This window comes from Salvia miltiorrhiza, chromosome 4 (genome assembly GCF_028751815.1).
Source record: "Salvia miltiorrhiza cultivar Shanhuang (shh) chromosome 4, IMPLAD_Smil_shh, whole genome shotgun sequence".
In the NCBI taxonomy this organism is placed as follows: domain Eukaryota; kingdom Viridiplantae; phylum Streptophyta; class Magnoliopsida; order Lamiales; family Lamiaceae; genus Salvia; species Salvia miltiorrhiza.
In genome coordinates, this window is record NC_080390.1 from 42,903,599 (window position 1) to 42,975,687 (window position 72,089).

A 72,089-nucleotide genomic window follows, 5' to 3' on the forward strand; every position below is an offset into this window, starting at 1 on the left:
TACATCCACGGTTAGTTGATCAGACTGACAACTTCACTGAGCGTGTGCTTACGGGTGCATAGCAAACCTAGACAACTGAAGATCCTATCTTCAGTACCAACACACTGGGTTGGATTTCTCACTCTTAGCTTCACTGAGACAAAAATATGCCTTTCCGCAAAGACTATGATCTCTCGGAGTCAGAACACTGGTCTGAACTCCTTACAACTCAAACTCTCAATTCGGTCGGTTGAAAAGAGGTTCGAAAACTTGCCAACTAGATTACAAAGAACAGGTTCTCTGTAATCAGTTATACCTAGGCTTTGGATGTACAATATTTGCCTAAGTTCTAAGAGAATGTATGTAATCAACAGTGACTGATTTTTGGCTTTGTGATTCTCTTCTTCGATTCAAACTTTGGAATGACTTTGAATGCTGAGTGACGAATTCGGCAGCGTTTCAGCTTTATGTAGTTGAATCGATGAAGATTGAAGTGATCCTCGAGCTCTATTTATAGGAGACATTTTGAATAGATCTGTTAGCTGAAATGGTCTTCAATAATTCTTCCGTTAGAGAGTAATTTGAACTTGGGCTGAGGCTTCAATCTTCGAGGTTCCTTAGTTTGGTGAGAACGGCTACTTTGAGGAGCAGGAGATAGGACATCTCTGAAAAGGTAATCACCAAAAGGAAGGGCCTTTGCAGAGAAAGGACGATCCTGAGATCTCTGCATTTAATGCGGCTGTACTTCTGGAGTGCGTGGCTTTCTTTAAGCTTTGGAGCTTCAGACCGAGGAAGAATGTTTAACTGATACTTGACTTTAGTATCAGTCCGCTGAATCCACGTGGCTCGTATTAAGTAATCGGTCGTAACTGATTCTAAGACTGATTAGTCAAATATCAGTATTTGACTTTGCCTTAATCGTCACATCAGTCGGCAACTTCAGTCTTCAGTCCTCCGGCTTCAGTCTTCAGTCTTCAGAACAACAACTTAACTAGAAAAAGAACTCTAACACTTGAGTTCGAACTACAAGTGAAACTTATTGATTTTGGTATCATCAAAACTAGGATTAGGATATTTCATTAAGTTCCCAATAGTTATCGATAATTTGAAACGGCCCTACTTTTTCACTTATATAGGTGATCTCCTATAAAGAGTATCATGCCATACTCCACCTAATAAAGCTATAGGAATCATTAAAAGCTTTAAAGGCTTACCATTTACCACAAGCTGCAGGCTTCGCACTTGAGCAGCTATGAGAAAGGATTTTGAAAGTTTCAAGTGCAACTTGAACTTTCATAATTTAGTTGTCTCATTGAACCATGTTCTTGGGATCTCCAGTCACCATCGTTGAGTTACCAATATGAAAGTTCTTTAATGTGTGGATTTTAATCTCATTCCCCTTACTACATTATACAATAGATCACAATTAATACCTATGGTAAACGGATCCGCAATATTGTCTTTTGACTTTACATAGTCAATGCACATTATTCATGTAGTGATCACTTGCCTAACGGTATTATGTCTTCGACGGATATGTCGAGATTTACCGTTATACATACTATTCTTTGCTTTACCTATGGCAGCCATGCTATCACAATGTATCATAACCGGAGGCAAAGGTTTTTCCCAACAGGGAATATCTTTTAAGAAGTTTCTTAACCATTCGGCTTCTTCGTCGGCTTTGTCTAAAGCAATAAATTCCTATTCCATTGTAGATCGGGTTATACATGTTTGCTTAGAAGATTTCCATGATATTGCTCATCCACCAATGGTAAATACAAAACCACTTGTGGATTTAGAGTCTTTAGTGTCGGATATCCAATTGGCATCACAATATCCTTCCAAAACTGCGGGATATCTCGAAGAAGGTATACTATGTGAGATTGTGTGTTTTAAGTATCTCAACACTCTTATTAACAAAGTCCAATGATCCTTTCCGGGATTACTTGTAAACCGACTCAATTTGCTAATAGAAAATGTTATGTCTGGGCTTGTATAATTTGATAAGTACATTAGGCTTCCGATAATCCTTGCATAGTCTGATTGTGATACGGGTTCACCTCAATTTTTGGCGAAGTGTATACTTAAGTCAACAAGTGTTTTAGCCGGAGGGAGATCGAAAGCGTTGAATTTCTTAAGCACATTCTCAACATAATGAGATTGTGATAAGACTATTCATTCGGGTGTTCTAAGGATCTTAATTCCTAAAATCACATCAGCTAATCACATATCTTTCACGACAAAATTCTTCAAAAGGTGCAACATACTCGCCACCTCGATCACTTCGAATCATTTTGATCTTGGTGTTAAGTTGATTTTCAACTTCATTTTTGTATGTTTTGAAAGCTTCGAATGCTTCGTCTTTGCTTCTCAAAAGATACACATAGCAAGATCTTGTGCAATCGTCTATAAATGTTATAAAATAATTTTTTCCACCTCTTGTTTGCACAAGTTTTAAATCACATAGATCGGTGTGAATTAATTCAAGAGGTTTCGTTGATCGTTCCACTGAATGAAAATGAGGTTTTGCCATTTTAGCTTCAACACAAATTTCATATTTTTTGTGTTGATTGAAAGTCAGTTTTGGCAATAAGTCTAAATTTACCAAACGACGTAGTGTATTTAGATTAGCATGTCCTAATCTATCATGCCATAAATTAGGAGACTCAACCAAATAAGCAGTTTTCTCGTTTATTTCATTAGGTCAAATTACATTTAAAGCACTAAGCTTGAAAAGGCCGTTATCTATATATCATTTTCCTATAAAATGATCATTCTTGGTCAGTACAACCTTGTCGGCTTCAAATACTATTCTAAAACCAGCTTTGCTCAAAGCAGATCTTAAGACAAGGTTTTTGCGGATGTCGGGAACATGCAGCACGTTTTGCAGGGTTATCTTGAGTCCCGACGTCATCTTGAGCACAATGGTTTCAGATCCGACGATCTTAGATGCGACAGAATTGCCCATATACAATTTTATGTTTCCGGAGACAGCTTCATAGGAGGAGAACATTGCTTTGTCAGCGCAGATGTGCCTAGTAGCACATGTGTCGATCCACCAGGCACCAACCTACTGGGCTGCCGATCATGTTGACTTCGTCTACGACTGCTGATAAGTCGAGTTCGGCTAAGTCGAGGGGCACACTTTTATCCTCCGTCACGTTGTCTTGATGGTGACTATTTTTCTTGTGTTTCTTTGGTTTGCGACAATCCTTCGCCATGTATCCGGTTTTTCCGCAGTTGAAGCAATCTGCTTTGATCCTCTTTTGATTATTCGAGTCTCATAATGAAAAATTTGTTGTATTGCTTTTTTTCTTCTTCTATTATTATGCTTTTCAAATTGTTGTAACACTTCATTCAATACTACCTCTTCTAGACGAACATTATTATGAACTTACGAACATAAGTATGTTTATTTGTATGTTCATTTGTTTTTATACGAACATATCAACGAACATTAGTATGTTCATTTATTTTTTATACGAACACATCGACGAACATTAGTATGTTCGTAAGTTCATAATAATGTTCGTTGGTTCCCAGAATTGGAAAATGAGGAATTTACGGGATTTTCTAAACTTGAAGAATTCAGATTAATCTGATTCATTGATTTTGGTGAGATCAATGGCTCTGATTTAGTCTCTATTCTCTATATAGGGAAGTGGTCTCCATTGAAGCTGACCCTACCTTACCCTTTAGGCTTTACAGGCTTTACGGTACCTGACTTGGAGCAAAGCTCGTGTAGAGCAATCAAAAACTTTCAACTTATAAATTAGATAGAAATTTTCTTATGAAAAATGAAGATTTTACTATATATATATATATATATATATATATATATATATATATATATATATATATAGGGGTGGGCTACCGTGAGAACACATCTTAAAATAAGAAATAAGAGCAATTTTTAATGTATGAATTTTATGTAGAATACGTATGAATTCGCTGTATAAAGGTATGAATTGTGAAAAATAAATTTTTGTTACCTTTGAGATTCGAACTCAGGACCATAAATCCATCCAACAGAATTACGAATCAACCGTAGATCTTGATGATCTAAAGGCTGAAAATGATTCTTATTTTATATCTTAAGAAATGCTCTTATTTTAGCTTTTCCCTATATATATATATATATATATATATAAAATATACAATAAATAAGTAAACTTTTAAGCTCTCAATCCCAATACATTATGCATTTTCTTAGTCTCAGACTCTCATTTTAAACACTTTAATATTTTATTCTCAATATCTGAAATTTCACTTGAATTATTATGTAGTATTCCTTTCGTTCACATAAGAGTTTCACTTACCTATTTTTGTTTGTTAACAGAAAAAAGTTTCATTTCACTTTTTAAATTATTATATCCTATATTTTCTCTTATATTTATTTTGTAAATTATACTTTTATTTCAATTTTTAACTAATAATGTATATTTATTTCACTTTTTTGTACTAACATTACCCTTATAAATTGTACTCTCTCCGTCCCACGAATCTTGACACGTTTGATTTCGGCATGAGAATTAAGGAATTGTAGATTAGTGTATTAAGTGTATAGTTAATAAAGTATAAAAGTGATAAAGTGTGAGAGAGAATGTAATAAAAGTGATAAAGTAAGAGAGAGAAAGTAATAAAAGTGATAAAGTAGGAGAGAGGAGTTACCTTATTTAGAAATATGTCAAGAGTCGTGGGACGGCCCAAAAAGAAAAACGTGTCAAGATTCCTAGGATAGAGGGAGTACATTTATTCTAGTTAAAACAACTTTATAAAACATGTAAACATTACATAATATGATTCTTTTTCATGGACGGATGAACTAATTTTTTTACCGTATTAGATATTAATAATTATTTTGTGCTTCCAGGACAAGAAAAATTCTAGATCCGTCCTGTTTATGGTTGGTCTTCCTCGTCTTGAGTGTACTTGCGTTGTTTGGTGGATATAGCTTCCTCTTTGTTTTCTTAAAAAAAAAGAAAAAAAAATTGAATTTTGCAAAAGAGAGCAAAACCATTTACACTTTTTACACTTTAGGGAAAGCGTGGGACCCTTTAAAGCACCAATTGCTAAGCATGGCAGGAAACCGAACTGCAGGGATCATTGAGGAATGCGTAATGTGCATCTGCCGCCCGGCGATGGAAGCAATGCAGTGAATCAGTATCAGTCTCTCTCTGGAAATCAATGCCCTTTTTATTCCATTCTCTCTTCTCCTTCAATCCGCCTTTCGCCTAATTCTCTCTTTCTCTCTCTATATATACATACATGTTCTCTTTCCCTCTCTAAGTAGATATACATTCAGTTGTTGTTAGGTGGCGAAACTACAGCTATTTTCTAATTTCTTTCCGAAATGCTTAATCTAGAACACCATTTCAGGAGCTCGTTATCAGTTAACGACGATCTGCGGCAGAATAATTTGCGTATAGGCGGCTTGTTTCTAGAAGAATCGCCTCCGGCGTCGTTTGTTTCCTTGATTTCTCCGAAGAAGAACGCCGTCGCGGCGGCGGCTGGGTGCTCCTATCGGAGGAGCCGTCGGAGGGGATTGGATGGAGGTAGGAGTCGGAGTCGAGGGTTTATATCTGTGACGCTATCGTCGATTAACGGCGATGGCGGTGGTGGTCGAGGGAGTTGCGACGAGGAGTTGTCGGTGAGTAGCGTTTTGGGGAATGTAGGAGAGAAGAGTGTGGAGAGTGAGAATGAAGATGAGAGCGAGGTGTTGGTATTGAAGGAGGTGGTTAGGGAGGAGAAGAGTACAAGTGGCGGCGGAGGCACTTTTAACACTGCTAAGCATCTTTGGGCAGGTGCTGTTGCTGCCATGGTATCAAGGTTCGTGTTGTTTATATTCTCTTTATCTCTCCCTCTCCTCTCCCATTTACAGTTGTATGTATAGTTGGAGCTTTATAATATAATATCTCTGTTTCTTGCTTGTGGTGCTATTTTCTATAGGAGAAGAGTGAATTAGTTGTTCATGGTTGTGCATTGTGTGTACCTTCATCAGCTAGATAATGGTAGTATATTCAACTTTGACAGTATCTTCATCAACTGTGGATAAATTTGCAGTAAACATGCTTGATAAATTTGCAGTAAGCATGCTTGATCTTGTACCATACCAAGTAGGAGTCTTGCCCTACTTGTTATGTTACAAATGCTAAGATGATTGATCGTGTGAGTTCTACCACAAAAACACTTCTTACTTGCCAATAGGATTTCTGAAGGTATTCATCTCACTAAATTAAAATATTCACAAACTAGTTCTACTTGCTCCCTACCTTTCTATAAAACCCTCAACCATATCATTTCGTACTTTTGAGATATGTTTACATTGACTCCAGAGGCTTTTGTTCCATTGATGGACAAATGTGTCTCTTACGTTGATTATATTCTTTTACCAATTAGCATTGTCAGAGGGCCTAGAGACCAGGATCTCAATGAGGACCCTTTTTTGTAGCTTAGTTACTACAAGTGAACCTGAAAATACCGAGTGAAGCTCAAAGTTTTTGATGAATTTAGTACTAGAAGTAAGCCTAGCACTGAGTCTCAAGTAGGTCAGCAAGGATTACTTTTGAGATCAGTTTACATTGACTCCAGAGGCTTTTGTTCTATTTGATGGACAAATGTGTCTCTTAAGTAGATTATATTGTTTTACCAATTAGCACTGTCAGAGGGCCTAGAGACCAGGATCTCAGTGAGGACACTTTTTTTGTAGCTTATTTACAAGTGAACCTGAACTTACCCGGTGACGCCAAAGTTATTGATGAATTTAGTGCTAGAGGTATGCCTAGCACTGAGTCTCAATTAGCTCAGCATGCATTGGTGACGGCTTATTCTAGAAAGATGCACTGACAGTTTACAATGATTTTACATATACTATGCTGAAAATCTTTCAATTTCTTCAAAGTGGAATATATTATTCAGCTTTTAAAATGTAAATAACTTATGCACTTACTGTGCTTTGTAACTTCATGATCATACCAGAGGCCTTTTGGTGATTTTTTCAGATTTTTCTTACAAAGAAAATATGTAGAATGAAAGCAAAAAAGAAGGGAAATCTTGAGATAAAAAGTTATATTGACAATATGGAAGTCTTGAATGGGTAATTTCCAGCCAACAATGAAATGCAACTATTTTCTGTATTTTAAGGTGTAGTTGGGCAAAGTTTGTTAGGTCGTAGTTGAAGAACACAATATTACTGCTTAACTAAGTTGGGTATTATGGTTTGGGTATTGTGTGGTCAATAGAGTGGCTTATTATGATCACACTGCTTCAAATGATGACAATTTGGACCCTGCTCTTTCTTTTCTTGAACTCTCAGAAATGTGACTTGACTAGTTCTAACTTGATGGAAGAAGGCAACAGCAAAACAAATATCAATCACTGAACTACTATGTTGTTAGGCAGAAGATATTAGCACTTTTCTAGTTTACCTATAAAAAGTTTGTCCTGTTTTCTGGTTTGTCTCCATGCGTTCAAATTTGTAAGTATCATGTGGTTTGAGGCACCTAGTTTTTGATGAAATTACTTACCAAATACTATTAGGTATTAAATGCAACTGTAAAGTGAGTATGGTAAAACCTGTACAAAATAACACTTGAATTATAATCTCTAAATTAATTTGCTGAGTCTGACTTGAGCCAGTTGAAAGTCTAATAATTTTAATAATAACATAATAATATTTCAAAAGACCTTCTGTAAATCTATAGCTTGATCAATATCATCAATCAATAATTCCGTGAACAAGTAAAATGTGATTATATTGGACTTTGTTTTTCTTAAAATTTTGTGTGGGAGATTTCTTAAACTTTTCTGTTGCATCTAAAAGATCGATGTTGCGTTGTCAAATTGCAACAAATACTTATGAAAAGTTGTTTTTAATAATGAGTGTTTCCTTCTGTATAATACAATGAATATTATTTAATTAGAATATCATTGAGTTATTTTTCGTAAAAATCAATATATGTTAATATAATGAACTTTATTTCTATTTTCATTAAAGGATTATGATACGTTAGTGAAATGAAATATCTGTTACGTAATTAGATTAATAATCACTTGATTGAAAAAATACTTTTTAAATTAACTTATTCAACAATTAATACCTTTACAAATCAATAAAATATCATGGTTCCCAACAAATTTATTTATACAGGTTTTAGGTCGCATGGTTAATGAACTATTTGACACAATTATTCTTATAAAACAGGATGAACATCAATGCTAGCTCAAGCTGGATTCATATTACTTCCGATGGAACTTTTTAAGTTTTTACTGATTTGGCTCCCTAAAAGTTATCATCAAATCAAACTAATATTTGTCTGGCTCCCCACAAATTATCAACAACTCAAACTAATATTTGTGCAGCCAATCTAAGTATATATATTGATCCGCAAGACACCTAAAATAGACATGGAAATTCCTTAACTGCTTTTTTTTTTGGGTACTGTGACCAGCCACTTCTCTGAATTATTCTTGTAGAATAATTTCATAACAATATTTGCTTACAATCTATTGCAATATTATACTCCCTCCGTCTCTTAAAAACATGCGGCGGAGTGAGTGGCACTGGTTTTAAGAAATGTTAGATGAGAGTGTATTGTGAGTGAGAAAGGATTCCCACTTTATAAAGTGTTACTCCCTCCATCCCACGAAGCATGACCACGTTTCCTTTTTGGTTTGTCCCACGAAGCTTGAACAGTTTCCTTATATGGCCAAAAAATTACCCTTTATTCACCTTTTCACTTTTACACCTACCACACTTAACACACAAAATACCAATTTCTTAAAACCCTTGCCGAAAAGAACTTGGTCGTGCTTCATGGGACGGAGGGAGTATGTTAGATGAGAGTGTATTGTGGTGGGCTGATGGTTTTTTTGTGAATAAGTATGAAAAGAAGGGATAAAATATAAAGGGATTGTGGTGGGGTAGTGTTCAAAAATGGAAAGTGCATGTGTTTGTGAGACGGCCTAAAATGGCAAAAGGTGCATGTTTTTAGGAGACGGAGTGAGTATGTTTAAGGAGATAGCAAAAAAGAGCTGGTATTTTTTTTTTGTGGTACTGTTGTTTCTTAAGAAAAATGTGATATTAATTTTCTTAGTTTATACATTAATTTGCACATTTCCTTTTCTCTTTTATGGTTACTGTAATTTCATCTTGCTGCTAATTAATTTGCAATTCCGATCAGTCATATGTTTTAATGCTAAAGCCCATGAAACTGAGGAAATTGTTTTTCTTCCATCCTACTACTGCTTCCTCGAAGGGCAGTAAGTTCAAAGAAGTACTTCTTGATCTTTTCATTCAAATGCCCTATAGAATTTCATTGTTTATAGATCATGTGGAACAATCGTTGTGGTAAAAGTTAACTGCTTTCTTGTTACAATCATGCACTGATCCTGAACCTTTTGAATCTCCTACATATTTTCTGCATCAGAACCTTTGTTGCACCATTGGAGAGATTGAAGCTGGAATATATAGTTCGTGGTGAACAAAGGACTCTTCCCGAGCTTATTAAAGCAATAGCTAATTCTCAAGGGCTCAGAGGATTTTGGAAGGGGAATTTTGTCAATATCTTACGAACAGCTCCATTTAAGGCTATCAACTTTTACGCGTATGATACCTATAGAAATCAACTGCTCAAGGTGTCCGGCAACAAAGAGACAACAAATTTTGAAAGATTTGTTGCAGGTGCTGCTGCTGGAATTACTGCGACAGTGCTCTGTATACCCATGGACACTGTAAGTCACACTTTTAAATGATTTTTTACATACAGGTTTTGCTTGAGTATGGATACTTGTTTCCATAGATGTAATTGAGTATCCAATGTGTTTTGCTTCTTGTAGAACACATAAATAAACATTAATTGGACGATGACAATCAGAGGGTCCTGTCTCCTGATCTAATGCCTAGCGTATCTCTTTTAAATTTTCTTCAACAATATATGCTGGAAAAAGTCCTGTAAACCTGTCCATAGTGGATTACTGATTTCATTTTGCTGTATATTGCTCTATTGAAAATAATTTAGAAAGTGCTGTCTTTGGGTTCTTAAGATTTAAGATTAAAAAATCTGTCTATTTCGATATAAGTTATAACTCACAAAACTGAGTTTGTGATGAATGGATGACCTCTTACATGGTTGAGTATTCAGGATGTTGTGTTTCATAAAGCCCCTGTTGCTCATTATTAATAGAGATTGAAACCTTCCCAATAAGATTCATCTAAATGATAAGTGATTTGTATAGATTTCTAGCAGGATGTAAACTGATGTCGATTTAGTAGCTTGTTTGTGATCGCGATTAAAAAATTCAATATCTGAGGAGATGGTTCCTAGTGATGGAGAACAATTGTTTGTGGATGGAAATTGAAATTCATATGGTGCCAAGATTATGTGTTTGGCGCAAGACCCTTTGAATAATCTTCTTTTCCGAACATTTCAGATCAGAACAGTTATGGTAGCTCCTGGAGGGGAAGCCTTGGGTGGAATAATTGGTACATTTCGTCACATGATCCAAACTGAAGGGTTCTTTTCTCTGTACAAGGGTCTAGTTCCATCTATTATTAGCATGGCACCTTCTGGTGCTGTATTCTATGGAGTATATGATATATTAAAATCGGCATTTCTACATTCCCCTGAAGGAAGAAAGAGGCTTCAACATATGAAGCAACAAGGTAATGACTTGAATGCTTTTGAACAGCTTGAGCTGGGTACTGTCAGGACTTTAGTATATGGAGCAATAGCTGGTGCCTGTTCTGAAGCTGCCACATATCCATTTGAAGTCGTGAGAAGGCAGCTTCAGATGCAAGTTCGGGCCACGAAGATGGGTGCATTGCAAACTTGTTTAAAGATTGTTGAACAAGGTGGAGTTCAAGCACTCTATGCTGGACTAATCCCGAGTTTATTACAGGTACCACCTGAAGCATGTCAGGACGTAAATTTTGTGCCTTTTTTACGTTCTTAATGTGAAGATTTTATGTCTTAATTTTCAGTATTTATTTATTTATTGAACCTCCCATGTGTAAAGGGACAGGCTTTGGGATCAATAGATATACTGTCCTAACATTCTTGTCTGCTTGATATGGAACTTCATGGGATTTACGTAGCTGTAACTCTCTGAAGCCTTTGTAACCCAGATGTTGATATTACCTTGAGAGCTAGTTAGAGACAGGAACACTAGAAAAATATTGACCCGGCAGATAGAAATGAAAAAAACCCAAAAATATGACAAGCGTATATGAGCATATTTAGAATTTGCTTAAATTCTGGTTAATTTAGAATTTAAGCATATTTTTCTAGGCTAGATTGACACTTTGCTATTGGAAGTTTTCTTGCAAAATCTATTATGAAAAGGGCTTGAATCTATGCCATAAACATTTTACACTTTGTTTTACCTCTCCAAATCTTGTCACCGACTCAGTATTGACTATGAAATCACTGTAGTTTCTTTAGTTCTTCAAATTCAAACTGCTATCAAACCAATCAAAACTTTTGCATTGTATAACCATTTTTGTGGAACTTACCTTGAGTTTGTAAGAAATCAGAAGTTTATTCAAGTAAGTACACATGCATTCGGTTTAAAGTTTAGGTAGCTTATACATCCCTTTTATTCAGAGGAAGTCAAAACTCAAAAGGAACATTATGCTAGCAAACCCTTAATTTCATTTGCTGCCTTTACGTTGGGTTGTACTTCTAACACTTCCTATCTTGCATAGCTCCCATTCTTGATCATTCATATGGCAATAAACTAATTTGTCATGATTGCGGTTCATGTATATACATTTCTCATACTTGACGTTAAATTGAAATACCAGTGGTTTCAAGTAATTCCTTAATTTGCAGTAGTTTGTCAGCAGTCATAATAATTACTATCATAAAGTAAACTACATATGCTAATTTTATGTAGCTAACATTGTTGCTATACTCGAACTCTCAGGTATTACCATCAGCTGCCATTAGTTACTTGGTATATGAGTTCATGAAGATAGTTCTTAAAGTGGAATGAAACTAAGAGCTGCTCTTCTCAGCCAATTCTATCTTGACTTGATACTTACAACGAGGGATGCTCTTTACTTGAAGAAAACTTGACGACGTATCTTTCTGGTCTCTTCTTGATTATTTGCAAAAGAATGCTGGATTACATAACACGCTAAGCTCTGAATAAGAAAGCATCCATTTTTTTGGGCTACTTGTTATGGTCGAGGTGGGGGTAAAGATGGATTGCCTATTTCATTGTTGTTAGTAATTGCACCTAAGTAGCTAGACATAGCTTATTCTAGTTGTCTTGCAGGTGTTGCTTGCCTATCTCATGTAAGAAATTGAAATGATAAATACATTCTGTCTCATATATAACTTCTGCCCATCGCGGAAATTATTTATTTTTTGTTTTTAGTGGACACCACAGCAGTTATTTGTACTTTACCAAAGGTGGGCTGTTTCTGCTGGCTGTGTTCAAATTATGAAAATATGAATGTTTCTCTCATAACTCTTTTTGAGTCGGGGGATAGATGGATTGAGACTCGAATTAAGATTTTTCATGCTAGTAGAGAGGAGGAGCTTGTGGTTTCTGTCATAATTGATATTTTCTCCGTCTCAATAATCTTGACCTATTTTTATTTTTTAGCATGGTTATTAAAGAGAGTTAAATTAAAGGAATAAAGGTGATGACCAACAACTTTATTGGAAAAATTGAATGCAAGCTAATAATCTTAATTAAAGTATTCTTACTTTTTAAATTAAAAAAAAAAACAGAATTTAAAGTGAAACATGTGGAAAAAGCAGAATTTAAAGTGGGGCGCCTTTTTCTGGCGCCAATTACCAAATTGTTGAACAACAAAAGTTAAAGACCAACAACCAAAAATAAGGAGTTCAAATTTCATCTCAATTTTTAGTGGAATTCAAATTTCCCTCTAAAATTCTCAAAACTACAACTTCAAAGCAATCTATAAAAGCTGGACAGAATACATAATTTTTACATACATCAGGCGGCCTCTAAAATTCTTTAAAAGCCAAAAAATGAGACGAAATGATTTAACAATAGGTGAAAGGAATTCTATTGTTCAGTTTCCTCTTCTAGATAGCAAAGGTGGGACTCGTTCTCCACTTTCACTAACTATCACTCTTATAATTTTATTTTTTGTGGGACTCATTCTCAACTTATCAAATACATAACTAATTTTTATTAAAATCCATGTCATTCTCTCTTATGAAGATGTTTGGGGTATGGAGGGAGTATTAAGTTTGTTCAAAATCTTTAAATTTGACGGATAAGAAATAATTTAACTAAACATATGTCATCTGACTATCATCTCATATGGACTTAATAAGACCAGATAATCATATGAAGCTCTAAAGACCACATATGACATTTGAACGTCAAAATTTTGAAAATCATATTCTTGGAGTTTGAAATACCACATCTGAATTTTGAACATCATCTTGTATGGAACTTGAAGATTATAACTTACTTATGAGTATCATTTTATCTAGAATTTGTGAAACTATAATTAAGTAATGAGAATAATCTCGTCTCAAACTTTAAACAATATAGTCAAATTTGAAATCATATTCAATTATATATATATATAGTTAATTATTTAAGTAAATACATCTATATATAAACATATTATATATATACATATTAATTTGTGAGTATGATGTGATAAAATTAAACTAATACTCCCTCCGTCCCGCTTCAAATGTCTGCTTTCTTTTGGGCACAGAGATTAAGAAATGTGTATAAAGTACATAAAGTGAGTATAAAGTAGATAAAGTGAGTTGTTGGAAATTATTTAAATATTAAGTATAGAGAGAATGCGTATTGCCAAAAAATGAATGAGACGTTTGGAGTGGGACAACCCAAAATAGAAAATGGGACATTTGGAATGGGACGGAGGGAGTATTATATAATAAAATAAAATACAAATATAAATCTTTTTTAGATATGAAAATTGATTAAAAATTTAGAAAAAAATAAGAATGAGTGAAAATTGAAGAAAATTAAAATAGAGTGATTATACGGCTCCACGTAGGATATGATTTATTTTGCTATTATATATATATATATATATATATATATATATATATATATATATATATATATATGTGATGGAGTTCTATGGAGACCACTTCTTATATAGAGAATGAAGACCAAATCTTGTGCGTCGATCTTGCTTAATCTAACGGTGATCATTCGTCCATTAATTATTGTAATTTTTCCATATTTATTTATTTCCCTAATTACAAACTAATCAAATCTTTTATTTATGCTCAAATCTCTCCCTCACTGATCTGTCCCTCTCTCCAAACTCACGCTCTCTCTCTCTCTCTCTCCCACATGTTCGTAGAAAATACTAATGAACATACTAATGTTCGTTGATATGTTCGTAGAAAAACAAACGAACATACTAATATTCACATAGAAAATACTGATGAACGTACTAATGTTCGTTGCCATGTTCGTAGAAAAATGAATGAACATACTAATGTTCGATGATATATGCGTAGAAAAACAAATGAACAGCTACGTTCATTGACGAATGGTATCATATCAGAAAAGGAATGGAGTATTTCACAGGATTTCATAAACATACCAAATTAATTTAATATCATGGAATTTTATGGTCCCTTGATTCAAATTCATCCAACATACATGATGTGATCTCTATTCTCCATCTAAGTAGGTGGTTGCCATGGAAGCTAACCCTATATATATATATATATATATATATATATATATATATATATATAGGGAGAGGTTCAAATAAGAACCACTAAATAAAATTAGAACGGAGAACCATTTTAAGCCATCGATCATCAAGATCTACGGTGGATGCATCATCTTGGTGGATGAATGCAGATCCTGGGTTCGAATCCTGAAGGGAGCAAAAATTTTATTATTTTCGGATGCATTAAATTTAATAGCGAATGCATTAATTTATATAGCAGGTGCATTGATTTTAGTGGTTCTTATGTTCTCACGATAAGTGTGGTTCTCATTATAACCGCACCCTATATATATATATATATATATATATATATATATATATAGGGGAGGGCTAGAATAAAAACACTCTTAAGTGTATAAAATATAAATGATTTTCAGCCCTTAGATCATCAAGATCTACGGTTGATTCGTAACCTTTTTGGATGAATTCGTGGTCCTGGGTTCGAATCCCAAAGGTAGCAAAAATTTATTTTTCAAAAATATATAGATTTTGATGATCTAAGGGCTGAAAATCATTTATATTTTATACACTTAAGAGTGTTTTTATTCTAACCCTCCCCTATATATATATATATATATATATATATATATATATATATATATATATAGGGTGCGGTTATAGTGAGAACCACAATTATCGTGAGAACATAAGAACCAATAAAATTACTGCATCTGCTATACAAATTAATGCATCCGCTATTAAATTTAATGCATCCAAAAAAATAATTTTTTTGCTCCCTTCAGGATTCGAACCCAGCATCTGCATCCATCCGCCAAGATGATGCATCCACCGTAGATCTTGATGATCGAATGACTTAAAATGGTTCTCTGTTCTTATTTTATTAGTGGTTCTTATTTGAACCTCTCCCTATATATATATATATATATATATATATATATATATATATATAGATAGATTGGGCATATGCATGTATTTTATTTATTAATAACATTTAGTTGAAGAATATATTTTCTAAAAAATGAATTGACATATGAATTGATTGCTTTTCGTGGATTAATTTATTGGTATACTTTATTTAAGTTGTAGTCACACTTGGAACAATCTCAATTAAGTGGGTATAAGGATTTCTATTTTGGATGCCATCATTTTATTAAGTTAAATTTTTTGGGTGAATAAAAGGTGAATTGTAAGGCATGATGAGTTCTTGTTGGTCATTGAGTTTATATATATAAGAAAAGTTGGTATGAGGTTGGGAGGATAATCAAATGCTAATGTGTTTTAATTTGGCTGGGTTCCGATAATCAAATGGATATTTAGGATTTATAATAAAATGGATATGTTGGATTTATCTAATAGTTTTATACAATTATTTAATAGTACAGACTTTATCTAATAGTTTTATACGATTATTTAATAGTATAAAATTTATCTATAAATTTATATGATTATTTAATACTAGTTTTTAAATGTAAAAATTGATTAGAAATGTATAAATAAATAAGAATGAATGAGAATTGAGGAAAATTAGAATGAAGTGATTATACGATGACACGTAGGATAGGATTTATTTTGCTATAATGTAAAAAAAAATTGATGATTAGAAATATATAAATAAATAAGAATGAATGAAAATTGAAGAAAATTAGAATGAAGAATAAGATTTATTTTGCTATATAGGATTGGTTGCTTTGATTTCCACAAGATTCCCTCTCGTAAAAGTACACCAACATTATTTGTTTGTTTTTTTTTTTTTTTTTAAGGAACCAACATTATTCAGTATCAACGCTAATTGTGACTTGTGACCAACAACTACATCATATTTTATTTTCAAAGTATATTGCTAAAAAGAATATTTTAGTCTTAATTACGTTCTAAATAATAAAGTTAGAAACATTTTTAAATTTGATACAACGTTCATTTTTATTTTGTTATTGAGATTATGATATTATATATACTATGGTTGTATAAGAGCACTCCCAGTTGAAATTCCAAAATTATACTCTTATATTCTTCCCTAAAGCTTTCCTATTTAATTTTAGGATCTCGATTTTATAAATGCATACACCAGATCTCCTATTTTCTACATAAAAATAATAATTATGTGTGGGCCCTACTAATTATAAGCTTAAAATAAATTTAGGGTGGATGTAAATTTAAGATTGAATTTAGGTAGGTGTAAAAAATTTTGTGGGCCCCATCCAATTTAGGGGATCTGCTAGATACATTTTTTATATCATTTGCAATTATTTTAGCTTAAATTTAGAGTTAGTGATGCATTTAGGTGATCTGCTGGGAGTGCTCTAAGGATTAAACATGTGTGTATTTTAAGGACAATAATAAGGAGTTAAGAACATGAACATATTATAATGTCAGTATGCATATGATTGGTCTTATGATTTTATGATACAAATAATTTCGATGAAAAAGAATGATCTAAAAGAATGGACTCACACGGTAAGCAATACTCTGCATCTTTTGGTTGAGACCTAATAAAGTCTTTGCAATTTGTTCTAATCATGTGTTAAGTCAAGAAGAATTTTTCATTATAATAATTCAACAAAAATTAAGAGTTTTCTTCAAAATAATATAATTTCATTGTGAAAAAAATGTAATGTCCAAACAATGTCAATTTATATCTCTATTGAAAAATGTACTAAGATTTAGTGATATACCAACATGTTTTACCACAAAATCTGATGACATTTTAATTGAAAAAAAATAAAACAGTTTTGTAATTGTTACGGAATGATCTATTTAAATTTCACTATATTTTAATTGAAAATATGGCCAAGGTTTTTATTCCACAGAAATTAAAAATTTATGTCACTATTATTAGTGAGACGAAAGGCTTATAATCTTTTAATTCTTTGAGGCTCCTTTGGTTAGCAAAAAAAAGTAAAATTATTTGAGAATAGAAATGTCAAAGGTGGTCCGTCCCACCCTAAGCTGAGTAGAGCTAAGAAAATATAAGCTCGAAAAAAATCATGCCTAAAGTGTTTTATGTTTGAAATTGGGTAGCAACATTCCAGAGCTCATTTTTAGTTAATTACAAATTATCGTTTTGATTTTTTCACTTTTCATTGTGTATCGATCTGCAAGGTTGTGTTGAAATTTTGCAATCCCATAGTCGATATGATTCTGTATAGTTGGCCCAGTTGATTAGAGTAGAGTGGGCGAATTTGTTCTGAACATTTTGAACTTATTGAGTGTAAATGTGCAATTAACTTCTTGAACTTACTCGAGCTAGCGATCTATTTAAATTGAAAATTTTGTGAATTCATCAAATATTTTAATTCTAATGATACTTTCATGCTCACAATTAAATATCATACTTTGCACCTCCAATGTTATTTAAATTTATTATTATTATTATTATTATTGAAGAAAATTAAATGTGGTTAAAAAAAATGCCCATCTATGATGATCTATGAACGTGCTTATGTGAAAAATAGTTAAACTATATGAAAAAATTGAAAAAGACAAAAAAAAAAGGCGGAGCGCTAGACTCAACATTTTAATAGGAGTATTTTTCTTTCCAAAAATTAGTTTTTGTTTAATGTCTTCATTTTTCAGATTTTATTTCTTTCCAAAAATTAGTTTTTGTTTAATGTCTTCATTTTTCAGATTTTATGTGATCTTAAACTAGCTAGTAGTTTGAATAATAAGTCTCCAACACTTAATATAGTTAAATGAGTTTTAGGATTGACAAAAGTCAAATAATAAAATATGGATATATTTTTGACGTAGTCTTACATTGAAAACATTAAAATTATGAATATTATTTTGACCTAGTCATATATTACATTGTAGTACCTATTTTCATGTGAGCATTTATCCACTTTGGTGGTTCACTTAAGAGATGGACCATTTGCATCATTAAAACTCTATAAAAGTCATTTGGAAGCTCGTTGCAAGCACTTTCTTTTAAAGCCAAAACTAAAGAAATTTCATTCATTGTCGATGGAAGTTAGATTCTGCATTTAAATTGGAATATCGGTCAACCAAAGCTCTTCAACACATTACAAAATTCAGAGAAACAAGCTATATAAATAATGAGCTATCATATTAACTCTACGAAAACTATGAAAAACTCCAACAAATAACCTATGTGAAGCGTGCTCCATCACAACTTGAAGATCCTCATCAAGAAAAGGTGAAGTGGGGCACACACTATATTGAGAATTTTTTAACGTTATTGTGCAATAACTTGCAAATCATATAAAATATAGGTAAATATTAAAAAATCAAGTGTGACATGCTCAGACTAGAACCAACCCTAATATTTCGGGGACTATAGGCAAAAAGAAAAAAAAGAGGCCCTAAGAAAATGAAACTTCAAGAATCTTTTTGCACATGATGGTCTTCCATACTTGTGTGATTGCACAACTTTAATATTAACTATAAAATGCAATAATCAGAAAATAATGATCAAATAATTATCAAAAATTGCAAACCTTGACCCGGTTGTTTGCTCGGACGTTATTTGAAGTAGCATATCATATTTTATATTGAACTCAATAATTTATTAGTCCACGAGCTGTGCCGATTGTTCACATAAAAAGCTTATACATTTTTATAAAAATGAAATGAATATGTCTTTACTGTAACAATTAGAATATCATCTTTCACACCATTAATTTTATGGATTATGATTTTCAATTAAAAAATAAAGTCACACTCTAGTCTGAATTAGTAATGTCCAAGACTAACTGGAACCGGGTGATCCGACCCGTGCTCAATGGTCCGGGCCCCGAACGGTTGACCACTGGCTGGAATCAAAATTGTGAAAGACTCGATTCTGGGCCCGAAAATTTGGAATAAAAAATCGGTGGTTAACCATCAAGCCAAACCTCCGATTGATACTCCCTTCGTCCCAAAAGATTAGGGGTGTGCATTGGTCAGTTCGACCGAAGGACCGACCGTTTTTTACAAAAGCGAACGACCGATTGGTCCAAAAAAATTTGAACCGACTGATCAAATCATAACTTTCAAATCGGCCGAAAATTGAGCCGGCCAATTTTCAATTTTGGACCGATCGAACTGACCCGACCGGAATCTAAAGGAAAAGAAAAAAATTCACCAATAATTTCACAATTTCACCAATCTACCAAATTACTTTAGAATTCTTCCAAAGCTAGTTTAATTATTTCTTACGCTTTCATGGGGAATTCAAAATACTAGATATCGATGAATTTATTTTCTTCTGGAATGGGTAGGAGGATAGTCTTCCACTAAATTGATGATGGATTCATATTCTTGGACAACGGCTCCTCAAACAGCTTCTTCTATTAAGATAATGAAATAATTTATTAAGATAATGATAAACACTGGTGTTCACAAGTTTGAATTTTTTTAATATTCTATTAAGATAATGAAATAATTTATTAATGTGTGATTTCAAGTGGGGATTTGCGTAGACCTTTTGGATTAATGTATTTAGCAAAAATATGTGAAATGGTACACAGTATGTTGACTTTTAATGCTTATATCTGATTTAATATTCATACTAATATAGTGAATATTCTAAGAAAATGCATGAACATAATAGTTGTATATATATTATGAACGTATACTCAATTAACATAATGTACCAAACAACAAAAAAACACAATTTCTAATGGGTATTTGTAGAAGTGAACAAGTTCAGTAATTAATTTTTAGTGGAACTTAAATGTTTCATTATAATAAGTAACTCTTTTAAATCTTCGATCCCATTAATCCATTACTAATCGGTAATTATTTTTTGTTTCATTATGCTTACAAATATAGTGAATTCTCTTATAGATTTAATTCTCTTATAGTTTATGTTATGAACTTGATGAATTTTGTTGTATTTTTTAATGAACATGTACCAATATGTCAAAATATATAAATTCATATCGTGATCTGAATGTTCATAAAAAACATATTGATATTCATAAAAATTCCAATGATATTCATAAGAAATTTATGGGTATGTTTGATTGAACTTATCGAACATACATTTGTATCGATTGAACTTATATTGAATTGATTTTGAAAAAATTATATTCATCTTTATATTCATTTCCCAAATTGATCAAATTATATTTTCGTTTAATATAATGAATTTTTAATACGTTTTGTATGAACAAATAGTTATATCCTTTTAACTTTAATGAACAAGGCTCATTTTCTAGATGAACATAACTCAATTTTTTCAATGAATAGTTTATTAACTATGATGAACATATTTTACTGATTTGATTAACATATTTACTAATTTGGACGTAATTTTTTGAACTAGAGGGAATGACTCAAACATCAACACTCACCTAAGCTAAAATTCAAACACAAGACATATACATATAACCTCAATCAATCCGGGCAACTAAGAGGAACTGATAGCAGTAGATGATCATAAATCAATACTCACTGCCAAACACAAGCAATAACTAGTTACTATGTAAATTACAAGGCTTTCACAAACCAAGATATAGATTTGTTCACATGTCAATTGTCATGCCTCCAATATTTATGGACTGTTAATAGCAAAGCACAAAATCAGTATTTTCGAGAAATAAAAAAATATTAGGCAATAACAATTCAATTTCGACAGGAAAAAAAGGGATTCTCGTCAAACAAATAGATGGAGAGAAATATCTGAACGATTTTTCTCGCCGAAGGCAGAGAAGAAGCCCGTCGAGAACGTCCCCGCTGTAGAGAAGGCTCCAGTGAAGAAGAAACTAAAGGCCGGGAAGAAGCTGCTGAAGGACGGCAGCTGCGCCGCCGGACACAAAAAGAAGAAGAATAATAATAAAAGCGTGTAGAACTACAAGATCTATATCTTCAAGGTGCTGAATTCGACTGAATATTCAGAAGAAATTTGAAATAGAGTCAAATCCTTCCTCTTTGTGCGGCGATTCCGAGAAAAGAATAGTGATTTAAGGGGCAGCGATTTTCAGCCGTAGAAAGGTTACATTATTACCCTTCAATAACTATTAAATTAGTATCCAAATTTTACTAATTTATTTTAGAATTTAGATGCTGAATTTATTGTAACTGTTAGATGGCATGAATTCAAGGGTGGAGATTTATTCTCTATTCTTTATACTAGGGGGATTCTCCATTGAATTGAACCATATATATATATATATATATATATATATATATATATATATATATATAGGGAGAGGTTCAAATAAGAACCACTAAATAAAATTAGAACAGAGAACCATTTTAAACCATTCGTTCATCAAGATCTACGGTGGATGCATCATCTTGGTGGATGAATGCAGATCCTGGGTTCGAATCCTGAAGGGAGCAAAAAATTTATTATTTTCGGATGCATTAAATTTAATAGCGAATGCATTAGTTTATATAGTAGATGCATTGATTTTAATGGTTCTTATGTTCTCACGATAAGTGTGGTTCTCACTATAACCGCACCCTATATATATATATCTATATATATATATATATGGTGCGGTTATAGTGAGAACCACAATTATCGTGAGAACATAAGAACCAATAAAATTACTGCATCTGCTATACAAATTAATGCATCCGCTATTAAATTTAATGCATCCGAAAAAAATAATTTTTTTGCTCCCTTCAGGATTCGAACCCAGCACCTGCATCCATCCACCAAGATGATGCATCCACCGTAGATCTTGATGATCGAATGGCTTAAAATGGTTCTCCGTTCTTATTTTATTAGTGGTTCTTATTTGAACCTCTCCCTATATATATATATATATATATATATATATATATATATATATATATATATATATATATATATGAAATGGCTAAAATAAGAGCATTTCTTAAGATATAAAATAAGAATAATTTTCAGCCCTTAAATCATCAAGATCTACGGTTGATTCGTAATCCTGTTGGATGGATTTATGGTCCTGAGTTCGAATCCCAAAGGTAACAAAAATTTATTTTTCACAATTCATACATTTATACAACGAATTCATACGTGTTCTACATAAAATTCATACATTAAAAATTGTTCTTATTTTTTATTTTAAGATGTACTCTCACGGTAGCCTACCCCTATATATATATATGGGTGGGCTAGAATAAAAACACAACACTCTTAAGTGTATAAAATATAAATGTTTTTTAATGTATGAATTTATCCAACAGAGTTACGAATTGCGAAAAATAAATTTTTGTTACCTTTAGGATTCGAACTCAGGACCACGAATTCATCAAACATGATTACAAATCAACCGTAGATCTTGATGATCTAAGGACTGAAAATCATTTATATTTTATACACTTAAGAGTGTTTTTATTCTAGTCCTCCCCTATATATGTATATATGAGAGAGTTCAATGGAGACCATCAAGATTTCAAAGGACGGAGACCAAATCTTGTGCGTCGATTTTAGTATATCCAACAATGATCATTCGGCTGATTAAAATTATAATTCTTCGTTTGATTTATATAATAAAGGTTAGTTTTGTCAATTACACCATAAGCATATTCGTTTATTTCTGTAAATACAACTAATCATATCTTTTATTTATGGAATATTTTATTGGAGATACGTTAGATACGTGAATAATGTTCTCACAGAACTGTTGTGCAACAGATATTTACGAACTCGAATGATGCACTGCACCAAGGTTTTTATTTAATGTTCAGAATCTGAATTTATGTATTTTACGTTTTCAATACTAATGTTCGTCGATTTGTTCGTATAAAAACTAATGTTCATCTATATGTTCGTAAAAAAACTTATGTATGTATGTTCATAAAAATACTAATGTCCGTCGATATGTTAGTGTAAAAACAAATGTTTTTCTATATGTTCGTAAAAAAATTTTGTTCACCTATATGTTCGAAATAGATCAGTTCTAAGAATGGAAAGTGAGGAAATTGCGGGATATGGAAAACAGCCTCAATTCAGTGAATACGTGTTTTACAAATTTGACCTTTTCCAGTTAAATAATGATTAATCAACAATATTTAATTAGATCAAATCCCTCATCCGCATGAAATCTGATTCGTTGATTGGGATTAGATGAATGGCCTTGATTTGGTCTTTATTCTTTGATCTAAGAGGTGGTTGTCATAGAATGCAATTATATATATATATATATATATATATATATATATTATGATTGGTCGGTTCAGTTTTCGATTGACAAAATTCAGAATAACTGAATCGATCAAGAAAACTGAAATTCCTACAAAAAATCGACCGAACCGACCGACCACCCTAAAAAGACCAACTGAAAATCGATCGGTTCGATCTATTTTGGGTCGACTCGGTTTATGCGCACCCCTATATAAGATAGTACTCCATTCGTCTCATTAGTAATGTCTCAATTATTATATTGGGACGTCACATTAGTAATTTCTGATTTCTTTTTCAGCAAACAATTAACTAGTTAATTGATTATTAATAGTGGGCCCAACCTATTAATTAAAATCCTATGCACCCATTTTCATCTTTTCTTGCGGCAACCACCCCCTTCCTATCATCCCCTCCCCAAATTTTGTCTTGCGTCGTCGCCCCCAACCCCCAAGCTCTAACTGCATAGCACCAAACAACTCCGGAGAAGCAGTAGCTATCGATCGGCCGCAAAGTTTGGGGTAGAGCAACAAGGTTTCAGATGGCGGTGACAGAGGGCTCTTGGTGACGGAGAGAATATTCAATCAGAGGCAATGCTCCTCTATGATTTGGAATGAGTGGAATTTGGTTGCAGGAATGAAATGATATGGAATTTGGGGATTTAAAAAATGATTTCGTGTAGTTTTGGGATTTTTAGAGGTGATGGAAACGATTTTTAGGGCTTTCGTGTGTGCGTGTGTTGTTAGAGAGAGAGAGTTGGGATGCAGAAGATAGAGACGCACATATGAGAGAAGTGAGGGACCAAGAGGGGCTTAGGCGAACGTCGGTGACCATGGCCATTGTTGTTCAGTTGGGAAGGGAGGCTCTGGAGCAACAATATTGAGGTGATGTTGTCGAAGTAGGGTAGGAGAAATGTGGCGACATTTGTGCGTGCGTATTCCTTCTGTGAGACGAGAAAGAGGGAGACTAGAGAGACGACAGAGGCCATGGCGGCGCCGGCTACCGCCAGATCAAATAAGAAAGATGGGGGATGGAAGAGTCGACACGCGTGTGTTGTGTAATTAAGGCTCGTTTGGTACAAGTGATTAGAGTTTATAATATATCTATAACACCCTAATATCTTGTTTGGTAAGAAATAATACGAAACACACCACCCTTATAAATTAAAAGCCCGAAAATATTATATTGCAGGTGGTATACGTAATACAAATGCTAATTATAGCTATTATTAACTTTATATAATCTTAATACATCGTACCAACATATTTTACAAATATTTTACTATATTTTACCAAACATGATATTAATATGACATATAGTAAAAGACATTCCGGTCAAACATATCACACATTATCCCATAGCGCGTACTAAACGAGTCCTTAGTGTATCTTAAAATAATGCTTAAATAATTTTTACCAACTCATTTTATTCACTAATTACACACTTATTAATTTTCGTGCTAAAAATAATGAGACATTACTAATGAGACGGATGTAGTATCACTTTTTACATTTTCGTCAACCCCATAAAAAATTATCACTTTTATTTTAAAACATGACTCATACATTCTACCACACATTATCATTCTTTTAATAAATAATGAATCTTTTTTTTTACTCAATATATTATCTCTCAAATATTTCTTAAAATTTATATCATTTGTTAGTATAAAAATAGGGGATGGAGTGTATAATCAAATGGTGAATTAACCATTGACATCTGAGGACAAAAATATCTAAAAATCACAAAATGAAAAGACGAAAATACCCACCACTCTACCGTGTGCGTCGCTGTGTCTTGAAATTGTTTAACTGTATTCCATTTCGGCGGCTCCTTTCCACTCTTACTTTCTTCGCTGCTTCCTCACACACACCCCCCCTTTTCCTCTCTGTTTTTAACTCTGTTTTAACTATTTCCCTACCTTTTTACTTTTCTTTTTTCAATCTTTTTCTTCCTCGATTTCAATATCCTCCACCTTTATTCATGGGAGTTTCAATTGATGTTTGATGAATTTTTTGAGGGCTAAGTGAATCACTGATTATATTTGCTGCGAATTGGGAGACTGTTTTGTGGCTGCTTTCGATCTGGAGACGGGTGATTAGGGTTTGGAATTAGCTTCTTTGTAGGCTGTGTCATGGCCGAGAGTCGGCGCTACGCGCTCAATGCTCAATTAGGTGACTTTTTTATTTTGCTTGTTTACTAGTGACATTGTTACCCTTTTCTTTAATGTTAGTTTTCGTCTTTTTTTTTTTTGTCTGGACTTGTTAGTTATCGTCTTCTAATTATAGAGATAATTACTGACAAGAAATAGGCGCTTGTGATTTATTTTGTATTTTTTGCGGTGATGTGATGCTGAGTGACTGCCTTATTGGGAATTTTAGTTTTTCGCGGAAGTTAGTTTGAAGTTGGAGTTAGGGGAATGTACTAATTAATTGTTTTTCGGCATTCACTATGGGTTCTACATGCTAATGCACATGAAGAACGTTGAACTCGCCAATATAGATGATGGAAAGTGATTGTTAAGGGATTAGCAATATATTTTCACTGAACTTTTACCTTCTAGGTATGAGCTTGATTTTGGATTAGCTCTGAACAAGTTAGTTTCTGGACCCAAATTGAACAAGAAATTACTCTAGTTTTGATGATATGTACTGTGTTAATGGTTGTCTTTGTTGCTATGATGGCCAGAACATATGCTTAGAGTGACACTTCTAATGCTTATTGGATTGGAATGCTTAATTAGTTGCTTTCTAGAATATCTTTAAATATGTTTCTTTGTGTGCATAGATTTTTTTTTTTGCTAATCTTATTAGTACTGTGTAATAAAAATTGTTATGCTTCGTATGCTTACAAAGTACCAAAGAATATGGGAAAATAAGCAAAAACCTAATCAAGAACAAGATAATTAGGAAATGCTAAATTTTCGTGATTTGACTTAATCAACGCTGTGTCTGCTGGACTAGAATATGGATCTACTATCAATAGATTACAGGATTTTGGTACCACCTCGCCTAAAAGATTTTTAAGACGCTATCTGAGGATGATTATTTACGAACCTTTTTTCAAGTTGACACTAACTTGGATTAAAGTCATAGTAAAAAAGTAGGAGAGTTGGCTCAAGCTTCTGTTGTCAATCTTTCTTCCCTGGTAGATTTTTTTTTTGGCCTCAAATTTAATAAAGAAACACATTTTGGGTTTATGCAAAGACCCTAACATGCTTGGAATGGCATCAAGGTTTTAAATCTTGATTGAGAACTTAGTGAATGGGTGTAGGGTATGAATGTATGATTGACATCTTGGTGAGTGGGAGGAAGAGTGTGTACTGTGGACAAAGCTCTAAATATGCATCTTAGTAATGAACCAATTAATCTAGAGGCACACTCCAGTGCATCCTGATGCACGGTGCATCCAGATGCACAGTGCATCCACTCTAAATAAATCCTAATTGTGATTAATAAATTCTAACTAGGGATTAAAAACCCTAATGGTGAATTAAAACATCCGAATTAGGGATTGATGTGGATGCGCCGTATATCCGGATGTACACATTTTTTTGCAATTAATCTATACGAAAAGGTTGCATGAGTCAAATTGTCCAAAAAATAATTTTATCTGCTATTCCTTAATGTTTGCATCATTGTACTATCATGAGATGAAGTGGGCTGGTAAAAATAGTTAAATATGTAGCCTTGCATTTCTTATGGACTGCATAAGTGACGTTTCTTTACTTTTGCTGTCTACTATTTTCATTTCGAAGGAAATCACTTAGATTGTTGGACACATGGGGTGAGTTGCTATTATTTTGCAGATATTGAGCAGATACTTCTGGAAGCACAACATCGCTGGCTGCGACCTGCTGAGATTTGTGAAATTCTTCAGAATTACAAGAAATTTCGTATTGCTCCAGAGCCTCCCAATAGACCCCCAAGTATGACTTTGCATAATCACATTCTTCTTTGTAGGATACCTTTGGATAATTTATTAATCATTCTAGCTAATACATATATGGTAGAGATAGGTAGGCGGGCGGGATTTGAAACCTCATAATTTTCAATTATTTGATCTAGTTTGACATTCTTATTTGGATCTAATGTCTTTTCCTAGATGGTTCTCTCTTTCTTTTTGACCGGAAGGTGCTGAGGTATTTCCGGAAAGATGGTCATAACTGGAGGAAGAAGAAGGATGGGAAAACAGTGAAGGAGGCTCATGAAAGGCTCAAGGTATATCTGAGATTCTATGTTCTTTAACTTGCTGTTACAGGTCTAGGTGATATCCCTTCAAATTTTATGAGGTCTAAACTTTAGCATCTAAAACAATTTAAATCAGTAATTACTAGGATTCTTACTAGGATGTCATTGTCCTTGAAAGCTGTGATTACCCAACAAAAATGACATATCTAGATGGCAAAATCTCTCCAGGCTGGAAGTGTTGATGTACTTCATTGCTATTATGCTCATGGGGAAGACAACGAAAATTTCCAAAGGCGTAGCTACTGGATGCTTGAAGAGTAAGCCTTGCAAATATTCCTATATTTTTGTTTTGTTCTAACCAAAATCAGTAAATAGAGAAAAAATCTTATTATAAGGATGCTGATCACTGATCTCCAATATGTAGATAGTAATAATTAATGTATATCAATAATTGGTGAAGATTAGACTAGAGAGTACAATTGCAGTTTTTTATGCAGTATCAGGCTCCTTTGCTTTTATAGTTCTCCTGAGTTTGACTTATAAAATGTTTAAAAGTCTATTAAGTATTTTTACTGATATATATATATATATATATTTTTTTTCTTCTTTTTATTCATTAAGCTTCCTGTTCATCAGACTTTTATTTTATTTCGACTTTCTTTGTTCTTTTTCCCTTTTTTTTACTTCTGCGTCTGATTTCTGCTTCAGGGAACTGTCTCACATAGTTCTTGTCCACTACCGGGAGGTAAAGGTAATGATAATTTCTTATGCATTCTAAATCCCCCTAGATATCTCAGGGTTATTTTCTAAAACTTTTGGCTTAAACAATGGCAGGCTTAACTTGTAACTTGTAAGCTTTAATTTATAGGAATTTCAGATCAGACAGTTCTTACAAATCCGACCTCAACTATATTTTGTAAATGAAATCAGACTCAACTATCCTTGATGATTTGAACTTTTCTTTCTCTATATTTGGTTCTTTATCTACTAATGAGTATTCACTTGTTACTGTTTTTTCAGAAATCTCTGACATTTGTTTCTTCACAGGGGAACAGGACAAATTACAATCGCATCAGGGATGCTGATAGTATTCCAGCTAGTCGACAAAGTGAAGATGTATCTAATTCCGAGGTGGACAGTTCAGCTGCTTCTAGATTTCAATCATATGACTATCAAAGAGCATCACCAATCACAGATACAACGAGCCATAACAGTACTCTGGCGTCTGATCTTGAAGATGCTGAATCAGGTGTTACTACTGGATATTTTTTTTTATCCTTTTATTATTCTTTAAGAGATAGTTGAAGTATACTGAATGGTAACTATCTTTTTTATTTTGTCAAATTTTAAGCTACTATGAATACCGTGTTCTTCAAAATCATGATAGAATATTTTTGATTGCAGCATACAGGCACCCTGGATTCCAAACTATTCATGATCTACAATCTCCTATAGTACCAACAACGGATGCTGGCCCTATTCCTTACCACCCAATTCCTGTATCGAGTAATAAATTATATGCCTGCGTTTATTCTACATTCGCATTTATTCTTCCATATGTGCTGGTGTGATTTTGTAAATTCACTTGGGTGTTTTAAGCAGTCATGGTTAATTGCTTTAAGTTTTTAGATGTCATAAAAGTTTCAGGTGATGTTTGATATGATTTTTATTATCTCATAACTTTCCCAGTGAAAAAAATAGTTAATAATGCGAAATAGTGGAAGATTATACAGGTCCATTTGGACTGCTAATTGCTAAGTGAATCAGTTGTATTGCATGGGTAGGGGAGTCGGATATTTTTAGATTTATGTTCTTAGCTGTTCTTTTTGGATTTAGTAACATTTTGCTGCTATTGATAGGCAACTACCAGGGACAGTCATCAGCTATTCCTGGTATGAGTTTTGGACCCATCACACAAGGAGAAGAAAACAGAACTCCGCTGGATAATGGTTTGACGTATGATTTTCAGCAAGACATTGGGTTCCCATCATGGGGAAATGTAGCTGAAAGCAGTAGTGCTAGTTATCAATCTGTAGATTTTCAGCTATCACTTCCTTCTACCCAATCTAGTGCAATGAGCATGATGCCTGGACAAGATAATGAACTCCTCGATCACGTTTTCACTAGTGCATTCAGGAAGAAGCAGGAGTTCAGGAACCATTCTGATAGCCTGGGAGAGTGGCAGGTATCTTATGTTTGAAATAATTCAGTGCATGTTTTGCTTGCAACTTTTACAACAACCAGTGGTAGCATATAGAAACACAAAACTAGAGCATGACTGAACCACGTTTGACAGTGAGGAGGGGATTTTGTCATTCTTCTATCTTCCTCTTGCCCGATGTGGTGAAGTTAGGTGTTTGGTGAGGAAGTGAGGCAGAACATTGCAAGTGCCTATGTTCATGGATAGAGAAGGATTCTCTTTTTAAACTATAAATTATTCAAACACTTAAGCTGCTGCAGCCTCAGTAGTGTGGAACCTTCTGCTGACTTCATTCATCATAGATATCTTATAGGCTTTTAATTGATTGAAAGTCAATATATGTTTCTTACTTTTTTTTGAGGGGTCTTACTTATTTGAATGATGACTTGGTGAACTTTTTCAGGAGCTATGGATATTATTTCCTTTTATATCCTGGCATTTTTATAGCTACTTCATAACTTGATCTATCTAGTCTAACCCTTCCAATTTTGTGTTCTCTTGCTTTGTTTCTAACCTTGGGGCTCTTACATGTGTTCTAATATCTATATTCGTAAAAGCAATAAAATAATTTCCATTCCAGAAGGTAAGCTATTGTTCTAGCTGTAAAAGTTTGTTTAAGGTGCAACCATACTTACCTGGAATATTCTCATGTTAAATGTAGGAATGCTCCCCATAAAAAAAATAAAAAATGGAAGAATGCTAATTCTACGCATCTATTTTATAGACATACTAAATGTAGTCTCTGGTTGACCTAAACAACTATTTTACCTCTGTTTTTATGCCAGCATTTGAAGCATTCAACATTATTATAGTTATCATGAGAATGGTGATGCCAATGTGGTGTTTCAAAATAAATAGTTGCAACTGAGATTTGTGATTTTTTGTGGCCTGTCAGAATTGTAGTGATGAATTATTTTGTAATGTGTCTGCTCACCAAATTACTCTCTGAAACAAATATCCTTTATAACTGTCTGATTCTGAGATTCTAACAGGCTACAGATCGTGGATCACTGCACATGTCAGAATGGTCCATTGACCAGAAGCCAGATGGTAACCTCAATATAGGGCAGAACCCCAATCAACCACCTCTGAGACAGCCTCTAGTGTATCATCCTGGTACCAAACTGAATGATGCTAGTGAAGTGCAACTGTCTGACTCATTGGCGCTCCATAATTCATACCTTACTGATCAACATAGACAACATTTGGAAAATGATCTTCAACGTCAAGCTTTGAATTCTGGGGAAAGTTCTCTTAAATCAGAACCTGGCAGAAACTTGAATGCAGGGGACAAAGCCAATTATCCGTCCCTAAGACAGCCTCTATTAGATGGTGTAATGCGAGAAGGTCTGAAAAAGCTAGACAGCTTTGATCGTTGGATTAGTAAAGAACTTGATGATGTCACTGAGTCAACTATGCAGCCTGGTTCTGGGGTTTACTGGGAGACTGTTGGTGGTGGAGATGGAGATGATTCTGGTATCTCCACTCAAGTGCCATCAGACAACTATGTTCTCGGCCCTTCTCTTTCTCAAGACCAGCTCTTTAGCATTATTGACTTCTCGCCAAATTGGGTGTATTCTGGGTCAGAAATTAAGGTATATCAAAGTTTGCTTTTGTACTTCTTTACTTGTTATTGTTCTAGAATATGAAGCTGATGACTTATACCAGAGGAAAACAATATTTTTCTATGTCATGATAGGTGCTTGTTACGGGGAGATTCCTGAGGAATCGAGAGGTGGAGAGTTATAAATGGGCTTGCATGTTTGGTGAACTTGAAGTTCCTGCAGAGATTGTAGGAGATGGTGTTCTTCGATGCCTTACACCTTTGCATGAGCCTGGAAGGGTCCCCTTCTATATTACATGCTGTAATAGGTTAGCATGCAGTGAAGTGCGAGAATTTGAATTCCGGACTAGTTCTGTTGAGGACGTGGACTCTGATGAAACTCGCCTTTACATGAGATTCGGAAAGCTGCTGTCTCTTGGATCAGATACTCCTCAAATCTCTCTCCAGAGCATTGATGATGAAACCTCTCAGTTATTTAGTAAAATCAGTGCCTTGCTGAAAGACGACACTGAGTGGGAACAAATGTTGAGCTTTACTAAGAAGGATGATAATGTAAAGGATCAGCTACTACAAAAGCTTTTAAAGGAGAAGTTGCATAATTGGCTGATCCAAAAGATTGCTGAAGGTGGGAAAGGCCCTAATGTACTAGATGCGGAAGGCCTAGGTGTACTGCATTTTGCGGCTGCTTTAGGTTATGATTGGGCTATCCCGCCCACAATAGCTGCTGGAGTCAGTGTCAATTTTCGTGATGTGAATGGGTGGACTGCACTTCACTGGGCAGCATATTATGGCAGGTGACTTCTCGAGTTTTATTTTGAATATTCTTTTTGCTGCATATGCAACTTTTCTATTCTTCTATTGAAGACATACATATTTTCTTTGATACACAGTTTTTGGGTGCACTAAGAATGTCGTTTATGATTATATGCATATGTATATACAAGTTTTTGCCTTACTAAATCATTCGAAACTGACATATTAGCTTCTAAGAATATTCAGTTTGGTTGCCAATTTATATCTACTGACTTATTTATCTATCACTACTTGCAATCATAGAGAGCATACAGTAGCCTTCCTCATATCCATTGGTGCGTTACCTGGAGCATTGACAGACCCAACTCCAATACATCCTTCAGGAGAAACTCCTGCAGACCTTGCAGCTAGCAATGGACACAAAGGTATTGCTGGTTATCTCGCCGAGTCTTCGTTAAGCTCCCACCTATCATCACTCGACTTGAAAGATTCCAGGCAGAGTGATAGTAGAGAAAAAGTGGTGGAAACAGTTGCAGAGAGGATTGCAACTCCAGTTGGTGCTGGTGATTTGCCCCATGGGCTCTCAATGAAGGACTCTTTGGCTGCTGTACGTAATGCAACTCAAGCTGCAGCTCGCATTCACCAAGTTTTTAGAGTACAGTCATTTCAAAGAAAACAGTTGAAGGAGTATGGCGATAGTGAATTTGGAATATCAGATGAACGCGCCCTTTCGCTTTTAGCTCTGAAGAGCAAGAAGGCAGGACAACATGATGAACCTGTTCATTCTGCTGCAGTTCGGATACAAAATAAATTCCGCAGTTGGAAAGGCAGAAAAGACTTTCTACTAATTAGGCAGCAGATAATTAAAATTCAGGTAGGATGGTAAATTGTTACAGTCATTTGATCATTGCATTCAATTTTCCACTGTATTTCACAAAACTTTTTCTCTAACAATTGAACGCTGAAATTCTAACTTTTTTCCTTACAAAAGGCTCATGTGAGAGGACACCAGGTGAGAAAGAACTATAAAAAGATAATCTGGTCGGTTGGAATCTTAGATAAGGTCATTTTGCGGTGGCGACGAAAAGGACGAGGATTGAGTGGATTCAGGCCCGAAGCAAGTGTTGCTAGCAGTAGCATGGTTGAAGCAGAAACAAAAGAAGATGACTATGATTTCCTAAAGGCAGGTCGAAAACAGACAGAGGAGAGACTGCACAAGGCCCTTGCTAGGGTGAAATCAATGGTTCAGTACCCAGAAGCCCGGGATCAGTATCGCAGATTGCTTAATGTTGTCTCAGAAATGCAGGAAAAAAAGGTACACGTACTTCCGTCTTCAGCAAGTGCTTATATTGTTCATTATTCATCTTAACTAAATTCATTGCATTACTACGGAAGAGTTTGGAGCTCTGATGGAATTATTTTGAATTCTCTGTTCCAAAATTGAGAGATACATGGTAGACGTATGGTATATATCATTTAAATCTGTACATTACTTTGGCTGTGGTTAGTATATCCATTAACTCTGCATCCATTCTAGGCCAATGATCATTGAATCAACAATCTTTTAGTTTTCCTCTAAAAAACAAAAGTTAAATAAATAAACAAATGAAAATGACAACCTCTTAATTCAAAGCAGACGCCATCTTCTTTGGTTGGATTAATCGCATTAGTTAGCTCAGTAGATCACCTGGGTTTTCATTTCTCAGTGGCGAAATTCGAATAGGGATGACCAGAAAAAGGAAGTCTACATAAACTTATCCATGAATCTTGATTTCCATATAAACACTACTCTAGCTGTATTTTCACTTGGTCAAATGCCGCAATAGGCAAATATCTGTCTTAAAAGGAATGATGTGAAATGTTATGTTGATCTGTCTTTGTTCTCGCCCTGCAGGCTGAACAAGAAAGGATGTTGAACAATCCTGAAGTTGATTTTGATGAAGATTTAATTGATTTTGAAGCTTTGCTGGAAGATGATAGTTTCATGCCGATAGAATAACGGAAAAATTGTTGTAAAATCAGTGTCTACCTTAGACTTGGTAAAATGTGTGATTAGGTTGCACAGGTTTCAGTTGTATATTTGACATACTAATCGATTTAATCGTACAGTTTGTCAAGAATAGGAAGAGTTACTAATAGGGTTGGGCTGGGTTTGGGAATGTGCTAATATGACATTTCAACTTTGTTTCTTCCTTTCTTGTACTGTAATTGGAATTGGAATTGGTATAGTTTTAACTAAATCATGCTTTGTATCAGAGGATTGATGAGAGAGAAGCAGAAATCCCTCATAATTCCTCCCACATGAAAGAGGATAAACCATTAGACGCCAAACCCGCCTAATTGTTTTTTCTTTCAAAAATTAATGAATGTGTTATATTACTTGAGACAGATGCTGATTATATCAAAACTTGGAGACTATGGCTATTAATTGTATTTGATTTAAGGGTTAAGTATCAAATAAACCCCTAACGTGGAAGCCCTTATTACATCCAGTACCCTATGACAAGGGGTGTGTCAACTAAGCTCCTGAAGTACCTAATTTTATCCAATTAAACCCTCTGCCCTAACGGATAGTTAACTTCGTCAGTTATTTTTTTTCTAATTCTCTCCCCTCTTTTGTTTTGCGTCTTCGTCGCCACCAATCTCCAGATCTCGGCCTCCCTCTCACGATCTCACTGTCGACTCCTCTCTATTCTCTCCTTGCACTCACCTCTCTCAGATCACCGACACCTAAATAGTGGCCACCACTGCATCTCTCCAATTTCCGGCAACCATAGTGGGCACCATGGCCGCCTCTCGTGGTTCAAGCCCCGCCGCCGCCTGTAAGCCCTAACCCCAAAACCAGGCGCCGCCATCTGTCTCTCTTCCTCTCTCATTGGGTCCTACCGACAGCAGCAAGGATCGACGTCGACCGAATCATCTCTTCCCCTGGCTCTGACTGGCGGCAGCACTTAGCCCACTGACGGTCGCTCTTGCTCTACTCCAGTGAGCAACAACAGATGACCACCACCACCATCCGCCGACTCCAAAATCTGCACTATCTCTATCTGGTTTGATAAAATCCGGGTTGTTCAACATAAGGAGGTGCACCAAACGTTCACCAATCATCTTTTGTCCATTTGGTTTGCTCGAAACATTCTCTTATTCCACGGGAAGGTGGAATGTGACTCTGGTTTAGGTGTTGGGGCGTTCATCTCTGAAGGTTTTGTTGGGAATCTCTGCTGCCGTTTTAGTTTTATTCAAGGGGATTTCTCGACTATGGAGGGTGAAGCATTGGCGATTCTGGAAGGTCTCCGGTGGAGAGAGGAACTGGGCGAGTTGCCTGTTCAGTCTATGTCTTCCGGCAAGTTGCCTTCTGTTATTTTTCCCTCAAATTAAAAAAATTAAAAGCCGTTAAGTCGAAGGGCTTAATTGTCCGAAATTACGTAGTTTAGGGGCTTAGTTGACACATCCCTTGCCATAGGGTGCTGGATGTAATAAGGGCTTCCACGTTAGTGGTTTATTTGATACTTAACCCTTGATTTAATTAAGGGCTAACTTGTGCACTTTTACTTATTTAATAAATAATAAATTTAATACTTTTTATTTACTAATATATATCTAATTTTATATGAAATTTGTGATTGAAAAGTTTGAGGGTGAATGTATAATTTAGAATAAATATATGGGTATAATTGAAAAGGTGTAAAAAGTAAGTAGAGAGATTATATGAATAATATTCTTTGGGTTTTGAGTCACAGTAGATTTACAGTTTAAAGTGAGGTTGGTTTGGATTTGGTGTAAATCAATGAAAAGATGACCTTAAATACTAAAGATTATCACATGTACTCCATTTATACAGGTAATAAATAATATCATACAAATTGACAATAGAGAATCTTAAATATTCTCCTCCGTGCAAGTTTTAATTTTTTTGATAACATGAAATATACATCGAAGTAAAATAAACTTACCTTTGAGAAGAACACTGCACAACAGCAATTAATGCAAGTGAAAATATTCAACAATGAATGTAAATATTTAATTAATCCAATATCCAAATGCAACATATAGTATTATAATCAACTGTCAAACTCAGTGCTATACTTAGCTGTATCAATTTGGTGATGGCATATCTCCGAATCAACAACACAGATGAAGGTAGTGGTTGGTTGGTAGATTTCTCACATAATTAATTAGCACAGTAGTTTCAATTCTTCATAATTCTATATTAATATTTCCATGCACATTCATCAAACCAGTACATTATTATATTAATAAGCTGAATAAACAAGAACTTGAAACACTTAACTGGACAAAACAGTTGGGAAAATTGAGATTGAAATATACACTATTAAAAGAGTGGAGTCTTGAAGAAGTGATCTTAACCAGTGTCATTAGTTTAATTTAATCAAAGGGCAAGAGTCTTAAGTGTCACTTCAAATGAAATTAAAATGTTACCTAGTCCTATTATATTTTTAAAAGTAGATATTAATGAATCATGAAAAGCTTGAATACTTTGGGGTTCGTTATGACTATACAGACTCTTTTTCCCATAATATATTGTACCTCGTCGACTAACAATATTTATTGTAAATTATAGAGTCAAATAAATATAGGCACGACCCTTGGGGTGACCTTATCAACATAATTTTGTACTGAAAATTGACCGGTTTCTAGATTTAAATATTGTGGGTTTATGTGGACACTTATATATTAGTGATTGTCTAAACATATACAAACATGATATATACCATTATTTTTTTTAATGTTTAACTAGGTATAATTTTATTTTGGAAGCACTATCTTACATTTCCTATCCATATTTTAGTTCCCTTGTACAGTCCGCTCCACAATTTTAAAAATCAGATTGAAGGATTTTAGAATATTGCATTTCGAGATTCATACTAATAAATACTCCTACATTGTTAGTAATAGACTATGGGCATTTAAAAAAGTGACAAAATTTCAGATAGTCATTATAGACAATGAAAAGTAAAAGGTGTTCATCAATTTAATTTGAATAAATTGTGGACAATTTTGAAAAATTTGGATAAAAAATTGCCCATTTAGATGCGGCCAATCTGACACTATTATTGCATTGATTGAAATTTATCATGTTCAAATTTCATTATTTTGCATTTTAAAAAGTTATCTCTCTACAAAAATTCTCACATAACCTTACTCCTTTCGTCGCGTTGCTCTGACACATGTACAATCGTCACACGCAACTCCATCATGGAAAAAATGACCGTTGAAACCGTCTAGTCTAGCCAACTTCAGTTTCTATTTCAATTTCTAAATCTAATTTAGTTTCTCCAGTTTGCATATTCGGATCTAGATTCGTGTGCCAGTTGGAATGATCATTCACACTATCCAGGGGCGGATCCAGGATTCAACCTTAGGGGGGGCTGAATCTATTGGACTACGGCGTCTGAAAATATTTACACGGGGGTTCGGGGGCGGGAGCCCCCGAAGCAATTTTTTTTGAGCATTCCGTACACTTTATGGCCATGCATTTTTTTTAACAATCACTTAATATAATAGATAATTGTTCGCAATTCAATTAATTCAACATCAAGCAGATTGAAAGCATATAAAGACATACTTTTATGCATTTTTTTTTAAGAAAATGTTTCATCTTCTAAACAAATAAACTAATTTTCATAGTTAATAATTAGTAATTTTACTTTTACCTCTAGAATTGACTCAAATTCAACATTAAAAATTAACTAAGAAAGAAAAAATGATAAAAATAATATAAATGTAACAACTCAATGTGTTAAGCAATCAATATGGATAGTTGAATACTATAAACAATGTATTACTATATTTTTCCTTGTATTTCTTATTTATATACACATATATATAGATATAAAATAAAATATATATCTATATTATTAAAAAAAAAAAAAAACTCAAAAAATGGGAGGGGGCTGAAGCCCCCCCTAGCCCCCCCCTGGATCCGCCACTGACACTATCCGTATCAAGTGTTGACTCCATAATTCTTGGCACGAATGAGGTTCATTTCCACCATTCTGTACCAAATGTTGGCGGACCAGCCAAAATAAGAGCAAACGTAGCCAAAATTCTCAGGTCTATTCTCAACTCAAAGTAGATTTTTATGTTATTTTTTATTGCACTAATACAAACAAATTTGGTGCAAAGTTCTCAATAATAGTAAATTTTAATAAACATGCAAAGATTCGTACAAATAAAATAGAAAGTCCGGTGCATAGTTAAGAATGTAGGAACATAGCATGAGAAACAAAATGGAAGAAGAAACATAAGCAAGGTGTTGGTGTTGTGTTTGTCGAAATAGAGACCAGGCTCGATTTTTAGTTGTTAAAATTATTGCACTCGAAAAAAATAATTTTTTTGCTTTTTTCAGGATTCGAACCCAGGTAATACATTCATCCAGCAAGACGATGTATCTACCATAGATCTTGATGGATCGAAGAGGTGAAAATGATTTTTCGTTCTTATTTTATTTAATGATTCTTACTTGAAGAAAAATCCAGTGAGAATGGCAAAATATGGTGAAAAATCAGAATGAATCTGAAACGTCAAATATTCAAATCCTATGACTATTATTAATTCATTCAAATTTATTGTGTAAAAGAAAAATAATGAATATGCCAATATAAATCTACAAATAAGCTGCACGCTTGTAATGCGTGAATAACTGTTCAAACCCGTGTTTAAATCCTGGAGGGGCGAAGATCGTATCGACTTGGAAGATGGAAAGATTTGTACAAGTTATACGTTTCGTCACCACTTTGTGGAAAATCGTTAGGTATGAATATGTTAGATATCTTTGGCTTGATTGGTGAAATAGTATCTCTTCCTTCAAAAGCATTTTTTTTAACCGAAGCACAAATAAATTATTTTGTTGTGAATGAACAAGATTTGAGGAATTGTCCATACATAAAAGGGTAAAGATCACTTTCTATCCTATCGTTTCAACGAATTCTCAAAAATATCTCACCCTAACGATAATATCAAAACGGTACCCAACCTATCACAAAATATCATAAGTGTCCTGCAAAAATTTTCCGATAATAGGAAACTTGCGTGGATTGCCAGACTTACACCATGGCAAATCCACGTGGACTCATTTAATCTAGGTGGTTTAATTTTTTTTGCAGCCATTTAAAAAGCCCAAAATGGCACCGTTTTAGTTGTTCTTCTTCTCCTCTGTGTAAGAAAAAAAACACTCGATACTTCAAAGTTTGTTCCTAAAAAAAACGCGGTTGTCTTTGTCTTCTTGAAATCGCGACGGCCTTCATTGAAATCGTGGCGGCTTTCAATGTCTTCTTCAAATCGCGCATGAAAAGCTGGCGGTTGCTGAAGAAGCCCTAACAATTGCGGTGGCCTGAAGAAGCCCTAGAGGCGTCTGAAAATTTCCGGTAGGTATCGCGTGCCATCCCCAATCGCGGTGTTCTTCAACCTACTTCTTCAGCTTCTTTATGCATATTTGTTCCTAAATTCCATTCGAAAATTTCCAGCCTGAACTCAATCCTAATTTGAATAATTTTTTGAAAATTTCCAAATTTCTTGTATCTGCTGCTATGTCTAATTTGATGGAATCAGTTTTCGAATTAGTTTGTAATGATGGAAATTGAAGATTGAATAAGATATAAAAGAGAGGGGAAGAAGAGTGCCGCGTTTGAAACTAGGGCAAATGTTGAGATTTGAAGAAGAGTGCTGCGTCTGAATAAGATATAAGACAGAGGAGAAGAAGAACGGCTGAAACGGTGCCGTTCTGGGCTTTTTAAATGGCTGCAAAAAAATTAATTCCACCTAGATTAAATGAGTCTGCGTGGATTTGCCATGGCGTAAGTCCGACAATCCACGTAAGTTTCTGATTCCTGAATTTTTTTTGCAGGACACAGATGATATTTTTGTGATAGGTTGGGTACCGTTTTGATATTATCGTTAGGGTGGGACATTTTTTAGAATTCGTTGAAACGATGGGACAAAAAGTGACCTTTACCCTACATAAAATCATAATTGTTGATACGATCATTTTTCACAATTTCACCATATTAACTTAATACGCTATTCGTGCATTACAAACAATTTATTCTTAGATTGATATTGACTTATTCATTATTCTCATTTATCACGAACATATTCATTCTCACTAGCTATAACAGATAAATACACTAATAATAATAAGGGTTAAGGTACAGATACCCCCCCTGAACATGACCCCCCTAGAACGTATACCCCCCCATTCTCCAACTTGGTACAAATTGCCCCCCAAACTCGACAGAAAGTATACAACTAACCCCACGCCACAAACGGCCGTTAGACGCCGTTCCGATTTTTTTTATTATTTAATATTACGCCGCCCACTCCAGCTCCCTCTCCCCTCTCGACACCTGCAGCAGGTAGTCGTGCAAGCTGCCGTTCTTCATGAACTCGTAGACTAAGTAGTGGCAATCCGGCCGCGGGAGGTGGCCAGCAGGGGCAGGAGGTTGCGGTGGCGGATTTCTCCCACCGTCTTGATTTCGGATTGGATTTGCCGCATTTTCTTGTTGAGGAGCTTGCTGTCTTCTTTCGTCAGCTCCTCCGTGTCTTCTTGATTGCGATTTCCTTGCCGTCGCTTCCCGGTAAAACGGCTTTGTAGACTTCGCCGCATCCGCCTTTTCCAATGATGTTGAGCGATGATAATCCGTCTTCTTTTTCTAAGAAGGCCAGGTCTTCTGGCTTCTTGATCAATGGGGAGAATATTTTAATTCCGGTATCCTTGTTTCTGCCGTTGATTAGGAGCAGGAGCAGCTTGAAAACTAAGGAGAAGACTAATCCAGATAAGATTCCTCCGATTACTCCGGCCACGAATCCGAGAGACCACCCGATTATTCTCTTCTTGTTGTTTTTCCTGTGTCTGCGGCCGGTGGGAGCGGCTGACGGACCTCCCGCCGGAGATGGGCCCGGGGCGAGGAATAGGGCTGGTAATTTGGTGCCGTTCTTCGCAGCGGCGGGGGAAATTTCGGCCAAGGAGTAGCGTTTTGGGATCGTGGATTGGATTCCAGTCGATTCTGCAGCCACGAAGTGGTGGTTTTGATCAGCGGCGGAGCTCTAACCTACTTCCTGGCATACACTCATTCTTGGTGGGCCCCACATGTAATATTAAATAAAAAAAATCTGGACGGCGTCTAACGGCCGTTTGTGGCGTGGGGTTAGTTGTATACTTTCCGTCGAGTTTGGGGGGCAATTTGTACCAAGTTGGAGAATGGGGGGGGGGTATACGTTCTAGGGGGGTCATGTTCAGGGGGGTATCTGTACCTTAACCCTAATAATAATAATAATAATACAATTTACGATTGTTTGGTTTATTTTTTGTTTAAAAATCAATCTTAATCAGTAATTACTTTTGTTTACAGATTGTTTGGTTTGCGTGTTTAATTATATTACAATTTACTCTTTCAAAAAAAATTTACTCCCTCCATCCAGTTTTAAATGGCCTAAAAAAATTGGGTACGAAAATTAAGAAATGTGTGATAAAGATGTAAAGTGGTGATGAGACAATCCAAAAAGTAATGTTAAATACTTAATTTTATTTTTAAATTTGAGTTGGATCATTTGAAGTGGAATAACCCAAAATAGTTTTAAGTCATTTGAAGAGGGACGAAGGTAGTATATTATAATTTACGATTGTTTGGTTTGCTTGTTTCTAAAAATATAAACATATTGCTTTTTTCAACCTGTAAACCATATCAGATCGGACAAATATGATCTAATTTGATTAACTTAATTTACGATTTAAACTACGCCTAAAAAAAACAAAAAAACAAAATTACGATTTATAAGCGAAATTGTAAATACCCTTAATTATACAATAAATATACACGTAAGATTGTCATTTTAAAATAAAAATATACATGATCATGTTTGAAATGGTAAAGATATGATGAAATTAGCATAGATTTGAGTGGGCCTACACTCTTTTCTTGATGGCTTTCAACCAGGGTTGTTGGTCTCGTCTGGTCATTTAAACAAAATGAACTTTGCTTCATATTTATTTTTATATTTATTTTTGGGTAAATATCATGAAAATTCCTAAATTATATACACTTTATCAAAAATACTTTGAAACTTTTAAAATATTCTTTAAACCATCAAACTATCAGGCATTTATCAAATATATCCAACATCTATTTTTCGGTTACGAAAAATGTGATGTGGCTAGCCGAATGACACAATGTAATTTATATTCTATTTTTTTAAATGACATGGAAAAAAACGATTTCATTTCGTACCATATTCTATCGTGTTTATCCCTAATTTTAGGTTATTAGCATGGATTTCAAACACGATAGGAGTGAACTTTAAATTTCAGAATTGATTTTTTTAAAATGATATGCTACGAAACGACGTCGTTTTTGCCAGTGCATTTAAGAAAAATAAAATATATAATTGTGGCATCCGACGAGTCACATCACATTTTTGGTGATCGAAAAATAGATGCGGAATATATTTGATAAAAACCTGATAGTTTGAGGGTTTAGAGAATATTTTAAAAACTTCAGGGTATTATTTATAAAGCGAATATACTTTAAGGGTTTTCATGATATTTATTTATGAAGAAAGCCTAAAACAAGATTCACCATTCATTTATTTTGTTTACCTTTTTTGTCTTTAGCTGTTTGAAGATTAATAATTACTCCTCAAATTTTATTTAAAGCTGGCATACATGTGCATGTGAATTTACATTATCAATATATTTTTATGGAAAATGGTTCAAAGGATAATAATACTAATAATTATGAGTGTAGAAATTATTTTTAATTCTTCGATTGTGAATATTTGTAATGAATGCATTATTTTTCTTGGTTAATGCATTATATGGGCTCAAATTTCTGGAGGAGCCAATTTTTTTTAATGTCTTAATTAAATAGCGGATATATTCATTTTATAGAAAGTTGCATTATTCTTATAAAAAATGTAAATTCTCACAAAGTCACAATAATCAACCCTTACCCGTAAATGTATATAAATATAAATGATGAACACATTAATTGTTACCTCTTGTCTCATAAGTATTTATAGGATATATAAATTATGTCGCATAAGCATTAATATGAGTATATGATATATGAAGCAATAGTTATATGCTCCCTTCGTCGCACAATTTAATATCCATATTTTTATTTTGACAAAATCTTCTGTACACCCGAGTTGATCTGTACTCAGATCTTGACCCGTATGCTAATTCAAACTCGCATATTGACTCAAATCGTACGAATGACACTATTCAGTTATACAAATTATACTGCTTATAATTGACACTATTTAATTATATAAATGACACTGTAACATTTTAAAATGTTATAATGTAATTTTCAATCTTATAGTGTTATTTAAAATATTATAGTTTCATTTACAATCTTATAGTATCAATTACAGTAAGTGTCATTTACAATGTTATAGTGTCATTTATACGTAATATCATTTGTATAACAGAATAGTGTCAATTACAGGTAGTGTCATTTGTATAATCGAATAATGTCATTTATACGATTTGAGTTAGAATGCGGGTTTGAATCAGGATTTGGGTACATGACAACTCGGATGTACCCAAGACCACCTCTTTTATTTTAATCTGTTCCTCAATTTAGTATTTTATTTTTATTTTTAGTAAAGGTATTCTATGCAACACTATAAAATAGAGTCGATATATCAAACTAGTCTATTTCTTATAGTAAATTAAAAATTTATCCATTCAAATAAAAACTTTAAAAATTATCCATTTTTTGTGTTAAATAACTAAACTGTCCTTAAGATTAAAATTAAAAAATTACCCACAAATACATAATCACAAATACACTACACATTTTAAAAAAAGAGTAATGCAAAACAGCCACATTGTGGCCACCCACAATTTATCTAAATAAAAAATAATTTAATTTATTTAACTTATTTTTTAAAATAAAAATAAGATTTAGTTATTTTATCATATTCTATACAGTGTAATTATTTTTAATATAATTTTTTAGTAACTTTTTTATTTTTATTAAAAAATAAATTAAAAATAAAAAATACAAAAAAAAATAAGTACAATATAGAGAATATAGTAAAATAACTAAATCCTATTTTTATTTTAAAAAATAAATAAAATCAATCAAAATTTTCCTTATTATACTAGTGTGTGGGTTGCATAAATTTATTGTTAAAAAAAATATCACAAATCTCCTCTCTCTCTTTTCTCTCTTTTTGTGTACGCACTCTTTCTCTCTCCTCTTTCTCTCTTTTCTCTCTTTCTCCTCTTTCTTTCTCTCCCTAGAGGCAAACTTGTTCCCTGTGAAGACCTACAACAGATCTGTCGTCCACTCCTCGACCACGATTCCAAGCTTTCGAATTTCTTTTGATTCTCAGCTGGCTTTTTGAGGTTGAAGGTATTGAAGATGCGAGCGAGCGGGTGTGCGCATATCCGAGTTTTGAATATATAAAAATATACTACTACTAATAGGGATGTCAATGCAGCTCGAAACCCGTGGGCCGACCCGAATAACCCGACAAAATTAGAGGGTTAGGGTTGCAAAATCGCAACCCGAAAAAACCTCCAGCCCGATTAGCCCGCACCTGACTAACCCGGAACCCGATAGAGCTAGCCCGAAAACCCGATGGGCTGGCCCGGTGGGCTGACGGAATCGTGACTGATGTATCCAGTTACAACTTCTGCTATGTTTAGATCTATGGTATTTGCTTAAATATATATATGTAGCCTCATTAAAAAAAGTGAAATTAATTAGTTAGAATATGTGTGTGTGTGTGTGTGCAATCTCATTAAAAAAAGTGAAATTAATTACGACTTTTTTTGTTGAAATTGATTATTAGTATCTCATTAGTTAGAAATTAATTATTAGTATCTCATTTTAAAGAGATACCAATTTTTTTTTTCTGTCAATGACGTGCATGTCAAATCCACTAATTATTCAGTAATAATCCAGATTAATTCTAGTGCATTGATACATGTTAAATTTTACTATTTCATTTTAATATAATTTTGTTTATGTAATCTTGAATATCTTATATTTTTGCATTTCTGCTGAAATAAGATTTTATTAAAAAGAAAAGAAACAACAACGGAAAACCAAACACCCTTGAAAGCACAAAGCTGCAGACTAAGGGCCGAGCCTCGTTAAAACCTCATAACAGCTGAGGAAAAAGAGTACTCGTCAAGGACCAAGGTTGACAGAGCTGAGTTAGGAGGTCTCAAGGATTCCGGCCGAACCATTACCCTTAGGCCTCCCGGCTTACAACCGATCCAGAACCAAGAGAAAAAAACCAAAAAATCAAGCGAAACGAGTAAAATAGGGAATAGAAACATCCTCTTTGACAAAATCATTTAAACCAGCAATGGCATGAGGCCAAAAACCCTCCTCCGTAGCTTGAGAAGCCAAATAATCCGCCGATCTGTTGCCCTCACGAAAAATGTGAGAAATGCGCCACGTGAAAGTGTGGAGTTTGGAGAGAGCAAGCTTCCACCGAGGCTTGAATCTCCAAGGAACCGTCTCAGAGAGCGACTGAAGAAGCTGAACCACGTAAGAAGAATCCGACTCAAACCAAACTCTCTCCCATTTGGCATGATGCACAGATTCAATCGCAATAATAATAGCTAAAAGCTCTGCTTCGAACGCAACCCCCTGGCCGCCTGAAAAATGATAACAACCAAGAACGTCATTGAAGGCATTCCTAAAGACGCCCCCCGCATGAATCCTCCAATCACGAACCGAACCATCAGTATTAACTTTAATCCAAGACGGAGGGGGAAGTTGCCAAGCAACGTAAATATAGGAGAAAGGCTTCCTGGGTTGTCCAGCGATGGAAAGATTCTTAAGAATGAGAAGATCAGAAATCGAGTTGGCCATAGTGCCAAGGACGAAATTGTTGGCCGCTTCACAAAGAAAAACCCGGACCTGCTTGAGAATCAAGTGGCGTGAAGGTGCTAAATTTTTGTGTATGACGTTGTTGCGGTGAGACCAGAGACTCCAGAGGAGAGAGACCACCCCAACTTTCCATAAATTGCCAACTTGTTTGCTGTTATTCTGGTGGATAGAGAAGCGAATCATGCTGCCCACGTCCAACGGCAAAGGTTGCTTAATCAAAAACCAACGAAAGACATCCGCCCAAATGGAAGCCGAGAAGGAACAGTTCAACAGAACGTGATCCATCGTCTCTTCCGCTGCCGAGCATAAAGTGCAGCGGTTAGGCCCCTGAATACCCAGGAGGTGATTCATATCAAAGGTAGGGAGCTTGCCAACAATAGTGCACCAGACAAAGAGAGATCGCCGAGCTGGGATAAAAGGGGCCCAAATCCAGGAGCCCCAGTCGACCTTAGGGAACTGAGGTCGTATGTGAGCAAAGGCCGAAGTAGCAGTAATGTTCCCGAAACCCGAGTGAATCCAGGATCTGTCGTCAGACAATCCAGGAATGGGGGTAGATATGATGTCGAGAGCAATGCGCGGGAAAGATTGTATAAAACTAGAAGTGAGGTGCCACTTATTATCAAAGTAGTAGTCTGAAATCTTCTGAGAGAAATAGGGTGTCATGAACATCGGAATATGAAGTTTGTCGATCAGTCTATACCCGAGCCAATTATCTCTCCAAAAATAAATCGAATCTCCAGTGCCAATCGTGCAGAAGGTATCCGAAACAATCTCCCGAATCGTCCTTCTAACACCAGTCCAAATCGACGAACTCGCCCATTGGGAAGCCCAATCCATGGTCTGAGTGAGATATTTCTGACGAAGCAGCCGATAGCCGAAGCTGTTCATGTTCATAATAAACCAACCCAGCCGAAACATGAAACTATTATTGATGTCAGAGAATGATTTGACTCCAATGCCGCCATGTTCCTTCAGAGCACGAGCTCTGATCCAACTCACAGAAAAGGAAGGTTTCTTCAGAGTACTCCCAGTCCAGATGAACGATCTACAAGCTCTGTCGAGAGCATGCAGAAGTTTCGCCGGCCATTTATAAACAAGCATGCTATGTACCGCAGCACTGTTGATAACAGAAGAAACTAAACAGAGCCTGCCCGCCATAGAGAGTTGAGCACCTTGCCACCTAGGGAAATGGGCAAGAATCCGATCATAGATAGGTCGAAGCTTAGCAGAAGAAGCTCGACCCGAGAAAATAGGCACTCCCAAGTATGTGAAAGGCATGGAGCCAATGTTGAAGTCCAAAATCTGTTGAAGCCGAGAACGTCGCCCAGGAGACACCCCTTTCCCGAAGTACAGAGTAGACTTATGCTTGTTGCAATATTGACCAGAGACCGTGGCATAGAGCTGAAGAATCGAGTCTATCATAATGCAATTACGCTTGGAGGCCTGACAGAACAGGAGCACATCGTCAGCGTAAAGCAGATGAGAAGGGAAACTCAAAGATCTCGAGAAATGCATGCCGGTGATTAAACCCCGATTAACAGCATCCTGAAAAATACGGCTAAGAACATCTTCCGCCAAGGCAAAAAGAATGGGAGACAAAGGATCTCCTTGTCTTACCCCCCGACCGCATTCGAAATAGCCATAGAGAGCACCACTGAACCGAATAGAGATGCGAGCCGAGCTGAGAATAGTTTTGATCCAAGAGCAGAAAATATTGGGGAAGCCAAACTCTTGAAGCACGAACAGAAGAAAATCCCATCTAAGCGTATCAAAGGCCTTATGAATGTCGACTTTGAGAGCCATGTTTTTGCCGTGTAAAGACCTCTCCATGCAGTTCGCCCCTTCCGAGGCAAGAGTGATACACTCATGAATAGAACGTCCTAAAATAAAACCAAATTGATTGTTGGAGACGATGGTGGCCGCAGCAGCATTCAGCCGGATCGCCAGAATCTTGGCAATAACTTTGAAAAAGAAATTGCCAAGAACGATGGGACGATAATCAGAGATAACCTTGGCATCAACTTTCTTGGGAAGAAGGCTCAGAGTATTGGAATTGAGACCCGAAGGGAGATAATGATGAGTGAAGAATCTTCTGATGGCGGAAGTGAAATCATGCTCAATAATGTCCCAAGCGGAACGATAGAAAGTACCTCCAAAGCCATCCGGGCCTGGAGCGCTATCTTTGTCCATAGCAAAGACCACCGCTTTGATCTCCGTCGCCGTCGGACAAGTAACCATAGATGACTTCTGATCCAAAGTGAGGCTACTGGCGATATAATTAGTAATCCACGAAAGATCGCCCCCAGGATTGGAATCCTCCGCAAAAAGAGATTTATAAAAGTTTTCCACATGAGACGCCAAAGTGTTATGATCTTCAACCAGCACGTCGTTAATCTCAAGATGCTTGATAGTATGGCTAGCGCGCTTCATTCTCACCATGTTATGATAAAACTGAGTATTTCGATCTCCATCCTGGAGCCATCTAATTCTACTTTTCTGGCGAAGCAGATCCTCTTGCCGAGAGAGCATGACCGAGATAGAGGCTTCAAGCTCAACTTCTTGATCAAAGAGCGCCTCAGAATAGCCAACATTATCGATATGTGCCTGAAGAGAAGAGAGCTTATTATAGAGCTCCTCAAGCGAAGTGTTGAAGTTCCCAAAAGTGGATTTATTCCAAATTTTGAGCTCCTTCCTCAAACGTTTCAGCTTGTGCATCATACGCACCATGGGGCAATTCGAATCAACAATAGGAGCCCAAGAACGCTGAACCATTGGAATAAAATCAGAGTGAGAACTCCACATGTTCAGGAAACGAAAAGGACGAGCGCCAGAGGTATTAGGAGGAGCGGAACATTTAAGCAAAATAGGAGCATGGTCAGAGCCAAGACGAGGCAAAACCAGGCTCTCAGAAGAGTGCCATTGCGCAGCAAAATCCTCGGAGAAAAGAGTGCGGTCCAGCACAGACTCAGTAGTCATAGGAAATTTACGTCTGTCCGTCCAAGTAAAAAAAGGCCCAGAGGTGGGAGCTTGAATGAGAGTATGACTATCAATGAAAGCTTGAAATTCTCTACATGAAACCCGACTTGGAAACCGGCGTCCACGCCGCTCATGAGCTCCAAGCACAGCATTAAAGTCCCCAAGAATCACCATTTGAGGGACCATACAAGAAGAGATATCATCCCAAAGAATCCTGCGAGTGATATAATTACAACTCCCGTGAACAATAGCCACTCTGAAAGAATAACTAGAAAACAAGATGTCAAAAATAACCATCTGCTCCGTGGACATAATCAACGAGCAGGTAACCCCGGTGGCGATGAGAATCCAGATGTTGGAAGCATGAGGGGCGCGATCATTTTGATGGAAATGAGTCAAATTGATAGAGTTCCAGAAGGAGGCCGGAATATGAAGAAAGTTAGTCTTAGGCTCAATAATGCCCAGAATAATAGGATGATGAACATGACAGTAACTGTGAAGCAAATTACGTGCCGTGTCCGTCATACCACGAATATTCCACGATAGAATATTCATTGAGAAAGATGGATTTTTGCGTCCTCCTCCTGAGGATCATAATCATCATCCACCATATCACCCCATTTCCGTGAAGAAGCGGTGTCCATACTTTTACCAGCAGCAGAAGAAGTTTGAGAGATAAGGAAATCTGAAATTTGGACGTCTTTATCCACCGCTTCCTTAACCAAAGAGTTAAACTCCGTCGTGGTCCCCTGAAGTTGTCCTACCTGATCCCCAATAGGAGCTGCCTGATTTTGTCGTAGACGATCCTTAATAGTCGGAGTAGCTGTGCGCACCAACTGTTCGACAGTTTGCTTAGGCGGCCTACCCCGCCCCCGTTTGATTGGCACGGCTTCAATCATCTCATTTGTAGTATGACTAATTGCACCAACTGTTTGACAGTTTGTCTCTTGTTCTGGAATTTCACTAGCACTATCAGCCTTTAGATTTTGATATAATGTAGTTTCTAAAATCTGCACTTTCATCATGTTTCCCAAGGCCACTTCCTTATCAGCAAAAGAACCCGTCTCAGTGTTCTTGTTACTAATTTCATCTTCGAGTATAATCTGTGGTACGGTGTTCGAATCAGGAACGGGTCTGCACGCAGCTGCAAGCAAATCAGGTCCGGACAAACCTTCTTTGCACTGGGGCAAATTCTGTGCCCCATCTGTCTGAAACTCCTCAGTGGGAGTGTGATTAATATGTTCCGAAGCGCTGATAATGGAAGTCTTCTCCTTTTCAATAAGAGGCTCCTGGTTGACGTCCTCATCTCCGGAAGGCTCTTGAGATAAAGCATCGAAAGAATTACCGATAGGAATCTCTTTAATTTTCTGCCATTCTTTCCCCATAGTTTTGTTGTGAATGTTTTTGAGAGAAGGTTGATCCGAGCTTGTAGGATTCGTGATGTCAGTGTTATTGTCCTGCTGTTTCTTGCGGCGGCATTGAGCAATGTTATGACCTGCAAGATTGCAAAAGCCACAAAAATGCGGCAAATTTTCATATACGAATTCAACCTCGAACGAGCGCGTCCCCTTATCCACCGTGAGAGTTTCGGGAATAGGCTTAGAGACATCCATGTCGACAAGAACACGAGCAAAGTGACCCACTTGCCCAGAAAACGCAAAACCATCAAGTTTAATAGGAAGACCGACATATCTGGCGATGCCGATTATCACTTCCGGATGCCAGTATTCGTGAGGAAGATAATAGATTCTCAGCCAGACTTGGGAGAGAGCAGATGATTCTTTGTATGGGTCAAAATCCGGAACCCATTCCCTATTCGAATAATACCTTTGTTTAATTTCCAAGTAGCCCTAGATTTTGCCGTAGCAAGCTCATATTCGTTCGCGAAAATTATCGAAAAGAAACCTTTCCCTAGTGGCACCACACGGATCGCATCCGAGGTTTTCCATAAAGCCATGAGTTCTTGTTTAATGTCAGAAGCAAATCTGGGGGCGTCTCCCTTATTCAGCAAAAGCCTGGCGTGAACAGCGAACTCAAACTCCTTGAGTTTACTTTGATACAAGGCTTCTGGGATCCGAAGAATAGATTTGTTGCCAATGTTTACCGGGTGAAGAGCGTTGAAGTCCTGGGCGAAAACATCTGCTGGTTTAGGAACTGATCGCTGGACCGTTCGCGCAAAAGAGAGTTTGTTCCTTTTCGCCTCATCGCTAGGGCTAGATATTCCATGCAGCGTCGAGTTGACAAGAGCTTCGGAATGACTCTTGCTGTTCTCAGAAGCGGGTTTGAGGTTGGAACTCGAGGGAACGTCCGAGGGCCGAGTTTGGTTCTTACCGGAAGAAGCAGGCATAGTCCTTACAAAGTTGTTGGAGATCGAAGGAAAATCGGAAGCCATGGTAGCAGGCGGGGTGCTCATGTCATCCAAAGAAATCCCTTCTTGGACAACAGAAGATGGGCTTCTCTTACACAAATCGTCGAGCACTTTATCGAAAAAACTGAGATTTTCGGCGGATTCGCAGCGAGCAGATCGGTAAATCGGAAAAGCAACAGATCGGCGGCGAGCTGCTCGACAGATCGGCGGCGAGAAATCTGCGACCGAGCAGCTATTTCATCTTCCGCCGGATCGAGCAGCTATTTGCCAATCGTCTTCGAGCAGTTTCACCTTACGTTTCCGAAGTCATTTCCTGACTGGAGCAGACGACGGGCGGCGGCGGCGTGCGACGACTCAATCAGTCATGTATCGTGGTGTATCGGCGTGCGACGACCAAAAAACAAATTTTGAAAACTATGGCTCCGAGCGAGGATCGCGGCTGAGTCCGCGGCTGAAGATTGACGCAGCTCTGAGTCCGCGGCTGAAGGTTGACGCAGGCCGAAGATGGACGGAATCGAGGTTCCAGCTCTCGATCGGTACAGTCAACTGCGGCGGCAGTTAAAGCAATTCTTCGGTCAAATTTGCTTCTCACCCTAGCTCAATTATTCCGATCATCGATGCAAAAATAACTTTAAATCATGCAAACAAACCAGTTATAATCACCGAAGACGCTTCTGACGTGATCTTATTTCTCCTTAATTATTCGGTAACCAGGAAGACGCTTCACTAATTACTACCCTAATCGACTGACAACCGTAAGAGACGCTCTATAGATTTAATGAGCCGATAGCATTAATATCTACAGAAACCCGATTCAAAACCAATAAACTCTGACGCAGGATTATTGAATTTTTTCATTAATATCTACAGACGCTCTATAGATTTAATGAGCCGATAGCATTAATATCTACAGAAACCCGATTCAAAACCAATAAACCCGATTGACGCAGGTAAATATATTTTTGCATTTCATGCTTTGCTATATAATTTATATCTTTAATATCTATGTATATTTTATACATTATACATTAGATCATTAGGAATAATAAAATACAAATGATAATTTTATTTTTACGCCTTTAACCTGATTAGCCCGATGGGCTAGCCCGAAACCCGAAAGTTTAGGGTTAGGGTTGAAGATTTACAACCCGAAAAAATCTCCAACCCGATTAGCCCGCACCCGACTAACCCGGAACCCGATAGGGCTAGCCCGAAAACCCGGTGGACTGGCCCGATTGACATCCCTAACTACTAATATCATTATAGGAGATAGAGTAAATAATATGCGTGCTGATTTGTTTAGCAATAGGGGATATGAAAATCGAAAATTGTGTGAAAATTGAATTAATTTGTTTGGTTAATATTCTTGAATTCACAACTAACTCGATCAATTCACAACTGAATTATGAATTCACAATTGAATTACCAGTGTTGGTTGTGAATTCAAAACCAATAAAACTTGAATTCACAATCAACAATATTTCTAGTTGCTAATTCACAACTAATAAAATTTAAATTCACAACCAACACTATTTCTAGTTGTAAATTTACGCGAATTCACAACTAATTAGTTGTGAATTCAAACTTTAAAACTTGAATTCAGAATCAATACTAGCTATTTAGTTGTAAATTTGAGTTTGAAAGCTTGAATTCACAACCCGACAGCTGTGAATTTGACGGGTTGTGAATTTGCGGACAATTTTTAAATTTTTATATGCAAGAATAAAATGGTAAGCGTGACTATTTTTTTTAGTGGGTATTTTTTAAAGTTATTATTTCAAAGTGGCTATTTTTAAAATCTACTCAATAAAATATGAACGTCTTACTTCACCTTAATTATTTTAATACTCTCATAAATATGAAATCCTTATTTCACTTACAACACATTCAATCATTTTATTAAAATCTGGGTCATCCTCAAATGGATATTAGATTAGGGGCCGAGCAGGTACGTAAGTACTATTATATGGCCAATTTATAAGTCAGAAAGTGTTGGTCGTACTATATATGTGAGAATTCAACCATTAATTATTAATCCAATACTTTATAATAATTGAAAATGGTACGTCTCCAGATAAACCTTGAACTTCATAAAAAAAAAAAAATGAACAAATTTACGACATTAATAGAGGTTGGGAATGCTACACTCTCAATAATCTTCAATATTATTTTGAAAATTTAAGAAATCCATAATACTTCAATTAATAGCTTCAAATACATGATATATACTGAATTCTTTTTTTATATTTTATTTGTAGATAATGTCGTTCAACTTTAGAAAATGGTTTGAATTGAAAATGAGCAAGATGGATAAAAAAACCTCACTGGTAAGTGGTAGGTTAGTATGGTATTCGGAGAGAGTGCAAGATTTTATACGGTACCATATACGTGGGGTTTTAGATTTATTATTAGTTTTTCTTTTAGAGGAGATTTATAATTAAATTAGTATAACACACACACACACATATATATATATATATAGGGGGCGCTCCAATGAGACCCCCTAATTTTAGTGAGATCTAAGGCATGATCTGATGCGTTTATTTCATCAATCCTATGGCTGATATTGTATCGGAAGGGTGATTTTTTTTTTTCGCAGGGTTCGAATCCTGGAGGGAGCATAATATTTTAAATTTTGTTATTCATCAGTATATACTGCATTGTTCATTAGTATATACTGCCTTGTTCATCAGTATATATGTCTTATTCATTACCAATTTTTTAAATTTTGTTTTCATCAGTATATACATCTTGTTCATTAGATATACGTCTTGTTCATTAGTATTATATGTCTTATTCATTGTCCTCATGTTACACGAAAAGTATGGGGTCTCACTGGAGCGCGTTATATATATTATGCACAGTACAATATTAATTTAATTTTTCTTTTCATTTCAAAATAGAATATAAAATATGTATTTTATCTGATAAATAAATAACTAAGTATAATATATATATATATATATATATATATCATTATATTTGTACTATATATACAAATATTACACAAAAATGTACCTCATATATAAATGAGACGAATTTTAGAATAGTCATGTATAAAATAGTTGAAAGGTTGACTAATCCGTGGAACTTGTGGAGATAAGAGTACCACAACGATACTATGATGGGCAGAATATTTGTACGAACATAAAATAAAGCAGTAGAACAACTTAACCCAATTCGGTGATAACATAGTTACATTTTGGGGCCTCACCCATGGGAAATACTTTAGTATATGGAGATACGTTACAAAATGACTTACACAATAAGACTCCCTCTATAACACCTATGAAACTTCCTAAACCTCCACCTACGGTGAAATGTTAGCAACGCATGCACCATATGTTACTTGGAAGGTGAGTACTAACACTCACTACCCAACCCCTTAATAAACAAACACGAGTCTACAACTCTTTTATAATTTACGGTTAATAATATTTATCTCGAAACACTTTACTGCTAGAACTCCGACTGAAACTTGTACCAGGAACAATGCTACTGGCAGCATGTTCGATGGGATACCTTGCAGGAACAAAAGACACTTGTCACTTTATCGTGCAAGATTATTTCAATTCATCACGAACTTCCACTACGCCAGATTCGCTCATAGATAACGGATTTTATCCGTTATCTATGTGCGAAAATATCCGTAATATATAATGGTGTAATGTATGTGGATTTCATACATAACGGAGATTTAAGCGTTATCTATTATATTATACATAACGGATTATATCCGTTATCTATAGTATTATATCCGTTATCTATTCTATTATACATAACGATTGTTTATATATACGTAACGGATTATATCCGTTATCTATAGTATTATACATAACGGATTATATCCGTTATCTATAATATTATATCCGTTATCTATTCTATTATACATAACGATTGTTTATATATACGTAACGGATTATATCCGTTATCTATAGTATTATACATAACGTTTCAAACCGTCATGAAAGTTTAATATTCACTGTTATGTACACACCTATACATAACGGTTTTTTTATATTAATAACGTTTGGTAATCCGTTATGTATAACGTTTTTGACCGTAATTAGATTTCTATTTCTCCGTTATCTATTAATTTATACATAACAATATAAATGATAAAACCAACAATAATAATATTATATATCATCCAAAATATTTAATTTTATATTATTATCATAAAAAAGAATTCATACAAGATTTGAATATAGTCAAAATTCAACAACTGCTCTATCTATACTATTATGCCTTACAAAAATACTAAACATATTAAATATGCAACTAGCTAGCCATCTGGTACAACTTTTCTTGTGAATTCACAAGCCTCTTCAGCTCAACGTATGGCTCATTTAATCCACCACCACAAACCTGCCACAAAAGCATACAAAGAGCCAACCGAGAATAGCAACAAAATAGCTATAATAACATCATTTAAAAGTGATTCAGAAAAAGTAAGCTAGATTTCAGAGTCTTACAGTGAGAAGCTGATTTAAGGTGTGTTCACGGTCATCATTACTCACCATTAATCAGCAGACAAATTAAATCATCTTTTAAGAATTTGATTCCAATTCAATGCCCCTAAGTCATTTGTATTGTTCATACTGGATAAAATAAGCATATCTCTATTTCTTATACTCATATTTATATCGTCACCAGAAAGAAGCCAAATCTTTGTGCCTAAATCACTTAATGCATTGGCCATTTTATATTTTTCCATCACAAAGTTTGGAGAGACAGTCAGATACCTGCACATACAAGCATAAACAACGCATCAGAGGGAAAAGCTTATTGAACAAGTAATTAACTAAGCAACTTTCATAACAAGAAATTTCTAAACAGTAACTCAAGTCTACACATTGGTTGATGCAGTCATCTAATGTTAACATATTTATTCATTGGTAAGGGATTTGTCAAAGTTAAAATATATGGAGTACTAAATACTGATAAATTCACAAGGGATTTGTCGAAGTTAAAATGAGATGTAAGAATGTCACTGTACAATGATCCACACATCAACACATCTAACATTTTCCTGACAAGAATCATATCACAGCATTCAGCTAGGAAAGGTTGATGGAATTCGCAAGAAAACAGCAAGCCGTAACACAAATTTTAACCAAGTATTATCATCAGAGGAACCACCACACCTAATACAACGATCACCGTGATCATCAAGATTGTATGTGCATTTGCATACAGAACAGTAGTTCTAAAACAAGTCCAAAAGAGGATGTTATTACGAAGGCTCATCCAGTTGGATGTCTATGGATTTCATAACATGATACTACAACACTAAGGTACAACAACGACAACTACTGGCAGCAACAAAACTTGACTATACCATCATTTCAAGTAGACTCCAACAAGAACACACAAATAATCATGTATCTAGACTTGCTTATAGAGCCAGCCACGAAAAATGGAAACAGAACTTGATTATACCATCATTTCCAGTAGAATCCAACACGAACACACAAATAGATAGATAGATAACAGGCCCTAATGAGCACGGAGGTTCGAATACCCAACAGTCAGATTATTAACATTAGCCACATATGAAAATATGTGGCAAATAGAATAAATATTTGTTTATTCAATTCAATTCAATTCAATAAATATGTGGCATATTCCATCGCTAATTCAATTCAATAAACTACTAACTTCGACATTAGCATTTTCTAATATAGCAAATACATCAATCCAAATTCTTTTCGCGGACAAAAATTGGACTTACTGAATATAGGACAAGGCGTCTGCTCATTCCGAAGAACTGAAATCCAATGCTTAATTAAAGGATGCGGCGGGACGAATACCTACCAATAACACGACAACTAACCTCAATCAACATCAAGCTCAATTCTCCACTAATCCTCAAATAAATAAATAAACAAAAATTCTTCGAATATTCAAATTCAATCAGCATTCTACTCCCAGACACAACAGATTTCTCCGCCGTCGCTTGGCAATTCATGGTAATGGCGCGCCGTTTACGACACTCCCAGCGCAATGGCTTGAACGGCGGCATTATGGTTTAGAGAGAGAGAGAGTGGAGTGGGGTTTTCTGTTTTGTGCTTGAAATATTTCCCGATCCGACTTTGGGGAGTGCTAGTACGGCGTCGTTCGCAGAAATTCAGAGAGGAGAGGGAGGTTGAAAACCCTAGGCGTCGATTCTGGGCAGCTGGTCGACGGGAGTGGCAATCCGCAGGCAGGAGACGACCGCGTCGTCCGACGCCTTCTTCAAAATCCTGCTCGGCGGAACCCTAGCCCTGAGGTCGGAAACCAATTTAGGGGAAATGATGGTGGAATCTGGCCGAGCAGACGGCCGGCGTGGCAGCGACGCTGGTCGTGGCGGCGAGTCGCGACGGCGGTGGCAGGGCGCGACGATGGTGAAGAGAGAAAGAGGCCAAGTTCGATTTGGGAAAATTTGGTGGGGGTTGTTAGGGTTTTGATATTTTATAATAAAAGATTAATTTTAAAAATAAATATAAAAAATACTAATACATAACAGTATTGAGGCGCTCATATATAACGGTTAAAACAACCGTTATAAAAAGACGCTAATAGATAACAGTTGTCTTAACGGTTCGATAATACCGTTATGTATGCAACTAATAGATAACGCTCATACATAACGGATTCACTAAAACCGTTATCTATTTCCATGGACAACAGTACATAGATAACGGTTTTTTGTCAAAACCGTTATCTTTTCAAAAAATGCGCTCATACATAACGGTTTTCTAAAAAAACCGTTATGTATGAAGTGTTATGTATGTGTAATTTTGTAGTAGTGTTCCCCACTTTTCTGAACAAAAGCAGGTCTTCTTATATAGTCTTCAAGCCCCAAATCTTATCTTGCAGTCTAAGAAAGGTAATTTCCTTATTGAAGTAGATCTTTAACTTGTACAAGAACTTCTCTTGTAGATAGACTTTCCTTTGTTGAGTAGATTTTCATATTCTATACTCCCCCCGTCCCAGTATTTATGGCCTATGCCTTTTCGGCACGGAGATTAAGAACAACAAAATTAGGTAGAAAGGTGTTTCACTAAGAGATTAATTAAAATTTTATTCAAAATTTTCGATGGTTCTTTCCACTGCAACAAGATCAAAAGAACACAAATTTTTACTGTAAAATTATCAAAAGCAACACAATCTTTTACTGCAAAGTTTTGGCCTCAAAATTTTACTGCTGCAATAAGATCAACAGAGGCTCAACATCTGCCCCAAATTCTTCGTCTCTCTCCACCAAAAAACAACATCTCCCCCCTCCCAATCAACAAAGCAACAAATATGAATTAAAAAAAATGAGCTCAATCTACCATCAATCACCAAGAAACAAGATACAGAATAAAAAAACATTAAAACATAATTGAAAAAACATCAAATCGAAATTGAAGATGATGAGAATAGTGAAGGGAGGCAGAGAAGAAAGTATCAGACATATAGAACGAGAACTAGGGTTTGGAAAAGGCGGCGCAAGACTTTGGGGGTTAAGGTTTAAAGGGGGCGGCGACGGCTTCTAACTACAGTTAACCGAAGATTAAGAGGGAGGCGGTGGTATGAGAGTGAACGGCGGCTGGATCTGGCGGATGGGATGGACGGCAGACGGATGAGAGTGAAGGAGGCGGCGATGGCTCGAGGGAGAGGTGGGAGGTCGAAGTGCCGCAAGGAAAAGAGGAGATGGGAGGCGCGGGCGGGGCGACGCCGGACGGTGGATGGCGGGGCAACGTAGAGGAGGCTGGCGGAGTGAGGTAGAGAAGGAAAGATGGGAAATAAATCTGAGAGAGAGAGAGAGAGAGAGAGAGAGAGAGATGAGTGCATTAATCTGAGAGAGAAAAAAAAATCTGGGAAGAAGTGAATTTAGGGTTAGGATTAGAGTTTTATGATAGGGCGATTAAGCTCTTAATTATGGTCTAATTTTAGCCCAAAAGAGAAACAGGCCATGTAACGTGGGACGGCCCAAAGAGGAATACGTGCCATCAATAATGGGACGAAGGGAGTATAATAAATCATATCTTAACTCAATCTACACCAAAAATGACAATATATTTCGTTGATATTCATTCCTTGTACAAATAAGGAAACTACCATAAATAATAGTCACAATGTCTGGCACTCGTGAAGACTCATATCTCAAAAAAAACACCACAAACATAAAAGAACTTTGTCTACATAATTGACAATATACTCTTAAAATAGTGAAAATCAACAGTTGTCCCAAAAACACAGTTTCAATAAATTAGTAGTAAAAACTAAGTATTTTTGACGGAATTACCCCATACATTCTCTTTTCTACGTAAAAAAACGTAGCTTCTCTATCTTTTCCTTACTTTCGCATTCTCTCTCTCTCTCTCTCTCCCAAACCTTAATCCTCTTGTTGCGCTGGCAGCACTCTGAAGCTCTAATCCTCCCGCCACGCTACTAAAACCTTTGCTCCGACGCCCCGCCCCCGATATACTAACATCTACTATGATAGTTTTTTTTTTCGAAACTTTTCTCTCTCCCTCTCTCTCTCTCTCTCCGATGAGCCCCTATTCTCCAATTTTCTTCATCGTCTTCGTCGGCAACATACTCTTCTCCAGAATTCGATGAACTATGAGCTCTATGAGTTCCAGGAGTTCCAAATCTACAAGAATTATGATATACAAATTCATATATAAGAAGATCTGGAATGAAATAGTACGAATTTATACCATATGTTCTAAGATCTATTTGTGTCGGTCGGATAAATGGAAGGGACCAATGTGCCCATTAGCCTCATCCATTACATTCGTACCAAGCTTTGTCGGAGCAAGGAATGGCACCAATGGTACGATTGGTGCGAATGGAACCATTAGCACCATTCGTGTCAGCTGCCCCGAGATCTGTCTCGCTACTGCGATAAACGAGTGGTACGTAAAAATTAATTCGTTTCATCAGTGCCAAGTGCATAGGCGAAGACGTATTGGAGTGAAGAAGACAACAATCTCCAGTCTTCCCCAATTCATCACCACCGCCCCCTGCATGACGCTTTCCTCCAATGCAAGAAAGTGAAGGAAATGATGAAAAATAAAGATTTAATTTCGGAATTTAGTTAGATTTTTTGGTAGTTGTGAGATTTTGAAAATTTCCGTGTTGATTTGCTCATATGTTTTGTAATTGTATTGTTTGAAAAATGAATAAAATGTTGATTGAAATTTTGTTCACCAATTATACTTGAATTTATTGGAACAAACTGGAAGTCTTTAATTTTTTTATTGTGCTATTTATAAGGTACGAATGTTACAAAATGATATATTCGTACCATTCATGCTAAGGTCTATCATGCCAGCACCTGGGATGGATGGTGCAAAATGGCATATCCATACCATTCATGCCAAACACTTAGTGCGACAAACATTAAGGCGAATGGTACGAAATGACATATTCGTATCATTCGTCCCAAGTGCTAGCGCGACAGATCTTGACACAAATTGTATGAAATGACATATTTGTACCATTCGTGTTAAGTGGTGATACAAACTGCAACACTATAATCTTTTTATTGGAATAAATTGCTCCATTTTTGTGGGATGACTATTGCGAATATGTCATTTTTAACAACATTTTTCCTATGTGTTGGCACAACAAACCTTAAGACGAATAGCCCGAAATGACCTATTCGTGCCAATATTAGCGTGACAGGCCTTGACACAAATAATGCGAATAAGTCATTTCGTACCATTCATCCCAACAATTGGCACAATAACTCTTGAGACAAATAGTATGAATATGTCATTTTGTACCTCGTCAAACACTTGGCATGATAGACTTTAGGACGAATGATACAAAATGGAATATTCGTACCATTAATCCCAGGGACTAGCTGTGAAAATTTGAAATAACATAAATTAAAAAGGGATAATTGCGTGAAAATACACAAACTTTGCCAAAAATTCATATTTGACGCGAAGTTAGGATTTTACATTTTAATACACCAACTTTCGTTGTTGTCCAAATTTGACACGACTTAATTCTTAAAAATTCAAAAAACAACCCTTTTTTGTAAATAATTATACAAAGACCCACTTATGTTATTATTTGGGACATTTAAACCAAAACAAGACATTTCCTTATGATGTTTTCTTTTAATCTTTGATTTGCGCCTAAAATGGTTTAAGAGAAAACATCATAAGGAAATATCTTGTTTTGGTTTAAATGTCCCAAATTATAACATAAGTGGGTCTTTGTATAATTATTTACAAAAAGGGGTTGTTTTTTGAATTTTTAAGAATTAAGTCGTGTCAAATTTGGACAACAACAAAAGTTGGTGTATTAAAATGTAAAATCCTAACTTCGCGTCAAATATGGATTTTTGACAAAGTTTGTGTATTTAGGTGCAATTTTCCCAGTTAAAAATAATATTTTATTCATCTTCTTCATTTTACAGTAAATCCAACTACAAATATAAGTACAAATCTCACAAAATAATACAAAATAAAGTGCAATCTCGCAAATTTAACTATATGCTAAAACTAAATCTACAAGGATTTGAAACGAATTTGACTGCGCTGGTGAATTCATGTTTTGGGCACGTATTATAGGGAATGCCTGAGATGGGTTTTCTCACCATTCCAAAAGGTATCTATACAAATTATACAATATGACAGTTTTTGTATTATTTGTGTCGCGTATATGTGCGACAGATCTATACACGGACAGAATGGATGGTGCTTACATATACGAATTCATGAACTTTCGATTGATTCTGATTTTTCCTGCAGCGAATTCCTCTTACCAAACTTTTTTTGACTTGTAAAAGAGGTGGCTTACTAATGTTGACTTGGATAGTAAAAACGACGTCATTTGATAGTAAAAATAAAACATTATCGTTTGGTAATAAAACGACATTGTTTTACTCACTGATCCCTAATTTTCTCATAATCTCGTAAAGAAGAACCCTAATTTATAGGTTGCAAACTCAATTTATATCCAAATTAACAAATTCCAGCTTAAACGACAACAAAATGACATTATTTTAATCTATGGGAAAAATCAGACAAATCGTCAAAGTTGTGTATTTTATTTCAAAATTGAAAAAGTATAGGCAAAACCAGAATTCATTGAAAGTTAGTTAGTGTATTTTACGACAAATAACCCTTTAATTTATAAGTCTTGCTGGACGACGATGTTGTCATGCTTGCAATTCCGAGTGCCATGTAAGCTTTAAATTTAGTGAAATCGCAAGTTATGAGAAAAATCAAAATCAATCGAAAGTTCATGTATTTTTACATTAAAATTTGAAAGTAATGGTCAAAATAAAAATTCACCACAAGTTCGTAAAATTTTGGCACTATTTGCCCTTTGAAAAACGTCTTCAGATAAAATAGGCATTTGTAGAATTTTTTTAACTAAATTTACTCTTTTTAAAATATTTTATCATTTTTTTAATTATACCCTTCTAATTGAATTTGTGTACACCTTTTATGTTTTTATATTGTATAAATATTATATATATGAGTGTATTTTTTTTATTAGTATTAACAGGAAAAATACATCACATTTGGTTCATTCTATATACGCGCATGTACATGAATATTAATATTTTTTAAGTTCAAAAGCGATAGTTTTTTTCTGAAAACTTTCTAAAATAATAATTTAATTTTTAGTTCCTATGTAAACAAAATTTATTTTAAAATTTCGAAATCTGTTTAATTATATCCACGTAAGCACCCACCTCTCATGCAAAATATTTCACCTCTCACACAAATGTAAATACACATAAAGTCGAACTTTTTAGTGCATTGGGTGGAAACCCATTTCAGCAAGCAAATCAGTTGTTTGACTGACACTTTCAAAAAATATTATTTATTTTTAATATCATATTAATTAATTAATAAAAAGATTTTGTCTATGACATTAACCCGTCCCTTTAAATTAACTAAACATGATAGTGATAGTATATTGTTGGGGGTGGAGGGGCTACTTCATCCGACAAGGAACCTTAGTCTAAGAAGCAAGATATATATTTATATATAGTATTTTCTTTAATTATAATATTTGAGATGGTTCATGATTACATTTAATTTTAGATGATATATAAGTTTAACATACTTTAGGTCAGTCAACTTGATCTTTTGCATAGCACTTCAATGTTCGAGTCAGTTACACATAAAGAGAAAATCATAAATAAAAGAAAAATAAAGAATAAAATATAACAAGTAACCTCACAGCACGATGCATGATTTAATGTTTTTTTCATAACAATTCCAAGTTATTAATAGTCATTATTCAATGTAATTAGTGTTACGTGTGTGATATGGTGATAATCAAACAGGTTGATCAAAATATATAGTAGATTAACGACATTGGTTCCGGTCGAGTATATGAAAGAGACAACCCACACCATACAGACAAACTTAGACCAAGAGTTCGATCCGAAATACTTCTGCGATTTAAATTTATAAAGTTTTCAATTAAAAATGCAATTTTATCCACAAAATAACGAAGCATGACTTAATTAATAAGACATTTCATTTTCAATTATTAGAATAAGGGTAGGGGCAGGACTAGAAATATGTGTTCTTAAAAGTAGGTCCTTTATTAGTTATTTAAGAAAAATACATAAAAAAAAAAGTTTAGAAATAAAAAATATACTAATTTTGATTGTCAATTTTTTTTTAAAAAAAATTAATACATTCAATTAAAAAAAATATTGCTTCTTTTTGCATGCTTTGAAACAAACTTATCTAAAGCTCCCATTTAAGATCGAAAAAAATTGATTTACATTTTTTTTGTTCTTCTCACCTCATTTTTCGAATTACATGATTAAGATTCGAACACAAACATGAATCAGGAGAAAAGAAAATTTGAATTGAAAAGAAAATGTTAAATATGATTTGGGGCCCATAAATTTTAAAATAAAGATCGAGTAAATTAATGAAATAAAGTAAAAAGAAAAATCTTGGTAAGAGAGAGAGTGAATTTTTTTAAAATAAAGATCGAGTAAATTAATGAAATTTTTTGAAGCGGGACGGAGGGAGTACATGAATTTATATTTTAGTTGCAATTTTCATTTGAGTTTGACTTCCGTCGTAACTAGAGTTTAGTTGACAGTTGAAATTAAGTCAAATATATTAATTTTGCCTTTCTAGAACTCTGAGCTTATAAATATTCATTTTCATCAAAAGTTAGACCAACATCAAGGAACTTTCGATTGTCAACTAAGCTCTAATTTCGCTTGAAGTCAAACTCAAGTGAAAATTGCAACTAAAATATAAGTTCATGTATTTTTGGCTTAATTGAAAGTTCAAGTGAAAATTGTAATTTTTACCAAATTAAAGTTCGTGTACTTTTTGACCATAATTTCAAAATATTATATACTACTCCCTCCGTCCCATTTGTATTGGCCCCTTCAGTGAGAGTAAATGAGCCAATACAAATAGGACGGAGGGAGTATGAATCTAGATATTATAAGATAAAATGAAAATTATTATTAATTCTTTTTAAGGATATATACTCAAGTCTCCATTTGTCTCATATATAACAAGTGTCTATGTTTCGTTTTTGAGTTATCCTATAACAAATGTCTATTTTTAAAAAAAGGAAAATGAGCTTCACTATTTTTTATTTTTTTTACTCTTTAATCATCTCAATCTAAATTTTTATTCATCTCACAAGATAAGATAAAAGTGAGTTCCATCAATTTTTATCTTTACTTTTTAATCATCCTCATCTAAATTTTCACTTTTTATCATTGTACTCTTTAATTATCCCCGTTTAAATTTTCGTACTAAAAAAGAGAGTAGACATTTGAGATAGACTAGGCAACCTATAAAAGGAATAAGAATTGATTTTCCTTTTCTGTGTGTATGTGTGTGTGAAGAAGAGGTCATTTACTTTCAGAAAAAGCATGGAAAAGTGTCTCAATTGTGAAAAAATGCTTAACTAACTTCCGGACTTTCGTGAACTAATTAGGAGTGAAAAACAAGCTAAAGCAGGTAACATTTTTATCTTATTATATTTTGTTTTTAATGTGAGGCTTAATTTCTATTTATATGAATATTTTGGAGGACAAAACTTGTGCCGACAGCAATTTTACGTAAGGGTTGTTTCTCGCGTATGTTTTAAGAAACATGCATGTTTGGCATCACACGAGTTAATATCGCTTGGGTAAAAATCTCAATAACTTATAAATTTAATTATATCAGACATTAATATTTGATTCATTCAAGAAAATACTTTCAATTGGCTTTTAATAATTCTATACTTGTCATTTATCCAAAAAGTTTGTCCTTCTTACTCAAATATTCAATCCATTACTTTTTTTTTTGTATCATCTATTAAATAGTCTTAATTAGCTTAAAGCTAGTAAATTTAAAATTTATTTTAATGAAGAAAATAGTAAATATGGTGTTAACCAAAATATAACCCATTTATTCCGAAAAATTCCTTTTATTTATTTGTTTCCCCCCTTTTGATTCATGGTGGAAATAGGTAAATTTCGTGGAGAGGAATCGCGGGTCCTATACACACACGTCATAGCTAGTTGACTAAATTGATGAATTGATATTGACACTTAAAAATCCAGTTTAGGTTTGAAAGAAGCAGATGATGAAGTAAGATTTGGACTTTCATTAATGAGCCAGCCTCTTTCTCTTAAGTAATTATGTGTTTTCCATTTTAAATTTTATAATTTCATTATGTATTATTGAGAAATTTTATGCTAAATTAATATTTTATATATGTGAACATTTAATTTTATGTGAGTACCATTCACGTTTAATCCATATTAGCATTTTTTTTATTCTAATACTTCGCAAATTATTATTATTATGATCATAATTTTATAAATAACATAAAAATTACAGCTCCATCCATTTGTTCATTTTCTCTTTAATTTTTAATACTTAATAAAAAAATAGATTAAGCGTTGATTTTTATGTAATTTATAAATTAATAATATCAATAATAATTTATGAGATATTAAAATTAAGATGAATGTATAAAATAAAAAGGATAACACTAACTTGAGCTAAACGTGACCGGTGCTCACATAAAATATGAAGCATAATTATAACATTCCTCATGAATTATATATTTCTTGTATAGCTAGTAGTGCAATAGTGATGCTATTATATATAAATATATATAGGTTATAGTGAGAAATATAAGAATTAAGAATCAAATTTAACCATTAATTAAGTTGGATTGGAAGGGCGTGACTAATCTTGAAAAAAAAAAGTGCAATATTAATTCTGATACCTTATCATTATACAAGGTAGTCAGTTGCGTGTATAAAAATACATTATACTTACATAAGTTAATTATAAGAAGTTGTAAATTAGTATATGAGATTCTCGCATGACTAATATGAAATTCACGAAAAATTAGGATTCAATTATTAATTTTAACGCATGGATTAAATGGATCAAAGGGTGATTATTAATTCTTAGCTATCATTGATCTACACTCTCCCATGTCATTGAATAATGATCTAAAATAAGAACATTTTTAAGTGTATAAAATTGGAACAAAATCTTGTCCACTAGATCTTGGTTGATCTTATGGCTTAAAATTTGCCTAATCGGAACATAATTCGTAACAAAAGAACTTCAAATTCGTGCATAGATATAATTCGTAACAAAAGTACTTTCAATTCGTAATAAAAAAAACGTATGAATTGCAAGGGAAACAATTACGAATTTCGGATCTCCATATAATTTGATCAGGGTCATTAATTCACTACAATCTAATGGACATGATTTGTTCCTCATTATACACTTAAAAGTGTTTTGATGGTAGCTCACCCCTATATATATATATATTGTGAAATAGTTTGAATGAAATGTTACACCATGTAATAAAAATGATTAATTAATTTGAACATCCGGAAATTGCATCGGCCGGTGCATACTCGTAGTTAATTTGATTTGATTTTATAATTAATATTCTGTATAAGTAATAATGTTAAACGGGATTTTTTTTTTTTTTTTTAAAGTACTTATGGATTGCATGATGATTGTCTTGGAAGATGCATAACACAATTGCATTATATTGTGTGATTTATAACACATAATTATGTATAGTGATTTAGAAAAGATGCATCCCACACACAAGTAGTGTGTGTGCGGAAAGGTGGTGAAAGTAATATTAGAAAGTTTGCTGCACCAACTTCTTCTCTAACCCTTCCTCTCATCTCTCCTGCTCAATTAATTATACAAATGGGAAAGTGGTCACCACCTCTTAATGTCAACATCTCTTACTGTGCTTTTCACTTCTGTGGAGAAGCAAAGTTTTTCGATGATATCTAGGCCATATATATGCACCACACATTAATTAATTACGACGTATATATACATATACTAACTACTTACAACGTGTGTGCATACTTACTAGCTACACAATAACATATATCTATACGTTACTACTTAATTTCCCAAGTCTTTTAGAAATTGGGAGAAATTAATGGAAGTTTAGTTTCAGAGAGTTGTCTCTGTTGGCATACGTAATCAATAATCCGTATGATAATAATTTATATATACAAATAAATTGGACGTTCGAGTCATTAGTTATAAGGGGAAATGAGGAATTAATCCATATTATATGATAATGATTTATATACTAAGGACGTGTTTATTTGCATGATTGAGTAATTTTATCCTTACGAGTAGGATTTTTCCAACCACCATTTCAATGTGATATGAATCAAGCAAAACAATCTTAAATGATATAAATAATCAATGGCCTTGACATATCTCAAAATTTCAATCCCCATTTGAGTAAACAATAGATTAGTCATACCATTTTTTATCTATTAAGACTAACTGTTCAAAGTAAATGCTCTCTAATAAATCTAATGTTCGAGTAATTAATTATAGGGAGAAATAAGGAACTATTATTAATTATTTTAGCAAAAAGAAAAATTATATACTAATATTTTTTTGCACTATTTCTATTTATCACACTTGGCTGATAGAAAGGAATGGCTGCAACGATCAAAATCTGGAGGTCCGCCAATAGTATAGAGATGAATATAGGAACACATTTGAATCATTAATCTTTCCTCAATTTATCCAATGTGTGGAGTCAAATTTACCACACATGGAAAGTACTACCCCCCATGTGAGTTGTATATATATATTTTTTAAAATTTGTTTATAAATTATTCTCTCAAGATCAAGGGCAAGGGCAAGTGATAGCTTGAGCACATCAAATATGTCTATATATACGTTCATGTGTATGTGGATATATAGGAGTACATTTTATTTATTCTAGTCAAATTGCAAGCAATGATACCCTAAGTTATGCATCTATTTTGTTTCTTCTGCTAAACTTATTTTAATTAATCATATATAAAGGGAAATAATAAACAAAGCGAGGCACATAACTATCAGAAATGGACCCATAAACGTTGGAAATTTTATATATGATGCACGTATGTGTGTGTACGCGTATGCATTTATTTTTGTAAGGGTTCCATTGGTTTTTCTTTTTTATATACAACCGCATTTAATTGATGAATGAATAAATGCAGTACCTGAGGTTGAGGTCGAATCTTGGAGAGGAAGCAAACATTTCATTTTTTTTCGAATCCATTAAAGTTAACAGTGAATGTATTAATTTTATAAGAAAATTCATTATGTATACTTTCTCACGAAAAATATATTTCTTGCTATAACCACACATTCATGGTTAATAGTGTTTTGTGTCCCCAACTTTCAGCATCTTTCATAAAATGTCCTCAACTTTCATGTTCTCTTCAAAACCCTTCAATTTTAAGCTTTTTCCATAAAATGTATGACGATCCAAATTCTGGTGATGAAAAGATAATTCATCGCACCAGAGTCTTAGGTGAGTCTTTTTTTCCAACTCGCCATATGAAACAACGTCTTTTTTATGCTAAGTGAAAATAAATGAAAATTTAACAATCTCTCCATCTCTCATCATCGTTAATCAACGCAAAAAACTCTCCTTCCAAAATAAGTCGATCTCTTATCCAAAATCGGTGAAAGTCGATGTTCTACCACTGCTTCTTCTGTTGTTAGCCTTGCTCCATCATCACCAAAGTGAAATTAATAGCATAAAAAATTGGTGGGTTGAATCTCACAATGCAAATTTAGAAGTAAGATTCATATGGCAACTGTGGTAAGTGGCGGTCTCTTGGTCGGAGTTAGAAGGAAGATGGTTGCAGATTTTGAAAGTGATGTAGATGAGATTTTGTAGAAAGAGATGAATGACGTAGTTTTAATGTTTAATTAGGTGGTAATTTTTTTTTAAAAGTTAAATTTTACGTGAGTCTTGATGAAATGAATCGTCTTTTCATTACTAAATTTTACTATATAGCGAAACATTTTATAAACAATACTGAAAACAAAGAATTTTTAAGAAATTAAGAATGAAATTAGAAACATTGTATGAAAAATATTCATGTCGGGACATACTTCACCCATATATTTACATAAAACCTGACGTGAATTTATGAAAAAAGAAATCACCATGCAAAATATGCAATCAGTGACGACGATTGCGTGCATGGAGTGTGTTGTTCTGACCAGATGGTAGCCGCCACCTGTTCCTCATATTGACTTCTTCCTTTCAACCTTTTCTACTCTATTTTCTTATCATTGTTGATTTTGAAACAACACTAACTCCCAAATTTGCCCCTATTCCTTTTTTGGTTTACTTTGTCTTTCCAAAAAATTTGTTCTTTTTCCTCCATGGTTTTTGTTGCCTTCTTTTTTATTATATACTAAAATTTAGGGACAAGGTACAAAAACGTCCTCCACATTTGTATCGATACGCAAATATTCTCTAGTGTATTTTGGTGCAAAAAAAGCTAATTAAACCTCAAATAAATATTGCAGTCACAGCTGTTTAATTTAAATCGATTTTTCCCCTATAATTAATTAATATATAAAAAGGGTAGTGATAATTGATGAAGTGGCAGAATCATGTGGGCCTCCCTCCTACAGAAGCTATGTCCCATATCATAGGACATGCTAGAAGAAGACAAACGAGGGGAGACAATAGTTGCACTAATATATATATATATATATAGTAGTTATTTGGTAGGATTAATTGTAAGAAGCAATCGAAAGCAGAATCAAGTATAGTTTAGAGAGAGAAAGGAGAGGGCCGAGATGGGAAGATCTCCGATTTCTGATGATAGTGGTGTGAAAAAAGGCCCCTGGACTCCTGAGGAAGACGATATCCTCACCAAATACATCCAAAAACATGGCCACGGCAGCTGGAGAGCCCTCCCAAGACTTGCTGGTACGTATATACATAACTTTAACTCCTCATTTTTCTTTCATATATATTGAATAATATTATAAGTAATATGTTTGTTATGGTATTTGCAGGCCTAAACAGATGTGGAAAGAGCTGCAGGCTTCGTTGGACCAACTATCTAAGACCAGATATCAAGAGAGGCAAATTCTCCCAAGACGAAGAGCAAACCATCCTCAACCTCCACGCCATTCTCGGCAACAAGTAATTAATCTCTCTCTCTCTCTTCTACACAATTACAAGTATGTATGTTATATTAAGTTATTGCAAAATGAAGGTGGTCTGCAATAGCGACGCACCTTCCGGGAAGAACAGACAACGAGATAAAGAATTTCTGGAACACGCATCTGAAGAAGAAGCTGATCCAGATGGGGTTCGACCCGATGACCCACCAGCCCCGCACCGACTTATTCGCGACGCTTCCTCAACTCCTGGCCCTCGCCAACCTCATCGAGAACCCCTCTTCCTGGGAGGATCAGGCCATCCGTATCCAATCCCAAGCCCTACAAATGGCTCGCCTCAATCAATGCCTCAACCATCTCCTTCACCCCTCAATCCCAATCCCTAATTTCCACACCGCCGCCGCTCTTTCTGACGTCGACGCCGCCATTTTCGCCCACCTCGACGCTCCGCCCGCGCACTTCGCGCATCTGCCGGACTTGCAGGCGGCGCCATGCAGTGGGGTTATGCCTCAGGGCTCGGACTTCGCCGGAGTGCTCCCGCAAGGGGAAAATTCGCCGCCGTCTTCTTCGCCCTGGCTGCAGCAGACTCTGTCGCCATCGAGCTCCATTATTAATAACACTGTGGATGCCTGCAGTGCGTCGAGCTACGGCGGCGCCGCTCAAATGTGGTCGGAACTTCTTGATGATCCTATTTTCCATGACATTCCATAGTACATAATTTTTTTATATAAATATAATAAGTATATGACAAAAGAGTGGAGTTTTTTTTTTTTTTTTTTTGGTGGGGGGGGGGGGGGGGGGGGTTGGGGTTACGTACTTCGCTTTGTGCCAGTTTTTCTTCGTCTTCTTTTCCTTCTCTTTTTTCTGTTTCTGATTTTGTGAATAGGAAAGAATTAACATCTTATGTGTATAAAACATTGATTTCTACAGAAGCTATACACACCTTCTCTGTTAGGAGTATCAGTGTATTAATTCTAAATTTCTAATTATATTCTGGTTTCCCCGTATTTATATTATTTT

The 72,089-nt window shown here is 35.0% G+C and overlaps 4 protein-coding genes across 5 annotated transcripts; 3 read left to right on the plus strand and 1 right to left on the minus strand.

Annotated features, from left to right (window-relative positions):
* Positions 1–4,980: 4,980 nt before the first annotated feature.
* On the plus strand, positions 4,981–12,349 carry LOC131021830 (probable mitochondrial adenine nucleotide transporter BTL3). Of its 2 annotated transcripts, none has more exons than XM_057951124.1 (5): positions 4,981–5,145; positions 5,362–5,811; positions 9,411–9,714; positions 10,414–10,881; positions 11,908–12,349. In XM_057951124.1, exons 1-5 carry the CDS (start codon positions 5,096–5,098, stop codon positions 11,974–11,976), a joined length of 1,341 nt encoding a protein of 446 aa, XP_057807107.1. In that variant the 5' UTR covers positions 4,981–5,095; the 3' UTR covers positions 11,977–12,349. The 2 variants fall into 2 exon arrangements, with proteins under 2 accessions (XP_057807107.1, XP_057807106.1); XM_057951123.1 differs by having other exon boundaries at positions 4,994–5,151.
* A 13,195-nt stretch (positions 12,350–25,544) lies between these two features.
* Positions 25,545–34,806, plus strand: LOC131021831 (calmodulin-binding transcription activator 1). Its single transcript, XM_057951125.1, has 13 exons — positions 25,545–25,885; positions 27,520–27,639; positions 27,816–27,931; positions 28,130–28,218; positions 28,610–28,652; positions 28,949–29,150; positions 29,306–29,407; positions 29,761–30,086; positions 31,094–31,696; positions 31,801–32,459; positions 32,722–33,292; positions 33,410–33,733; positions 34,313–34,806. Exons 1-13 carry the CDS (start codon positions 25,846–25,848, stop codon positions 34,415–34,417), a joined length of 3,300 nt encoding a protein of 1,099 aa, XP_057807108.1. The 5' UTR covers positions 25,545–25,845; the 3' UTR covers positions 34,418–34,806.
* A 5,939-nt stretch (positions 34,807–40,745) lies between these two features.
* Positions 40,746–49,796, minus strand: LOC131023474 (uncharacterized). The gene is made up of 2 exons (XM_057953016.1): positions 45,918–49,796; positions 40,746–41,048 (listed from the first exon to the last, which is right to left on the minus strand). Exons 1-2 carry the CDS (start codon positions 49,794–49,796, stop codon positions 40,746–40,748), a joined length of 4,182 nt encoding a protein of 1,393 aa, XP_057808999.1.
* Positions 49,797–70,619: 20,823 nt separating this feature from the next.
* Positions 70,620–72,073, plus strand: LOC131021833 (transcription factor MYB92-like). Its single transcript, XM_057951126.1, has 3 exons — positions 70,620–70,872; positions 70,962–71,091; positions 71,165–72,073. Exons 1-3 carry the CDS (start codon positions 70,740–70,742, stop codon positions 71,778–71,780), a joined length of 879 nt encoding a protein of 292 aa, XP_057807109.1. The 5' UTR covers positions 70,620–70,739; the 3' UTR covers positions 71,781–72,073.
* The last annotated feature ends 16 nt before the right edge of the window (positions 72,074–72,089 follow it).

Coding starts and splice junctions, on each gene's coding strand:
- LOC131021830 (XM_057951123.1), top strand. CDS start 5,096: ATGCGTAATGTGCATCTGCCGCCCGGCGATGGAAGCAATGCAGTGAAT. Junction 5,152..5,361: donor AATGCAGTGAATCAGTATCA/GTCTCTCTCTGG, acceptor ACACCATTTCAG/GAGCTCGTTATCAGTTAACG. Junction 10,882..11,907: donor TAATCCCGAGTTTATTACAG/GTACCACCTGAA, acceptor TCGAACTCTCAG/GTATTACCATCAGCTGCCAT.
- LOC131021833 (XM_057951126.1), top strand. CDS start 70,740: ATGGGAAGATCTCCGATTTCTGATGATAGTGGTGTGAAAAAAGGCCCC. Junction 70,873..70,961: donor AGCCCTCCCAAGACTTGCTG/GTACGTATATAC, acceptor TGGTATTTGCAG/GCCTAAACAGATGTGGAAAG. Junction 71,092..71,164: donor CACGCCATTCTCGGCAACAA/GTAATTAATCTC, acceptor TGCAAAATGAAG/GTGGTCTGCAATAGCGACGC.
- LOC131023474 (XM_057953016.1), bottom strand. CDS start 49,796: ATGACGGACACGGCACGTAATTTGCTTCACAGTTACTGTCATGTTCAT. Junction 41,049..45,917: donor TTCAGTCGCTCTCTGAGACG/GTTCCTTGGAGA, acceptor TCATTGGAAAAG/GCGGATGCGGCGAAGTCTAC.
- LOC131021831 (XM_057951125.1), top strand. CDS start 25,846: ATGGCCGAGAGTCGGCGCTACGCGCTCAATGCTCAATTAG. Junction 29,408..29,760: donor CCACCCAATTCCTGTATCGA/GTAATAAATTAT, acceptor TGCTATTGATAG/GCAACTACCAGGGACAGTCA. Junction 32,460..32,721: donor TGGGCAGCATATTATGGCAG/GTGACTTCTCGA, acceptor TTGCAATCATAG/AGAGCATACAGTAGCCTTCC.